General features: G+C 31.8%; 1 protein-coding gene and 2 long non-coding RNA genes across 3 annotated transcripts; 2 read left to right on the forward strand and 1 right to left on the reverse strand.

Annotated features, from left to right (window-relative positions):
- Window positions 1–29,058: 29,058 nt before the first annotated feature.
- On the reverse strand, window positions 29,059–36,481 carry LOC124356716 (protein FAM177A1-like). The gene is made up of 4 exons (XM_046807890.1): window positions 36,176–36,481; window positions 32,551–32,715; window positions 30,874–30,992; window positions 29,059–29,565 (listed from the first exon to the last, which is right to left on the reverse strand). Exons 1-4 carry the CDS (start codon window positions 36,239–36,241, stop codon window positions 29,556–29,558), a joined length of 360 nt encoding a protein of 119 aa, XP_046663846.1. The 5' UTR covers window positions 36,242–36,481; the 3' UTR covers window positions 29,059–29,555.
- LOC124356719 lies at window positions 36,152–53,704 on the forward strand. The gene is made up of 2 exons (XR_006921887.1): window positions 36,152–36,292; window positions 53,415–53,704. It is a non-coding gene; the product is annotated as an uncharacterized LOC124356719 (long non-coding RNA).
- On the forward strand, window positions 39,433–48,276 carry LOC124356718. The gene is made up of 2 exons (XR_006921886.1): window positions 39,433–39,702; window positions 41,921–48,276. It is a non-coding gene; the product is annotated as an uncharacterized LOC124356718 (long non-coding RNA).
- Window positions 53,705–72,089: the final 18,385 nt, after the last annotated feature.

The raw sequence follows: 72,089 nt of genomic DNA on the forward strand, positions 1-72,089 counted from the left end.
GTGTCCGGAGACTTAATAGGCGCTCTCTTGAAAGTGGTTCCGGGCGATGCCTGGGCCGGTGAGGTTTTTGTGAGTGAGAGTCTCTGCTCTGCTGTGAACGCTGGCGGAGTATTGGTATTTTTACCCTCCAATAAAAACCCGCTCAGTTCCATGTGCTGGCCAGTATTTGAAAGGAAAATATATCTCGGCAACTTATCTTACTCGATGCTTCATGTCTTACCTTGGAAGCCTGGTGGATGACGATGTCTTTGGGAAGCTTCCCAAAGAACATCTCAGGTATGTTATGAATATTTTTTAAAATCCATCTTTGCATTTATCCTGTCTCGTTTCAGGACAGTTTTAGGTAGATTTCATAGAAATTGGCTTATTGCAATCGCCGTCCTAACGGAAATATATATATATATATATATATATATATATATATATATATATTAGTTGCTGTTTTTTTACTATGGAAAAATTTTGAAGTAAAACAGGATTTTCCGGACATTTTCCATCGTTCAGTGATAAAAAAAATAGTATCACTGTTTCGAGATCTGCAATCTGATCTCTTTTTCAGGTAAATAACTAACCTAACACATAATTACAAACTAGGTTAAAATAAACAAATAATACAAGAGCATTGTGACACGCGTGAGTCAGGAATCACACACCATGTTGTGTGTCAACTTCACTTCACAATTATTATATGTTAGGTTACTTAAATACCTGAAGAAGATATCAGATTGCAGATCTCGAAACGTACTGTTACTGATATTTTTTCAATGAGCAACGCCAAATGTCCGAAAAATCCTGTTTCCTTTATAATATTAGTTTAGCGACGATTCTCAAAACCACGAACATAGTTTATTTATTTTGTAATTATTTCAGTTAACACTTAAACCCGTATTAGTAACCAGTATAATGGTAATTACACGATTAGGTTTGCAACATAAAATGGCTGATAAAATTTGCAATAAAATACGAATAGTTGTAATAACCAATAAGACACAAAATTACTGTTTGAAAATAAAAAATGACTACAAAATATATTAATAGGGGACAAATATATCTGAGATCAGTATCTATAATTGACTGATTATTAAAATAGAGGTACTTCCAATAGATTGTTATAGCTGACTAATACAATAGGTCCCATTCAGTTAAATTGCAGTCTCCTCGGCAAACAATAATACTGTAATTCATAACAATGCGTATACATCTAGTAATACGCGAGCTGTAATAGGCTACTGCACGCGGTCCAATTCTGAGAGATCAAATCAGAGTGGCCTATATACATCAGACACTGAATTGTGCGCGTAACAATTCAGTCACAATCATGGACGGTTACAATATTCCAAATTAATTTGTTCTTTTTTCCAACAAATTTAAGACGCTTTGAAGGTTTAATGGTAATTTTGCACTGTACATAACAAAACGGAAAAATCAATTCCGTAATTACGACATCCAACTAGTGACTAGTATACTTAACTTTTCTTATCCTGTATAGGTACTTCCTTAAGCCCCGTCAGGAACTGACACAGGTAGAAATCTATCTCCCCGTGGCCACGATCTATCCAGGGTTGAAGCTCTCGAATGAGACGGAATGTCCAGCGACCGTCCGATCCTTCCGTCCACCTCTGCTGCCAAACCTGCAGAGTCTCCACCCTGGCAGCAGCCAAGGCATCCTCTCAACCCTGCTCGGCAGCCTCCCGAAAGACGGTCTGTCTCTCGATGGCCAGCAGATCAATAGGAATCACCCCAGCCACGACCACCACGGCCGAACCGGAAACGGTGCGGTAGGCGCAGGCAACCCTAAGGGAGTCCCACACTCTGTGCGCAAATGCATTCCCCCTACGTAAAGAAAAGTATACTTAACTCCAGTTACCCGGTAGATATTGAAATGTTCTATTTAAACAGACGAAGTTTGCATCATTGTCTGTCTAAATGTTCGACTAGAACATTTAAACAGGCAAGAACGTAGCCAGGAAAACTTTTGGGGGTCCAGACATCTGATATTTTCCCGTAGCGGACAGAGAGTAAGGCTCCATTTTCCCCCTTAAAAAGTTCTTGACCCTTTTCTTTGTTAAGAACGATCTTTCAGCAGTACATGTCAGTAATGCTGAATTATTTAAATAATAATAATCGTTTACTAAAAAGTAATTGAAAAAATTGAAAATTTTGGGATCCGGACCCTTTGGACGCTGGCTACGTCCTTGAGACAGGCATGGTTTACACTTGCCGTACCCTTTTTATGTAGAATTTGAACTATCCTTAACTTATTTTTAAAGTAGCTTTTAAATTCATATAAATCTCTATTGTATTAAATTTAGTGTTAAAATATAAAGAGCGGTCTAAGTCGTTGGACTTTGGGTCTGAGTTAGAGATAACGCAGGTTTAAATCCTGTCAGTGACCATTGCACTTTTTATCAGTACCATCGACCTTGTACTGTATCGACTCTCCCCCTTATTCTGTTTGATAAGATCCTCGCACAGGCCAGTGGCCCATGAGGGCGGACAGAATAAGGCTTATAAAAAGAAAAAAAAAAGAAAAAGAAAACAAACAACAACCCTTTCTCTTTATGTTTATGTTCAAATAATACTACTGCTCGATGGAAACATAACTTTCTGACTACATAATACTGGATTGAAAAACGCATGAATGTACGTTATTTATCTGTAATAATTTGCCGCTGTATAATTTTGACTCTAGCTCTGAATATTAATGCGAGTAAAATGAACGAATACGCATGATAGTTATGCTTTATTTACTAACGATAACAATATTATTGCTCCTTGACACTTACATAAATTTCTTTTTAAATTTTACAAACATTTTATAGGTTCGAGACAAAAAAATATTTTTACTTGTGTGTACTCTTAGATAGTCATTTAGTTTTTAGCTCAATCAATTTGAATTATTCAAGTATTTAATATGTTCAGGAAGTGTTGAAAAGCAACCACAATGAAGAAGCATACTGTAATTTAAATGGAACAACTTCATACATGTACTTAATTTTAAATAATGCGCCATAATAATGCACAATAGTTTCCTTACTTGCACACTAAAAACTTAAATATGGTTTTTTAACGTAACAAAAACTAACGTGTGTAATAATTAATTGAACACCTTTAATTTGAACAGGTCCCATACAAAGTGCATGTAAAATAAAGCTATCATATTGATGGGTTCACGCCACAAAGCCATTGCACAAAGCTTCGTGGTAGTGGATTATATTGGCGGCCATCATAATTTGAACCTCATAAGAGCGACGTAAAATCTCAACTCTTTTTACGCCCTTATTTGCAATCACATAATATAGAAGCTTTATCATTTTAAGACATACTTAACATGCATCCGAACACTTTTTAGTTTTTTAATATTTTTATTGATTATTAAAAATAACTTTTATAATTCATCGTGTGAATATTCTAAAAGTATGAAAAAGCTAAGAAGCGTTAGTATGCGTACTAATCACATATTTTAAATGAAACATTTATATCATAAATCTACAACCAAAGGTGAGCAAGTAATAATGTATATTTGAAGTATAACAATGTTGTTTGGACTTAAGATCGTTCGACTAAAACTCCCTAGTCATCTACCCTCTAATTCACCCTACCCTCTACTTCACCTGATCCCTAATTCTTCCAATCCCCCACGTGAAACAGATGGAGGGATTACCTGCTATAGTATAGTCTAGGGAAGACTATACTTAGTTTTCTAAATTATCATCTGTCAAAAAACTTATACTTCAAAATTCATTCAAAGGTAATGCCTCAAAAAGAACAAATGATCTTAGAACAATCTCTACAGTGTAATGTAAAATCCAACCACAGCAACATAATATCAAAACCAGTGTACGTTAATTTTTGTATCTTCTCTTGGGATTATAAGTTACTAACAGTAACAATAATGTTTACAGTGTTATCGATTGAACTTTAACCTTACAAAGAAAGAATAACAATCAAGTAATAATTCATTAATGAAAGGCCTCAGATTCAATAGCCAAATAATTAACCCTCCTCCGGAGTTGTCAGAGGGAACTGTGAATTGAACCGTGGCCGCGGTGGTCAATCCTTTCCTTTTACCGCCACGGCGCGGCGCACAGCCCAGGTCAAGGCCCGCGCCTCGGTCACAGTCAGAGCTCATTAGGGCTGTGCGGCTACTGTACGGTACGTAGCAGTGACGAGGCTCGCCCGCCCACCGCTATTAGCCGTTGTTTCTTGACCGACCGTGTTGACCTACTGATGTAATTTCGCAACGCTCCGAAATTTAGTTTGATCGGCGGGTACAGTTGTGATTCATTTGGTAATATGATTGAGGTCTTATTCGGTTGGGAATGCGAGGTCGAATTTCAACTGTGCCATTGGTCAGGCTGAGTCGGTTGTCGATCTTGTTGGGGGCCTTTCTTTATTTATGTTTCTAGCTGAGAATGGGTGTGCAAATAAAGCATTTGGTAACTTTGCACTGTGAACGGATAGGCCAGTATTTAGAAAATATGTGGTTGAAAGCAAAATGTACCCCATTCAAAATGAAAATGCATAAACAAAATACGGTACTTACAATCTGTCTCAATCCTCCTTTAAATGTTATGGGTGAGTTCTTCAGTTGGTCAACCAAACTAGGTGAAAGTGAAGGAAGTTTAAAAAGAACGTAAAGAAAAATTGCAGATAGTATAATATTTGTATTCTTAGAGAGATAAGTCCATATCGAAATATAGAGCTTGAATACTGAATTTATAAATATATATATATATATATATATATATATATATATATAAATTCATATATAAGTAGATAATAATATGGGGTTCCTGGCGCACTTTCGGAGCCGACCGAAAAAGTAATGTAAAATACTGTTCAATGTAACCATAAAGGAAGCTGAGAAATAACACAGCAAATCTCAATGAAAAATTAACCGAATCTACAGTCGTTCGTCTCCAAAAGCGATCGGTACATTACTAATCTACTCTGTGGAATGAAAAATTAACCAAATCTACAGCTGTTTGCTTCTACTTTCTTAAGCTGTGCTTTGTAAAATGTTGTCAAATCTGCTACGAATAAAGGAAAATCTTCGAAATCTTAATAAAATTTAATCAATTTAAAACATTTTTACTAAAAACATACTGTACTTTAATAAAAAACTTTTCTACTAAATAAACAACATGAACTCACCAAAGTCTCTACAATTTCTAGCATTAAAAAACAGTGCAACAAAGATGAATTCAGTGAATTGCGGTTTATGTTCAACAACAGTTGATACCGTCTTCGATACTTTCCTTAAATGATACAGAATTCAAAGAAACTTGTAAAGTCTTTTGCAGAAAAAATGTCTAATGGAGTGTTTTAACTATCGGCAAAAAAACTAAAAAAGTAAGGGATTACATATTTAATATAATTACGAAAGATATTGAAAAGAAAGTAAAAAAATAAAACAAACAGAGAGTTTTCATCGTTTTTTTATGAAATTTTTTCCCATATTATACGTCCTTTCAAGATAATCAAGACTTAATTGATGAATTTCTTAGGAATTTTTGTAAGTATCAAGATTTATCAAACACAATTCATTAAAGAGCATTATAGAATTTTTTCTTATAGAATATAGCCACATTTTGTGTGAAACAAAAGATATTACTGTAGATAATATTCCATGTGATTCCTATGAAGAAAGACACCAACTATGGTTATCAAAACAGTACTATGACGTGGGGAGGGACTGCAAGTTTTAGAGTTAAGACTTTATTCTACAAAGTTAATTGTTATAATTTCTTTATCTTTAATAGTCTTCTTTCCAGTAAACAACCAAGTGTAATTTTTCATTTTTGTTTAATTCTTTAATCTTTTCTCATCCACAAAACAGTCAAAAATCTGTTCGGCAAGTGTACTTTACAATCTTCCAACTCGGCAATTATTGTAAACCCGAATTTATCTTTCATTTTCTCCAAATTCAAGATTCTATGTTTCTTCCTTTCTTCCAATTCATTTAACTTCTTATACTCTTTAAACTTACATTCTCCAATATCATTTAACTCTTTCAAGAACTCCATTTTAAATAGAAAAAATTTAAAGACGGAAAAAATGAAATTTGCTAAACAATCACTCGAGAAGTCGAGGGAATTGCCAACATCTTCATTGTTTGACGAGGTTCTTCATTTACTTTTCTCCAAATGTACTATAAAATCATCGAGGATTTCTGGCTTAAAATCGTAGACAAATTCAACATCCAGATAATGAAAAAATACAGGTAATATCTTTTTCATAATAAACGTGTGTATCGATACCTACAAACCTAATGTATTCTTTGAAAAAGGAAAATAATTTTTGTCAAACGGTTCCAAGAGATAAGTAAAAAATTTTTATTCTGTTTTCTAAATTCTGTAACAAATTTTGTTTGTTTTTTCACCTCCGTATTGTAATTTTGTAAGCAGATTATTCAAATGTGTTAGTTTATTTCGAAATTTCCTAGGTTTAGGTCTTTCGTACAAAATTAAATTACAATCTCTACAAACTAAATATTTTTTATCAATAATTTCTCCTCTATTATAACACTTGTAACAGTTGGCATTATTACTCTTCCATTTAAAACAAAAAGATTTTTTTTATAAATGGAGATTATGGAACTAACTCTGCCGAGATATAAATTTTTCAGCGCAAATGTTTGTGTTTACATTTCTACAACAGAGATAAATAGAAATAATTTCATTTCTATTGTACAACTATTTAGGATATTTTGTCTATGATTACAAAGATTATTCCGGAAGAAATCGAGATTTTTCATCAACGAAAGAGTATATTTTTGAAGTTTTAGAATGAATGAAAGAGAATAATATGAACATCATCAATTATTGTAAAAGACAAGAATGATTGTGTCTTTGGGTGTAGTGTTGTTTAGTGTGCGTGTTTGCGCTATGGGGAATCACATCACATTCAACTTCTACGGTGTCTATTGTTTAGAGACTTGGCCCCTGCACTGCTACTGTCCAACCAAGTTAATGGCTAGGAGCTGTAATTCGGGTCTTAGACTCTGGAATTTTTTTGTTCCCCAAGTCTCAATTTTCTTTGGTAACTACTGTGTAGAAGTTGATGGAGAGATACAATTAGGGAATTTGTGTTGGGTGTTTTGTAAGTGTAATGTTGTATTAATGAACGATGTGAATGATGAATGTAATGAACGAATTAAGGAAGAGAAGGAATTAAGGAATGAAGTGGAAAGGTGAGGAAGCAAATGGCGCGCCAACCACAGTTGTCATTACTCGGCTTGTTCTATAGTCATTACACTATGGCCACTCGTGTAAAGACTTGTCCCCAACCACTGAACGACAAACCATGTCTTCCTCAATAAAAAGCGCGCCTGAAGCTCTGGGATTTGAAACCCAGAACCTCAGGCTTTGAAGGCAAGCGTCTTACCAACTGAGCTACGGAGAGTCTCGAAAGTTATAAGCTATATCTCTGCTATATAAGTTGTTCAATTAGGAGTGCTAGTTTACAAATTTATTAATAATTTTATATTTCAAAAACCACTCAACCGATTTTAATGAAATTTGGTACGCATATAGTAAATACTTAACTCTTTCGACTTAACTTATCCATAAGGGTGAAATCATCCCCTATTTCTTAATATTCATAAAAAAATTAAAAAAAAATTATCAGAAAAATCTGAAACTTCAAAAAAACAAGCGAGTTCAACTTAAAATTTCATGAAAATAACAAAATTTTCAAAAAACTACCCCAATCATCCCTTATCTTAAAAACTCTTATATCTCGAGAACTATTGGAGCTTTTTTGCTGAAATTTGGTATATAGGATCAGTAAATATTAAAGTATTTTTTAAAATCATAACTTCCGGTCCAACCCTTAAGATGACCTTGGAATAGTTTTTTGTTAATATCATCCCCATTTTTTAAGATATTCTTTTTGAAATTAAAAATGAATACTTATATCAATGTCTTTAACAATTCTGTAAAGTTTTAAAATTATCCGATGAAATAATAGTGAAAATAACGTGATTTTTACTGAATTTCTCTAATATCGTTCTTAATCACATCATAGGCTAAAAATTTCTCAGAAACCACAACCACAATAACAAAATCGCGTTTGTAACAGCTTTTTGAAAATCCATATTGATAATTATATCGTTCTTTGAACCAGAAATATTTGTCAAACTCTTTGTTGTATCAATGACATAAAATAGGTCTATTCGCTAAAAATTCTTTAGGATTGTAATACATTTCCTTATTATTACAGTAAACTTTCTTAAAATCTTGATACATCTGATACATGATTCTGAAAAAGACCTCCGGAAATGTTTAAAATTTTGTAATTCATCTGGATAATAAGAACCGTTCAATTTTACTCTGATATTTTTTTTACATCCAAACTATCAAAACTTTGAAGGATTTTTTTCTTGATTATTCTGTCTATCTGTTTGAAAACCTATAATAAACGAACTTGGGATTGAAGATATTTCTATAAATGTTTGTAATATCGAACGAATAAGTTGTTCCGGAAATACCTTTTTGTTCAATACATTGCCAATTCTAGAAAATTAAAACATAATGTTTTGACTTTTTGTAATTCATCAATCAACCTAATTTTACTCGTGGTTTTATAATCAATCATTGGAACTCTAATAAAAAAATCTGTAATTGTTATTTTTCCATCAACAGGCATAACATTTCAGTTGCAGTCTTCAGAATCACATCATCGTCTTCTGCTCTTATAAAACTTAGATAAAAATCCTCCTTTATAGATCGGAATAGTAACATTTTCAAAAAATCCTAATCCAAAATGAGATAAATTTCCAGCTGCTTCAAAAACACCAAATTTAAAATCTGATTCAAAGCCATTAGAAGTTGAGAAATAACATCACTTTTTGAATACGAAATAGTTCCTTTAATTGTGCTTAAATTGGCCACAGTTTTCGACTTCTTCTATCAATTTATTGTGTTTTCTTACTTCAATCTTAGAAAATAAAAAACGGTATAAAAATTATCGATTAATCTAACATTATCAGTTCCAAGATATGCTTGACCATCTTGTTTTGTTAAAGTTCCAGAAATATAAAAACTGGAAGTTAGACGAGCAAAAAGTTATCTCCAAAATCAATATTAAACTCAGTTCTTTTATTCGGTTCATTCAAATGTTGTTTACTAATTGGATAGAAAATTTTTAAAACTCCGCCCTTTCAATATCACTAGCATATTTTCTGTAGTCCGCCATTTAATAAGAGAAATTTTAAACATCGTGTATCATTTTTTCATCGATCTAATGTACGTTTTTATAAGAAAAGATATAAATTTTAGTAAAATAATTAAAAAGATTAGAGTCATTTTTAATGATCTACTTCGTCATATTCAGGATTCTCTTCCTTAAATTTTGCGATCTCGGTCACATATTTCAATAAAATCTGCACAGGATAGTAACCGCTATCTATAATATTGTTCCAATCAAACTGTATCTTTATTTTCATCCAAAAACTTTATACTCAAGTGTTGATAGAGACAAAGAACAGACATATGATCTTTTAATTGATAATGTATATTTTCTTGAATGAACTCTGATGATAAAGTTTGATATTTAGCAATGTTATACCAATTCAATTTGTTTACGTATAATCTCATCATATCTTCGGATAATTCATATTTTTGAGAAATGTCATCCCAATGTTCTTTTTTTCAAATCTCTTTCGTGTTGCATTATAAAAAGATCGAAAGCACTGTAATGTCCCGCCATCTCTATTTATTAAGAAAAAATTTCAAAATCAAGTTTTTATAAATTGGCTCTTTTTAGTGTTACATTCAGCACATTTTCCAGATATTCTCTCTTAACTCCAGTGATGTTTGCATAGTATTTTATATCATTTGTTGCAGTTTTTTCTTTACATCTCACACAATATATGAGCGCCATTTATATAAGGAAAATTAGTCATCATAGCCGCCTAATCCATTAAATCTGTTATCAATGTTTTCAAAAGATTTATTAACATCTTCTTTAAATTTATTAAAGTTTTCTTCTAGTTTATTTACTTTATCGAGATATAAAAGAGTATTGATCATCTATTCTTTTAAGTAATTCATTATTATGTGTTACATTCTCTCAGTGAAACGTGTACCTAAATTTTCAAAAAAGTTTTATTTTCTCATTGAAAATGTGTATCAAAATTTTCCAGAATTTTGTTAATTTACTTCACCAACTAATACATTAACATCATTTTTATATGTATTAAAGTTTTCTTCTAGTTTATTTACTTTATCAAGTAATTCACCAACTTCGTCTACTGATCTTCTATTTCTGGCTTCTAACTTGTCATAGACTTCTGTTGTTAAAATCTTTAACATGCTGTTTATGATTCTCATAATTTTGTTTTAGTTCATTAACATTTTAATAGGATCTTCTAATTGAATCATTACAACAACATCAAATGGATTAATTCCTTTACTAACACCGCTAATTCTTTTTCCTTTAAAATCTAAGGCATTTTTTAAACATTCGGATCATGTAAATCAACAATATCGATGTTTTCTGATAATTTTTAGAGGTTTTAAAATTTGTTCTTTAACAACAACAACATCATGTTTGTCAATACCAGGTCGAACACCGACAATTCTTTTTTTATTAGCTAAACTAACATAATTCTTTTCAACTTTGATCGCTTCAGTAAATTTTATCAGCTTTTTTCGATATGAGACATTAAATTGGTAAATAATTTTTTTTACACCATCATCAACTTCTTTTTCCAATGTTTTTATTTTATCAGCAACTTCATTTCAACTCATGAAATTTGCAAGTTGTGTTATCATATTCTGCTTTAAAATCTTCAATCTCGACAGCAAACATATCTGAATCTGGAAGGTTTTGTAATACATTTTCTAATTGTTATCAAACTCATTTCTCAAACTATCAAAATTCAAACTATTATCTACATTTTGAATAATTTGTGTTCCAAATACGTCAAAAATATTTTGTGAATCCATATTTATTAAGTAATAATTTGTTAACAACTTCTTTAAAATCTTTACCAGTACTCAGTTCATTCCAAACAAAAAACACATAAATGACCACAAATTGGGGGATCTTTATAGTCTTGAATCTGAGAATCATTGTAGTAGATGCTTGATTTTTTCAAATATTTAATCAATTCTATAGGTGGTTTGTCCTCAATTCTTCCATACGAATCAAAATAACATGCATTCTTATCATTTTTATAATAACAAATCCAATGCGTTTCCACTTCCCATAATCGAGTCTAAATTCACAATTCACATTCAAATTTCTTAACTTTTTCAGGTAATGTATCTCTCATGAAGATTCCTCTAAAATGTTTAATATTTTTGCAGATTTTCTTCCAATTCTCCGAATGTTAAAGGTTTAAATTTTTTTTTCAATGTTTGATTTCACGTAATTCAAAGTTTTTTCATCTAATCCAGATCCTGTAACATCTTCCAACTCTTTATCTAACCAATTTAAAATGTTTCGAACAATAGGAATCACATCTTTTTTAACGATTGGAGCAGCTTTACGAACATAAGGAACAACATTTTTAACAACTGGAATATTTTCTCCAAAATCTAATAAATCTTTCAAAAGTCCACCATTTTTAAGTTCTTTCAACTGATTATAAGAAAATTCTATTCTGGTTCCTTTATTGTTTTTCTTATGTTTTTCGAGTTTATTGTATTGTCTATTTGTTAAAAATATCCTTATCTTCGCCATTTTTTAGTTGATCTATTTTAAATTGAATACTAACGGGTATTTTCTTCTTATAAAAGCGGATTTTATTTTTTCTTTCTGATTTTTGCTGAAATTTACATTCACCTCCATTTATATAGTTAAAATTTCAAGTTCTCTTCAATTCCCATTCCTAGTTTTCTCTTCAAAAACATTGCTCCAGCTGTTGGAAAGCGCAACAAATCTTTCACCTAAACTAGCATCTTTTGATAAAAATCTATCCATTGGCCTTATCTTGCAAAATTTTTATCTGCTATATGTCTGGAATTTGTGTCTCTATGTTTTGCATAAAAAATATCGTGTTCCATAGGCAGCTTGATCTAATTTATTTATACCAGGATCTCACTCTTTTTAGTCTTTTTTCGAGTTTTGTGCCAGGCCCCAACTACTGATAAGTTGGTACGTGTAATTCAAAAGGTAAATTGTTGATAAAATCATTCAAAAGTCCACTACCCTCAATCATTGATGAACTTATTGCCGGCAAAACTCGTTTTAAAATATTTAATTCCATCAGGTTTTTCAAATCATTTCATCAAGTTTGTTCGAAATAAAATCTTTAATCGCTTTCTTTTCGTTCAAAAAATTGTTGTTTCCAGCCTTCTCTTGAGCATAAATATAATTAATAATTCCATCGAGTTTTATCAAATCGTCGTCTATATCTGTACTCAATCTTATTATCATTGTATTTTCTTACACCTGATCCTTCGATTCGTTTTTCCCAAATTGGTTTAATCAAATTGAGATATTTTTTACCTTTACTTGACTTTGGTTTTCTTAGTTGATGGATCATTATTTTTGTAAATTGAGTCAGATTCCCATAAAATTTCTGTATACTTTTTCAAATCTTCTTCAGAATATAAATTAACTTTTGGAACATCAGTGCCTGTTAATAATCTCCATAAACCTTGAGTTCCTTTATATGTTTTATCTTTAATAATGATATCATTATGTTCAAAATTCACGGGCAAATTTCCAATCATAAAAACTTTTCTTTTTTTTATCCCAATACAAACCAAATTTATCATCTTTTTACTCTAGGAAGGAATTTTTTACCAATTTTACCAATTATTATATCCGTCGTTCCAGGACTTATTGGTTCAACTATGGTAGAGTTTTCAATGATTTCGAGGTCTAAATGGTGTTGAAGATGGTAATTTTGGCAATTCAAACTCTTCTACTTCAGATTCTGGAATCGAAATATCAGCAAATTGTCGTACAACTGGAACCAAATTCATTAAATTTTGATTATCGCTTAAAACATTTTCAATTTTGCCCTCAACATTTTTTATTGCAGAAGTTACAGGTTGATTAATTTTTTGAATAAGTTCTTGTTCTTCTTCATCCATTCGAATCTGTTCTTTAAATTCTTTGATTAATTTCTTTTCGATTTGATTAAGTTTTTTCGCTTCTTCAGAAGTTACGTTCGCCATTTATTTAGGAAAATTTTTGAAACGTGGAACGTAAAAAACGTGAACGTGGAACGTAAAACGTGAACGTGGAACGTGAAACACGAAACGTGAAACACGAACGTGAAACGTAAAACACGAACGTAAAACATGAACGTGAAACGTAAAACACGAACGTGAAACATGAACGTGAAACATGAACGTGAAACATGAACGTGAAACATGAACGTGAACGTGGAACGTGAACAGATTTTACCGTTTTTCTGTTATTTTCATAATGTAAATAAAAATTAAAGATAATATAAAAATAATTGTAACAAATATTTTATCAAGTAGATTTGTCAGACCACATGAGCAGCATTTATATTAGAAAATTTATTCAGATATTTACCATTTTTAGGCTTCAAAGTTAGATTAATAGTTAAAAAATTCCGTAGTCTTCCTTCCAAATTTTATCACATAACTCAATAAAGTGGTTTTTAAAAACTCATATCAGATCCCACATAATTGTTATAAATCTTTCTCGAATAGTGATCATCTTGCTTAAAAATACACAACATATTCAGGTTATTTTCTTATAACTTGTTTATCAACCTTTGAAAAGCATTGAGAAAGATAGATACAAGAGATATTTTTGTGACGAGACATTACGAAATATTCTTTAATAACGTCTTGATTTTCTAAAATACAATCATCAAAAACGATTAACGAATTGGGGTTTACATTCGCTTAACGGAACTATGTCCTCAGAAGCATTATATAAAAATGTGATTTTTTTTGTTTAAGTTTTTCTCAATATTTTCAAATCTTTCTTGTAATTTTTATAGGCGTCTTGTTCTAAAGATTTACTAAAAACATACAAATTGGAATAAGGAATCAACCTATTGTAGATAAAATTCAATAATAAAGTTGTTTTTCCACATCCACTTGAACCAACAATTAACAATCTGATTGGTTTGATCTTTCTTATTTTCTTTCAAAACGTTTGATGTTTTATCTATTGATCTTTTTGCTTTAAAAATTTCTCCATTTAAATAGAAGATTTTCATCTTGAAGCATACGCTTGCGAAAATGAAGCTGTTCAAGTTGACTTCAGAAAGCTCTAAATTAGTTTTAAACTTGGAACATCCTATACACTTAGAGGAAGAATCAAATTATTTTATCGGTTTAAGCGGTTTTTATTCTGACAATTTTGTAATAAATATTAGTGAAAGTTCTCCTTATTGTATAGGATTTAGTGAGAAGAACATAACAAAATATTATGGTTTAAACAAAGGATATTATACTTTCGATCAAATTAAAAAATTCCCTTTAAAAATTATCTGAAAACATTCAAACAATCAGATAAATCTTTAAACTTTGACGACGAAAACAAGTTTGAATATGCAAAAAAATTATCTCTCTAATAAAATTCAAATAAAATCACCAGTAAGAATAATGTTTTCAGCAATTATTGTAGATTTGTTAGGGTTTGTTCAAGAAACTATTGAGCCCAAATCAGGTATATTTAGGAAATAAAACGCCAAAATTTAGACCGTTCGATGTAATTGAAGTGCACTGCAATCTCGTTGAAACCTAGTTTTGAAAATCATACCGAACATTTACACAAAGAATCTGAAATTTTGTACACTTTTTTCCCAAATGTTGCTTATGGATCAAAAATCAGTGAAAAAAACCGAATGAAAATCGATTATATTCCAATTAGAAAAAATATTAAAAGAATTAAAAAAATCGTTCTAACTATACAAGGACTCTGAGGGAAATTTATTAAATAATGAGAGTAAAACAACAATATATTTAAGATTGAAAAAGGAATAAAAATGAGTTGATGATGATGACAAAATTCAATATTTTTACTTAAAAAACAAGGGGCTATTCGAATGGCCCCTTAACAATCTTCATCCTGACACTGTTTTTATCAATGAATCTGGCCTTCATTCTCAAAATAAAAAATTACTAGTTAAATTTCTTTTCTATCTAAATGGAGTCAGTTGTAGACCTACTCAATAATCAACTTACATTCAATAATAAAGACATTTGCACGATTGTTGACGAAAATAATGAAATTTGGTTTAAGGCTAAAGATGTTGCAGAAATTTTACAATATGAAAATACTAGACAAGCTATCATAAATAATATTGATAATGACGAGGAAAAATAGCCTTTAAATATATAAATTACAAGAGTCTATGCCATAGACCCTTTCAAAATCTTCATCCTGACACTATTTTCATTAATGAATCTGGATTTTATTCTTTAATACTAAGATCTAATAAATTAGAAGCAAAAAACCTTTCAAAAGTGGGTTACAAAAGAAGTTTTGCCAAGTATTCGTAAATTTGGTGAGTACAAAACTTGAAAACAAGATTAAATATTTAGAGGACGAAGTTAAACACTTGCAAATTAAAGATGAAATAAAAAACGGAATTAATCACAAAACAAAGTGTAAAAAATTGACTTAATGAAACCAGACCTTGTTTGTAAAGATTTTGCTAAGAAAAAAACACCATGTTTTTGTATTAATTAAGAAGAATCACATGTGGGAATATCCTTATTACGTTATCAGAGCTCAAAAGAGAGAGAATACGAAAAGATTGAAAGAACTTGAAATTGATTACCAGAAATGGAAATTTTATTAAGACAAGGAGATCCAAATAGTATAAATCTCTACAACCAAATGAAAGAATCTTTGAATATTTTATACAACGGAAATCATTTTACTACAAATTATGGCAGAATCTCGACTGATTTATAGAATATCTAAATTACACGATGAAAATGTTTCTAAATTTTACTAAAAACTCTCGATTTATTATTTTATTTTGTTTGTAAATTGTTTAGCATAACTAGGTAACCATCGTAGAATTTTTTTTTCATATTCACAAGGCATTTCGTTTTTATAACTTTCGCTGGAAAATTTTTTTAGCACAATCTTTGCAAAAAGCATCTTTTCTATCTTTACTATAACTGCCAGTTATTAAATTCAGAAATATTTTTAATTTCTTTACAAAAAAGTAACACTTTTTCTCTTCTAAAGTTAATTTGTTCATTTTATCATATAATTCCTTACAATAACAGTCTTTTCTATTTCTTTCTTGACACTTTGTACATTTCTTTTGAGACTCCATTTATATAGAAAAAATTATTACACGATGAAAATGTTAAACTCTTAACTTATGATATTTTGGTTTGTAAATGTTTTTTGATAATTATTTAACCATTTTATAGTTCTTCTACATTCACATTGAGTATCTTCATAATATAATCTATGAAGATTCTTCTTTTCACATCTTTACAATATGAGTCTTTCTTATCTCTACTATAGTGATCACTATTAAACTCTGAAATTTTTTTAGTTTCTTTACATTTAAGACATTCTTTATCTTCCAAAGTTAATTTTTTCTATTTTATCATATAATTTCTTTATGATATTCCCTTTCTCAATCTTTGCAATTATAATGCATTCCATCTTTCCTATTTTTATCTTTATAAAATTCATTTAAATCTTTAAATTCTTTGCACTTTGTACATTTCTTTTGATGCGCCATTTATATATAGAAAATTTATATTACAGTTTTGACTTCTTCAATTCATATTCATAAAAACTTTCCGGTTATTTCTTCATTATTTAAAATCTTTTTTATACTATAAGTTACAGGATCTGTGTTATTAATTTGATAAATCACAAAGATTTCTCTTGACCAATTGTTCTTATATTTGTTCGAAAATGTTTGTTTTTTTACTAACAATTCTTACATGATCATTGACTTTAAATTTAGTTTTCGTTGTGAATTTCAGGTGGAACATACTTGAAAACGGTCTCTAATAACTCCTTTTTCTGCATCCTTATCTACGTTCTTTCGGTTTTAATTTTGATTGTGCTGTGAACTGTTATCGTTATAATTGTTTACGATTTTTTGAAGAATATCGATCCATTTAAAGTTTTTATTAATCTCAAAAATTACTTTCATTCTCTCATTTTGAGTTCTGTTATATCTCTCTACAATACTTGATTTCTCTTCGTTTTCAGTATGATAAATCTTAATGTTGTATTTCCTCAAAACATCGTTAAATTCTTTATTTTTAAACTCTAAACCCTTATCTGTATGAAGTAGGTTAGGAGGTTTGTGATTGATCCTTATGGCATCTTTTACTATATCTTCGAAAGCTTTTGAAATATCCTTGCCGTTTTTTTCTTTTGATAGCTCTTGACCAAGCATATTTTGAGAAAGTATCAATAACATTTAACATATACTTAAATCCATCATTTTGATCTGAATAGTTAGACATTATAACTAAATCTGCTGCCCATAAATCGTCAATTCCTAATGTTATAATTTTTCTCTTTTTAAACTTTTTTCGTAATGGTGCATGAATTTCTCTAGCTTCAATCTCGATTTCTTCCTTATTCTTAGATTCTTTCTTTACTTGTTTTTCATAAGGATTCTTTATAAATTTACTCTTATTTGTCTTACATTTTGAACATTTTGCTGCAATTCTATACAATCCGTTTTGAGTTTGAACAATTTTAGAATCTATATTTTTCGTTTTCTTTTTACACTTGTGGACAGTGAATTAAATCATCTTCCATTTACATATCAAAGTTTCCAAGTTTATTTAATTCGTCTAATATATCAGATTTTGCTTCATTTTTATAGACATACGGTACTGTATCGATCTTATTTTCTAGGACAATTCTCTTATCATCTTTAGCGTTCAGTGCCAGCTTGTTTATGGTAACAGTGTACAAACTCATGTTTATAACTTTTGATGACTGTCATCTCCCTAAATTCTTCTTTATCTTCGAAACAAACATTTCTTCAAGTTTTCGATATTTATTGTTTTATTTACAACGCTTCTCTTATAATCCCTTTGCATCTTACTGGATTTTTGTTCTAGATATTTGTACGAGTACATTTTCGATCTCAATCCACAAAATTCTTCTAAAAACTTCGCTATTTAACTCATCTTTGAATTTCCCTATTACCTTCTTATTTTTTAGTAGTGAAAACATTCATGATCTTTTGGATAATCACTTGTATCAAACACATCTAAATTTTCTTTAATAATTTTAAAAGGATCTCGTTTCAGTTCTAGGAAATAACTGTCTGTATCCATGTAACACAGATTCAAATCTGGATCAAAACTCTTTAATTTTTCATAATAAAATTTATACATTAACAACTTTGACAAATCAAGAACTGAAAACCCTATGTAAATCGGCTTGTTAAATTTTACCTTCTGTTTTGTACATGTGACTCGCTATTACAGTTGTCGTCAAAGATAGTGAAGCATTTGAAAATTTGTCTTCTTGGCATGTTTCATTGAAAATTCTTCATTATCGAGTTTGATATCACATCTATTTCGCACACTTTTTCCATACTTTTTCCAAAAACAGAGTTGTTCATTAACTTGTAAAAGTCCTTCTCAAAATCACTTGTAGCTTTGGTCCTCATATATTAGTATTAAAATCAATGTACTCTTTTCATAAAAAGGCTTCTGATCGAATGCAATAACTCTATTCACATGTTTTAACACCATTCCCTGTTCGAGATAGAATTTCAAATTTCTCGAATGAACAACGTATTCAGTTTTATCCAGTAGAGAGTTGTGCACAACTTGTTTTTAAAATGTTCAGGAGCAAGAGGCAAATCTTTATGATTTTCATGTAAATTTTGTTGGATATCCTAGATCAACTTCAAGAATATAGCCATAATCTTCGTCGCCAGCGAGTTCTAAAATTGTTTCTTGCCATTCTGCTGTTGTATATGTTTTCGGGTTCATCCACTTGATTTCGTTATATGGTAAATTTTTGCATAAGACCATAACCATAAAGATTATTGGCGTCGGACGTACAACAGATTAGCTTTCTGGTTTTGTCTTATCGAAATCTTTCAAATATTTGTTATTTGCTTTAACATATCGTTTAATACATTGAGAAATGCCTCCGCGAATACCTTTTTCAATCATTAAATACATATCGTTAATCGTTTATCAGCTGAAGCTCAATTTTCGTTAATTTTAACATTGCGTCCCAAGCAAGACTTGGAGCTGTTAGATAATGTGCCGGATCAAGTTTTATAGCAATTTAAGCAAATATTTCTGAAATTTTTCAAAATATATCAGCGAGCAATAGTACATCTTGGATATTGTACAAATCAGAGTAATTTCCAAGATTTTTCTCTTTTAATTTGTTCCAAGAAACGCTCAAGTAGTGTTGATAATCTTTCTCAGATATGCTCTCGTCTGTCAAAAGTGAATAGAAATCTTGAATTTTCAGCTCTTCTGTGTAAATCAAGTTTTTCAATACTATCGATAAATTCGTAAGGAAATATACCTTTCCCAGATAGAATTTTTAAAGATTTCTTCTTCGTCATTTGGTTGTCTTTCTAGAATTGCGTTCAATATTCGTCCATCTTGTAATAAAATGATTTGTATGTTTGAAGTCTTCTTTCTTTAGATTTTTAGCTAACTTTTCTATAGACGAGGCCATGAATCTGAACGTGTCTACGAACGAAAAACTTGATGAATTTTTCTTGGCTTATCACCTTTCGAATTTCATATCCATATCCTGAATTTACTGAATAATTTATATATTTTTCATCTGTGTTTGCGATCAAATCAACATTTCCATATTGTTTAGCCATCTCTTTTATGTACAAATGAGTATCGTAATTTGACATATTATGACAGAAAACTGGGATGTTCTGGGGAAAATTTCAAATTCAGATTACAACATGAATGAGCTGCGCCTCGAAACTTGCCGGTTAAATGGACAATGATCTCTCACTTTATTATAAACTCTTTATCTTTCCAAATATCAGGAGTAAAAACCATACTGAATTGACCAACATCATAAGCAGACCATTCGCAAATATGACAAACGTTTGCATTTTGGTATGAAATTTCTTCTTCTTCAGTCAATTTCATAGGTTTTTTGTTCTTAGAATTATATTTTGTAGCTATGTATTTTGATATTTTATTGAGTTCTTCAAACAATTTTGCAGGAACATTTGGCAAATCTTCTTCATTTTTTGCTCGATAACATATCGGCTTGTACATTACGATTGGTCACATTCGAAACTAAATATAGAGTAAAACCATAAGGAATATGCTTCTGAACCTTGGTTGTAGTCGATCTTTGTGGATTGTTTTTGCATGTGGGAATTTTTTCTAATATGCTCTCAAAGTCCATATAAATTACGTACGGATGGTTAAAATTTCTTTTGATAATTAGTAAATTTAGTTGTTTGACCTGGAAATGGCATTAATTGGCTTACAAACTTCATGATTTTTACAAATTTCTAAGTGATCTGTTAAATCTCCAGATTTGTAAAAAATGGCTTAAACATCTTCTACACAAAAATTTTCTTTCTTTATGTTTAGACAACTGCGAAGAAACAAGCTTATTTAAATCGGTTATCAAAACATAATGAGATTTTATCATCTTGTTTAACATACAATAAATTCAATGTTTGTTTCAGCGTCATATTTTTCAGAAATTTGTAACGGAACAATGTTAATATTTTCATCAAAAACTGTAGACATTGATAGACATTGTTGGATACTTATACTTGGAATTGTAGCTTCGTTTTTCAAATATTTGTATATCTTTCAGAGACATTGGATACTCAAAACCTGAAAATATTTCGTCATTCACAAATTTTTTCGTATTGCTTTACACGTTCACAGTCTCTTTCTGGTTTTTCAATAGCACATCTTATTGAGTAAATAAAAGCAAAAAATCATCTCTATTTTTTCTATTTATACAAGCTTTTTTATCTTTGATATTCTTTGGTAAATCGATGTATGATCCTGCATTCATCATTTCGTGTTTGTTAAGGCTCAAAACTAGTTGTTTACAAACTTTTAAATGTCCATCCGGAACCTTTATTTGGATTATTCGTTTGTTCTCGATGTGTGTTAATTTATTAAATTGCCTTTAGTAATAAAGTCGTTTACGTCAAAGATTTCGTCTGCTTTGATAGTAAAATACATTAGACATGTTTGCGGTTCACCATTCACTAAAGTTCGTTCGTATTCACATTCCAAAAGAGAGATAGCCCTTCATATTTTTAACATTTTCTTGAAATTTCTCGATTAATTAAACTTTTAATTTCTGACCGCATAATTGAAAGATATTTGTAAATTGACATGGAATTGTCGTTCAAGTTTGTTAAAATGTATTGCTTGAAAAGACCGTGTATTGAGGATAAAACTTCTACATCAATGATATTTTCGGATTTTACTTTAAGAGTTTTATCAATTTCTTCGATCATTTCAGACTTGGTTTTATCGTTAGTACCGATAGCCAACTTTTCAGCTATTGAATGAAGTTTTTCATCATTAAATAGGTCGAGATTTTTCTTTTCAACTTTGAAATTTCTCTTTAATTCACGTAATTTCTCAATATTAAACATGTTTTCGTGATCGGCAATTTTTATTTTCTCTAGCCCATTGTCTTAAATAATTTAGTTCATTATCGTAAATTTGCTTGTTTTTTTCGTGACTTTTAGAATTATAATGGCGATCATAGTTTTTTCTTAAAATTTCTTTTTTGCAGAACGGACATGATATTTTTTCGCGCTCCATTTAGATAGAAACAATTTATTTAACTAAATGGTGCTTGTAAAACCAACGATTGCGCCTCTCACGGGCGTGATATCACTACGGATATGACGCAGGCGAAGCGATTATCGTGATGGTCGGTCTGTAGTAGCACACCTCGACTGTCATTGAAGATTTTTCCTTTATTCGTAGCAGATTTGACAACATTTTACAAAGCACAGCTTAAGAAAGTAGAAGCAAACAGCTGTAGATTTGGTTAATTTTTTCATTCCACAGAGTAGATAGTAATGTACCGATCGCTTTTGGAGACGAAACGACTGTAGATTCGGTTAATTTTTCATTGAGATTTGCTGTGTTATTTCTCAGCTTCCTTTATGGTACATTGAACAGTATTTTACATTGCTTTTCGGTCGGCTCCGAAAGTGCGCCAGGAACCCCATATTATTATCTACTTATATATATATATATATATATATATATATATATATATATATATATATATATATATATATATATACATATATAGAAAACTACCATTTATTCAGTGTTTGTATTGTTGGCTATTTACTGAGAACCTTAATGTGGGCCAAGTCTTGTCACAGTCAATTTGCTCTAAATCAGTTATTTATTATTTGATTTACATAATTTTGGTGTCATTAGATTTGTGATAAAATCCTCTAAAAGCTGGTATGATTGTAATTATTGGGAAAAATTGCAGGTTTTTAAGATATTCAAAGTTTAAAAGTTTTAATGGCAGCAATCTTGAAAATACTTAATATAATTACATGATATATTTTTCAGTAACTAGCCTTGTTATCATAAACATTTGAGCCAAATTTGATATAATTTAATTGATTAGTTTTAAAGATATTAATTTTTTATAAAAAGACACAAACGGACAGATGGAAAACTTAGCATCAGAGACCCATGTTCTATGATGAAATATGTCTGTCTTGACCTGAGCAATAACGTGGTGGTATACCTTTGTCCAGAGAGTATGGGATACCCTATATAATTATGTCATATAAAAGTGTCATTTTTGTATTAATTCTAATTGTAGCCTAGGGTTTTTAAGTGCAGGACAAATTAATTTACTGTTAACATCATTCTTTATGTTACTGTTCAAGGTTAAACTTTGTTACCACACTAATATAATCGCAATAAACATCTAACCATTAAAAACTAATAAGTTTTCAATGCAACCGTAGTGGTGTAAAGTTTACTTTGACATGTAACTAAAATTCACACTATATATTTTGAATAGAAAATGAATTTCTTGTTGAGATTTCATTAACAGGCCAATGGGTCGGAGCCCAGGTAATTTAACAGTTCTATTATTTTAGTAACAAGTCATGAGATTTGAGTTGATGTGCAAAAATTTAAGCTCGATTGAGTAAATGAAAAGTGGTTCAATTTAAGCATGTATTTTGTGTTGTGATGACATATACACAGAAAGCTAATAGAAGGAAGTGAAAACCCTTATTTTGCTACATAATACATGCGTTTCAACATCAGTAATATACAACTATTATATTACGATTGCTAATCTGCAACTACAGTTTCTCTCATTCCTCAACATTACTGTCCAACGTCCAATACCATGATCTTTCAAGCCGTCATTCAAGACCTCATGAAATATTTTTTGGAATCAAAGATTATTTATTCTTCCTAGACCATTTAGCAGGACAGGTGATCATTCCAAGAACCCTTTCATATGTACTTTCAAAAAATATTACACACATAAAACCACATTTACGTGTATTTGCATGCTTACTACTCTTATGTAGAAAGTGTAATGGGTCTGCCCACTGATGAATTTACTGCAACCTTAAACAAGAACCAGGGAGGGTTCACTTCTGGCTGGTTTATACCTTCCAGTTGAATCCACACTGGTCACAGCAAAAACCGATGTGCAACCTTATGGATCTCCAGGAGTGGCACATTACTAACCGCAAACATCAAGATTCTGGGGTTCAGGGGTAATTTGATAGACCTAGTCTACAGTGGAGACGACTGTTGGAGTTGTGGGGTTCGTTACCTAGTCAAGGAGAGTCAAAGGTTCTTGCTAGCCTAGACATAAGGTAGTCCACCTCCTGCTTGCTTTGATTGGAGGGGTTGGTTCACAGCTGGTTTCCCTTCTTCCGAGGGGACATGAGGGGGCGGTCCGGTCCCCATTCAAAATATCCTGCCACTCCGGAAGCTGTGCAAAGGTCCTTATAGGTCTAGGTGCTTTTCTAAGTTTCTTGTCCAAAGGGAACAAAAAAAAACCATGATCAGAAATGAGCTGTGTGGTGGATGAACTTTTCTCCGAGTGTAAGCCAACTCGTTTAGAGGTACCAACGAATTGGAGAAAAATATTTAAATACTTTTTAGGATAAAAGACAAATGTCCCTTGATTACTTTTCTCTAAAATGTGTAAACAAATCCATTTAAACTCACCAGCTGCTCAACATCAACCTGGTATGTAAAATGCACTAGCAATAAGGATTCAAAGCTATTCAAACCAAATTACGATCCTTTCAACTGATTTATTGGAGATGGAAGCATTTACAACAGGTTATTTTAATCTAGTAACTTCCTTAATAATTCTTCAAGAACTTGAGATAGATCACTTCTGAGAAACAGATTACAAAAATGGCAACTTATTCAAGTTCTTATTAAAAAAGTTCAATATTTCACATAGTGTACATATCTAAAATGTGTAAATTTTGCTAAAATGCTCTACATAGACACGGTACCAAGAAAAATGGCCATATTCCAAGAACTGGACACCTCTCCTATGTTGTGGAAACTTGGAAGACTACAGTTTATCATTCTAAGTGAAGGTGGCATTACTTGTGATGTTGTAGTCAAGAATCTGAGTTTCTTCTACTGTAGCTGGCTTTCAAGCTCTTCAATAAACGTCTTTTATAAACTCATATACTGTATTAAAGGTTCCAATTTATTATTTACTAGTAGTTACCCGCGGCTTCGCACACAATTTTCTGTTGAAAAAGTGGACAATATATCTATGTATTCTTTTTCTATGACATAATAAACAGTCTAGAGATAATCGATAGTCACTCAAAGCTATTCCAATCTCCTGACCCAATTTAGATTTAAGTTTAAAGAACAGAGGTTTGGGATCCTGAAGTTATAAAGTGAAACAGTTTTTATAAGATTAGTATTTCCCTCCCACATTCCATGATAATTTATTGAAGTTCTTCGATGGCTTCAGTAACAATAAGAGTTAGCCTTTTTATCCCAATGACGAAAGTGTATTGGACAACTAAAAAGTTGCTGCGGTCAATATGGGTCTGTTCTGGTCGTTTAAATTCACCCCCGGTGTGTTTTAGCATAATAAGTCGCCCGGCCATTATCTTTTTATTTTCATTAGCAATGTAAACAGATGTTACAGAAAGTTTTTCGAATTATAGCTGTCAACAGTTGTTTAGTGCCAGTTTAATTTGAATTATGAAACATACATAATTATGTACGTAATAATTACAATAATTAATAATGTAATAATTGTGTACGTAATTTTGTATGTAATTATGTGTTATGTGTTTCGATTCGTTCTTATCGTAACATTCGAATGTAAACAAACTAATTTTTCAATTTGAATTCGACATTTGGTGAAATGAATGTGTTATGGGTGGTAAAAAGCACTCTAAATGTTAATTCAGACCAAAAGCTATACCTGTTCCAAATTTCAGCACAATCTCTATAGCAGTTTCAGCGTGATTCGAGGACAAACCTCCAAACATCAAAACATTCAAACTTTTGCATTTATAATATTAGTGGGATCTATATTGACATGTGTTAACATAGCATGTGTTTTTATGAGTTCATATTATGAATTTCCTGAGTCCTCTACTTGAGAAGGTATTCCATATCCCAAACCCCTAGGTACTATGGATCCCCTGAAACCATATTCCGGCTATGCCATTCATAGTGCCACATTAAACTGTAACGATCTTCTCATGTTACTGTATATTAAACGCATCATACTAATAATAGTTATACTGCCTCCTTGATTTTTTATCTTGGATTATAACTGTTTTCTGAACTGGTTTGGTATAGTAAGAAAATATTGGTCGTTTGTACATACAGTATTAGCCCATACATTACAATTTGTTTCTTGGTAATTAGACGAAATGATCTCCGACAAAATTGAAGAAATTGTAATATCAAAAACAAATATAAGAATGCCCTAATGGAATCAGAGTTATGAAATAATGGATTTTAGAAGGGGCCAGTTGAGGTGTGGTCAGCTTGCGTGGAAACCTGTTCTCAAAATGTGTACACAACAATAAAGTGAAGGACATGATGCAGTTGAGAAGAATGAAACCTGTTACTCGAACTATTGGCCTATTTCTCCAACAGAGACACCTTACATTATTTCCGAGATAGTGTTCGTTAGTTGGTTACTGAGATATAATTATAAGCTTTTCAAAAACTACATAACATTATGTCGTGTTTATTAAACGATAGAATTTATATTTAGTAACTAGGCGAAGTTATTTACAAAATTAATACACTATTATTAACAATGTGTAGAGAAATACTGTGTCTCAAGGATCTCACTTGGCTCAATTCTATTCAATCCTTACCTTAATGACATCGGTAGTGTGATGTGCTATTTGCAGATGGATGTCAAGGTTTACCTCAAAATGGTCTGTACGAATGATTGTCACCATCTGCAAACAACCTTGGATTCTCTCATGACATTGTGTGCTGAAAGCTATAGGTATCAACGCTTCTTAGTTGGGAACTCTTAGAGGCCAGGAGCTCCCAAACTCCAGGAGTTAGAAGGTCCCAGATGCAATAAAGCTTCTAGAGGCAAGAAACTTCCAAAGGCTTCTGAGAGCTTTAAGCCCAACAACTCCTAAGTCCTTTTGGGATCTAGTAGCTACCAGAGAATTGATGCTCACAGCCTACGAATTCATAAAACCAGAAGCTACCACAGGTTAAGGATTCTCTAGAAGTGATAAATTTTACAGACCAACAAATTCTAGGTAAAATATTTCACTGCACATGAGCTTTTTTGAAACTGTAAATTTTCAGAGGCTTGGATTTCCTAAGATTCTTAGGCTTAAGAATTTGGATTACTTATTAATACTACAGAAAAAAGCAATTAGAATAATGTTAGGCTTGGCTGGTAAAGAGTCAGTAAAAATGCATTTCCGAGAACTAGGAATTTTAACGGTATTTGATAGGTATATTTTAGAAACAGTTAAATATTGTAAACAAATTAATATTCCCACTATATCACAAAGTCACACATATAATACAAGGCATCATTTTATTAGTGATAGACATAATTTGGAACTCTACAAAAACAAAAAAAAAAACAACTTTTTCAGGACTAAAATTTATGCAGTACTTACCTCAAAACATTACCAATGAACAGAGTATGACAATACGAGTATTTATCAGAAAACTAAAGACATTTCTTACCACCATATCTTGCTACTCTCTAGAAGAGTTTTATAATCGTAGAAATAGTTAGTATTTGGGTCAACAAATTTATAAAGTATCTACTGAAAAAGTGTATGTTAGTTAAGAATGCATAATGGTTTGGAATGCATGTAAAAAATTTAACAATTAAAAATAATTTTATTTGGATCTGAACAATTATATATAATAAAAAGTCACATGTGTTCATGATTATCCCTCCTTATGTGATCTTGACAGGAGGGGACTCCTACCCCCTACCTTACCCATCCTAAATATCCCCTCACTCCGGTACCAGCACTTAGGTCCTTTTAGAACTAAGAGAAATGAGAGATTTTTATATCTTCTTTGCTAAGTGAACATAAAATAACAATTTAATCTTTGAACTGTACTCAAATAATCTGTATAATTGATGGGAATATAAGGGTTCTTAGGCTTATGAGCAGAGCCACAGCTACAAGGGTGCAGGGGAGAGGGGATTTGTTTGCCCCTCACAGCAAAATTGTAGGAACAGCAAAATTACAGAGAGTTGAGTCATTGCGTTACAACTACCGGTACTGTTTACGCTTAGTTTAGTCTATAAGCAAATCGCTTTACTACTGGGTAAAAAAATAAGTGTTATGCTTGTTTTCCTAGTTATTTGTTAACAATCCTTCAACTTTCTCCAAAATATTGTTAAAACAAGCTTTATTCCATTGTCATATGTGAAAAAATCCAACTTTGTGGAATTTTAATTGAGGAAATAAATTATATTATTTAAATAAACTTCTTTTTTTAATTGTTTTAATGTCCACCTATTTTCTATCAACCCCTTTCAACTTGACATACATAAGTACATATAGTACTTAACTAAGTCATAACTTGACAAAAACATCTTGACTAGCTCTCTCTGAAGTAACGAGGGTTATTCAAAAAGTAAGTTGTTTTAATAAATAAAAAGTTACATGCGACTTTTCCAATTTATTTATTAAATATACTCGTACTTGAAAGAACAACTCAAACTATTTATTTTCAACATAGTTATCATTAAATTTAAACTTTTGTCATATGTAGGTACAAACTTTCAATAGCTGTTGAATAATATTCTACCGCCTATGAACCTAACCAATCGCGATGTTTTAAGCAGTGACGAAGTGTGACCACACTCAATTAATTGTCTTTTTGTTTGACATCAACATAAGAAACCCACTACCAGTGACTATGTGGTCAAGAAATGCATCACCTTCATGACACCAGATAAGAAACTTAAGACATTTTCTTTGTTTTAAGCTTATCAGTCAAACATTTGGGTAATCTCTGGTACAAAATTTACGATAAGTTTCTTGGTCACAATTTCATGCACTAGAGTTCTTGATATCTGGGGAAAATGTTTTGAAAGATCTGTGATTGTGCAACTTCACTTTTCCATAACCTTATGATTGATTTAGTTGTACCCACAGATGGTTCATCTACTCTGCTTTTTGTCATGAACATCAATTAATTCTTCATGAAACTATTGCCTTCATGTTTAACTGCAGTATAGTTCATAATGTCTTATCAATATACAGGACACAATTCAAGATGAATTTCCATCGGATGGACTTTCTTCACCAAAAGCATGTATTTCACAGTCGGCCAGAAATTTGATTATGGTGGGCATTTTGAACACTAGTTTGGAGCACTTAAAATAACGTAGTGACCTTCAGAATGACATTGCCAGAGTCACTATACACACCCAATCGGTGATCAGATGCCTCGCCAACTTACTTTTTGAACGACCCTTGTATTTCCAGCTACATACACGAAATACCACAAACATTTACATGTGTTTAAAAGAGCTTGGATCAAGATGCGAGCTTGTAGCAACTTGCAGCCACCAGGTTTTTGTTACACGTCTAAACATGGGCAACTTATGGTAACTTTGTAAAAATTTGCTTTGGCTATAGAAAATACACACATATCAAAATGTAAAACTTTTTATTACAGTAAAGTGACATTGTGGTAAAATATGCATGTACTATAAATATCACAGCAGAGAATACACAGAACAGAAAGACCACACTTACCTTATATGTAAGTATATTCTAATATAAATTATATCTATAATTGTAAAAGATCACATTGTGCAGAATGTTCAACACCCATGTCTTGTTGCTTATTATTTATGTTATATCAACAACAATAGTTTGTTCTGAACCTAATCTCTTGCATGATAGTTGTGGCCAACCAAATTAGACTATGTAGGGGCCCAAGCTCAGTACAGCATATGACCAATAAATAATATTTTTTAATACAAATCAACACTTTCCTTTACATACATATTTAACTTACAAGGAAAAAAAATAATTAGACACAATATTTACAAGTTAATAGTTTAAATATATTGTTAGTAAAATGTTTAAATTTTCAATTGTAGAATAAAAATAATCTTTCAGACACAGAAGGCATGGAGAATCATCAAAGTGTCCTGTGAAACATTGAAGCAAATTAACTAACATATTATCAGCAATTTACAATTCAGAATATTTTAATTTATTGAGTTATGTTATTACATACAACAAATTAATGATCATTAAATGAGAATGATTAAATGATGTATTTAAGATAACTAAGACATTTGAAAATACATATTTTTTCATTCTTTATTTCTAATATAACATATTACTCTGCACATATTTTGGTAATAAAATATATATTTCTGTAAATACTTTTTAATCACAATGTGATATTAAGGCACAAGACTTCTTTCAGTCTATATTTTGAAATATAATTACTTAAAAATATTTAATTAAATATCCAAAAATGTTTCTATAGTGGGTATTTTATAAATTAGTCACTATAACATTTGGAGCTATTTTAAGTTTCTGAATAAACTATGTTATACCTTAATGCGATGGACAGATTCTTAAAACAATATCCATATAATGTAAAATGTACATAAATAAACATTTATTAAATAGAACAAACCTAATTTAGTACCATATTTTCTGTTGATAACAAAAAAAAATTGAATTTTCTTATTGGATTAAATAAATTAACTATTTAATAATACTCATTTTGTGGCGATTACGGGATAATGTAAATAGACCCACCCTACCACCATTTTGTAAATCATGACTTGAGACTTTTTTTTCACTTTTTATCATTTATTTTTGAATTTTATGCCATTCATATGCGCCATGCACAATGTCACGAGTACAGAGAATTCAGTTTATTTCAGCACAGCACTCTAAGGCCAAATCAGAGACAAAGTACATTTAGCTTTCACTTATAACTGTGAAATTCATTTTCAGGCAAGTAGAAAAATGCAGTATGAATTCCTACTTATATATATTGTTCTTTATGAAAGGAGAGACCAATCATACAGTTGTATTCTGCTTGCCCTCACAGGTCATTAAGATTTGGTGAATGAATCGGTTCAGCTTCCATAAAAAAACTTAAAAACCTTTGTCACTGTCTTAAAAAAAACAAGAGTGTTAATTCACTGGAATCCTTACACCACATCTGAGAAAGTTTGTGGAGTGTTAGTGTTAACATTTTTATCAAACACATAAGCTGCCTTGTCTGTACTAAGTGTACATGAGAGATTCTGAGTCACTACAGTAAAATAAACTGGACTTAATTACTTAAAACTTAAAATTACAAAAATTTAAACTCAAATTAACATTGAAGTTTCAGGAACTTTTATAAAATTTACATAACAGTTGATAAAACAATTTACAAAATCTTACTGCAATTTATATCTTAAGAGTTGATGTTTTGTGATGTTCAATACATCTGTGTGGAAGGAGGCTCAGTAACGCTTGGTGCAACCCCAGTGGCTGTCTGCTCTTCAGCTGACTTGGTCACCCATCCTCCCATCTCCAGGTCTTGTTCCTTCTTTAAAGCCTCCTCCTGCACCAGTAACAAACATACAATGCTTGGTTTTTAGGACTTTTCAATGAATTGCGTACCGTAGCTGTTTAAATGTTACAACAAAAAAAACAGCTAAGTAGTAAGTAAACTAGTCCTGCAGTAACAGACTTTGTATAAATTATCATTTTAAAAGATATTAAAAGGTGGATTAAACTGTCCGCACATAAACAAAACAAAAAAAACACTGAAAATTATTGGATTTAGTTAAATGTTTTCCCCGCTTTAACTATTGAACTTTTCAAATCATCACTAAACATTAATACTTTCTTAGCAATATATTTGAAGAAATCACACAAAAAACAACTCAATTCTAAAATTTATACAACTTACTATTATTAACAAAAAGTTTAATTCTAGAATTTTAAAGTTTAATTCTAAAGTACAAAAATGTCAGTAATTTGCCATCTAATAATAATAATTTTATTGCTTTAGAACATGTGCATGTTATAGAAATTGTCAAAGAAGAAAATAAGCTAAAATTTTGGATTCCTACATGACATCTAGGTTACTTTCATACATACAATTTATTCCATCCATCCTACTGCTCATTCATTTGAATTTCCCACTCTAGCACCAGCGTCAGTCACCAATTATGTGGTCACCCATACATGTGCCATGAACTCGTCTGTATTGTAAAAAGCTTCTGAGAGCAGTGCAGTTTTCAGTTGAGTTTTAAATGCCTTAGGCATTGCGGCACTTTTTATGAAATTTGGCAGTTTGTTGACAAACTGAGCTCCTGCCTGAGAAGGCAAACGCTCATGTACTACCGTCCTGTGTCTCCCAGTTCGGTAGTTGTCCCTGCCTCTAGTCTCATATGAGTGTATATCACTACCTCTGATGAGATTGCATTTTGACTTGAAAAACATAGACGTCTCTAGAAAGTAGAGGCAGGGAAATGCCAACAGTTTCAGATTTCTGAATGCTGGTCTGCACGACTCTCTCCATTGTAGTTTTGCAATTGTTCAAACAGCTTTTTTTTAGTGTAAACACTCTAGAGAAATGTGTATTTGCACAGCCTCCCCACAAGACCACTCCGTATGACAGGTGGGGGTATATCAATCCATAATACGCCGTCATCAGTACATGAGTTGGGCAGTATTTGGATAGCTGCCTCAAAACATAAATGCCTGAGGAAAATTTTGAACAAACGTTGTCTACATGACTATCCCATGTCAACCCTCGATCAAGGTGTATTCCAAGGAATTTAGTCGAGTAGACTTCTTCGATCTCAGCCTCCTCCAACATCACTATAGGACTTTGATCAGAGACGGTCGGCCGCAAACGAAATTGAACAAACACCGATTTTGACGGGTTTGTTTTAAGATTGAGCTCATTGAAATGTTGAATTAAGTTGTTGAGCTCAGTGAATGTTGTCATTTCAAGTTGTGTGTTTGATTTTCCTTTGAAACAGAGAGTATAACTTTGCTTTATGAATAGAACAAAAGTGAAAGTTCTATGATTAAGTCACAAACAAATTAAATGTACAAATTCATGAAATTTGGTAATATTCACTGTAACAGTATTATGGTTCTCTTACCTCAGCCACCAGCTGATTGAAGTGGTCTATCTCAAACTGGTACTTAGGGGTTGTAATGCCAAAAAATGAAGCCAACGATTCTCCCAGATAATCACAGACTTCCAGTGTCTTTGACCCAGCAGTAGTAGTCTGATACCATATCCAAGGACCCCATGTCAAGGATTTCTTAAGTTCAACAACAAAATCAATTAACATTCTACTAAATTAAAATTATTACTAAATGTGCTTCGTGAAACACATGAGTGTATTCCAGCTAATTCAAAAGAAGCAAGTTTGAATTAGCTGACAAAAATAAAATATCAACTAACAAAAACTAATATTTACTGCCATTAATTTAGTTAAGAATCAATAATTAAATAAAAAATTATTTTAAACTAGAAGTTTTACCCTAAAAAAATTATCACAAAGCAATGTTTAAAAATTGTGGGTAAAACTTTTATTCCAGTAAAAACTGTGACACTAACATTTAAAACATCAATTTTAATTTATCTGGCATATATGTCTGAATTAGGCGACTAAGAGCTCAAAATGTTTGAAATATCTATTATTTAGTTTTATTTTTTAACTTATCAAGTGAGCACTACTTTTACAAAAGGCTTCATAATTTACTTAGAAACATAGTGCAATGAAAGTTGGCTGATCTCTATGTAGAGATCCATGTCCAGATGGATGGCCATTAACCATTATCACACCTTATAATGCCTTATCAATAAGCCATTGGTGCCTATCATGGAATGTTCTATAACGGCTGGGACAATCCCAAAGACTTCAGCATCACGGAACCTTTCATGATAAGTACTACGAGTGTGTAAAAACATTTCCAAACTTGATTGAAATAGTCATATGAAATTTTTATATTGTATTAAAAGTAAAAAAAAATAATCGATTACCAATATATAATACTGAGTGTTTAAAAAGAACTCCTTAGTTTTAATGTGACATATACAAAATGACATACATTATTGTAATTAGTGGTGTTCGATTCATATAGTTTCGCTCCTGCAAATATGGAAATTTAGTTTTTGCAGTTGGCAAGCTTGCTTGATTTTGAGAATAACGGCACCAGAACTCAGTTCAGACATTCAGTGTCATGTATTGGTTATTACACAACAGTAGGTACAGTGTAATACTGAGTCTGTTACTCTTTTACTTTTACTACTTTTACGGTTACAGTACTAACCGTACTGTTAGAGTACGGTCCAATAAGCGGACCCGGTTTTTTATATCGAAATTGGCAAACGATATTACTTAATCATAACCATCGATATAATCAATCGATACTGATGAATTATTTTTAACAATTTAATAATAATCTATATGAACAGCTGTAAACACTTTCAAATAATACAATTAAGGTGATATTTTAAATTTCACGTAACATTGTGTATTAAAATGGCCGTCAATCTTAGGAAGCTTCACGAAATTGCTTTAAAAGACGATAAAATATGTTTTTTATGGCTTCAGGATGTTGGGGTTGGGTTAGTACCTATGAATCCATTATTTGATATTTGTGGAAAGGTAACAAATGTAACTGTCAGAGGAGCTAAACATGGTCGTCTTCAGATGCAAAAAAAAAAGAAGGTAATGGTGGACACAACTTTAGTAAAAACGTTTTCGTTCTGTTTCATTTAGTTAAAGTTATGAGTTTTCCCTGATTTTTGGTTATGTTCATTTATTATTTGTTATCATTCACATTTTAAATTTAAGGGGAGTCGGTTGACTATATAGCGCACATGTTAAATTAGATAAGGTTTAGGAACATGTTTCTCAATAACCAATAAACATATCAAGATAAGGTTTTGTTTTATTTGAATCTGCTATTTCTTACCTACATTTACAGCACAGCAAATTTCCATAGCATAAATTTAAATATATAAAATTTTTTTTTTTATAAAAGTCAATTTTTATCAATTTTTTTGCAAATAACTTTTTTTTTTATTATTAGACTACATACAACAATTTTCTGTGCTATAAACATTGCCCTAATTACGGGGAACAAAATTAAAAAATAATCATCAAAATATAATGAGTGGTGTTCTAGAGAAACGTGTTCCTAAATAAAGAAAAACAAGAATTTTCAGAAAACTCTTTTAAAGATTGCATATACATTAATCAGAAACATAACAACATTTAATGCATTCCAGGACCATAACTAGGGTTGTCAGGACCCTCCTCTTGTTCATGTAAGTCTTCTAAATGCCTTTTAGCTGCAGTTACTTTCTGGCGACACACTTTTTTCTCGATCTATTCCACAGCTTTCTGCGCTTTGTTGATTCGAGTGACATCAAATTTTTTCATTGTTTCACAACAATAGCATGCAGGTGTGATCCCTAGTTTGCTCAACACTTCACATTTTATTATGTTCCCTTTGTTGAAACTTGCCACAGCATCAAATACACCTAGTTCTAATGTTCCCTTCATCACGAAGGTTGATTTTGGAACTCACGAACAAATTATATTGTTCAGTGATTCACTGGGGTTTTGAGTACCACCGTGCAAACATATTGTTAACAATGATGGATCAGATAAATCTCTAAATATTTGTTTCGCCTCTTTCATGATAGCAGGAGCAATGTGATTGTGATTGTTGTGATCATAAGTTTCATCATTTATTTTAGCTAGTTGGTACTTACACCACGTATCTTGGCTAGTACTTATATCAGGCTAGTACTTGGTTCTGGTTCTTGATATTCACTAGGCACAATTACTTTTTTACCACCTGGATTTCTTGTCCCTGTAAAGCACTTTGCTTTGTTTTTGAAGGTTTTATGTGCTCTAGACATTTTCACAAACAATAAACTACACAGTATAACTAAATATTATAACTTAGACTGAATGAAAGCAAGAAACACAATGTATGTGACAATAATAAACAACAACAATTAGGGTTATGTCAAATCTCAACTGACTGTAAACAGATGGGGGTTGACAACCTTGTATGTTCAAAGCAGCATAAAGCAGGTTGGCCAACATAAGCCTAATAATAAATAGGATTATGTATGACAATGATGCAGAGTACATGAAATTTTACGAGCCAAAATATGCTGCAGCCATTTACATAATATTATATATGGGTGTGATATTGTTGGCCGATTTGAATAAAAATTACACCAAATTAAACAAGGAGAGTCTAAAGATTAATAAAAGCAAATAAAACTTTTTTTAATTTTTTTTAGATTTTTTTGTCAACTGACTCCTCTAAAACATATGATTGTTATTACTTTTATATCGATTGATAGTCTATGATTCGATATGCGAATATTAGGTATCGATGATTAATATTCTTCGATATAAAAAAACCGGGTCCGCTTATTGGACCGTACCCCTACAATGCAAATGTAATTTTGGATGTCAGTGTGATGGTGAACAGCCTACAGCAAATACTATCCCTGCAATTACTAAAACTTTCAAGGAAACTTTAACCAGGAAGGTGGATAGGCAGTGATAATATAATCTCTTGAACTTAATCATCAAAAACCAAAAAGCTTGAACTTAACCCCAATTGACCTTTTTTGGAGCCACATAAAAAATGTTGTGTATGCTGGTGTCAAGGTATATAATATCACCCATTTACGGGAAAGAATTACTAAAGCAGTCAAGGCAATTATACAATGATAGTGAATACCTGGTGAAAAGTGTAGTATTGTCTCGACATAGGGCAATAAATGGATCCCATGTTGATGTTTGCCATGTTTTAAACAACTTGGAAGAAGTAGACGTAAACAGATGCTAATTTTTTCAGGTTTGTTCAAAAGTCTATCAAATAAAACTTATGAACTTGACAAAGATGCTTTGTTTAAGATTGTTTATGGATTCCTCGTGGGCCAATACTCTAAGAATGTTAAAGATCATTGGTAGCATTAAATTAATTTTGAAATCCTATGCTGATGTGCAGAATTTAGGTTATAAATACATTTTTAATTTCACACAATAATCTTTGGACTAATTTATACAGAAGCTATTTAAAATCAGTTTTATCCCTGAAAAGTAACTGAGGCTAAAGTATTTTTCTAAGTACGAGACCTAGGTAATAATTACGCAGCTATACTCACCGGATCAACACTAAATCAACATTAAATTATTTTTGATATGGGGGTTCTGCAGTAATATAGATTAACTCTTATCATGGGATAATATGGCAGGTGTCCAGAGAGAGTATTCAAGACCTCTCAGGAAAGTGTACGGTGTCCCTCAAGGCAGCGGTTTGTGACCCATCCTGACAACGAGATATATTAATATTAATTTTGATAATATAATAAACTGTATTTAACGACTGAAAGTTATGTAGCTACGCGAATGCATGTAATTATTTGTATTAGTAATCTACTATATAAAAATTAATCGCTAAATGTATTGCAAATCTCGAGAACGATTGAAACGATTTGGCTATGTGTTAAATGTAATCCCGTGCTTAGATAAATACTATCGTACAGACTATCGTGTGTCCCGTCGGACGCACAATTACGGTACACAATTTTTAGGTTCACCTTGGGTTACAAAATGAAACGTTGAAAAACTCATTAAAATTAAACATTTAATTTAAAAAACGTATTACTGTTTTTTGCCAATATTATTGAAAAATTCGACGGCAAATAAAAAATTCCGGAAATAAGCCTTGTCGTGACCGTGTCAATAAAAATTAATTTTCTTGTACTTAAATTAAATAAAAGAACTATTAAGGCGTAAATTTACTCCTTGTTTTAAAATAATGGGTGCTTTCAATTAACTTATGATATGTTTGTTTAAAATAAAGTAATTTAAAGCGATTTCAAATTTGAAATTAAATGTTAATTTCAGAGTAATTCTTATTTATAATTGTTCCCTAATAACGCAACAGGCCAACATAATTCAACTATAGCAAAGCAAAATTTTAATAAAGAATTACTGCACGTAGCGTAGAGCATTCGTGGGAAGGATTGGTTCAAAGCAAAAGTTAAGTTCAGATCCATTTTACTTTCCACTAGGTACAGCGCAGCATCTGAAGTCTAACGCTGTGACAGACGTGATTCCTGGAAACGACATCCGATTGTGTGAAATACAATTTTTGACACGATCCCAAATCACGATGGTAATTGTGCACCAGATGAGACAATGAGAACACCATTCATTCATCTAGATTACATTAATTTTGTTTCTAGTCTTGGTATCTGTTATGTAGAAACCATGTAAAGAGTTCGTTTTGAGCTTGTTGATTCCAGATTCCAGGAGTAACAGCGTTAGACTTCAGACGCTGCAATGCTAGGAAAGTGAAATGAAGCTGAACTTAACATTCGTAACGAAGTACTTTAGAATGTTGTGGATTTTCTCTAAGACAAAAATAGTAGTATTTTTTATATCAGAGAGTAATTTACTGTAATTAGGACCCATAGTAAGTATCACGTATATACAACATGAATTTTCACGTCCGTGAGTCACAAAAAAGCCTAAAGCTCACTTATTTCATCTCATTATTTAATAATACGTTAAAATGCACGTCCTAAGTTTCATTAAACTCAACCCTAAATAATAAAGTATTTCAGATTTTAAAATTGAGTTTTTCTTCACAATCTTTTACCTCATTGATCCATATTCCGGTGATTATACTTGTGATTATATCTACGGTTTTACCTTCGAAGTTAATATTATAAGTAATATAAAATTAAATCTCACACGACCACATAAATATTTTAAATACTAAACTTAAAAATCCAAGACGGCTGCCTAGACTCAAAACTGTGCTAAATAAAAGAAGTAAACTTTATTATGGACACATACTAACAATTTATGGGTAATTCAGTATTGTACAACATATTTCATAGACTCGCTGTTTATTATATACATGTTAAGACTTTTATAATGTTTCAATTGAATGTATACATATTTCAAATATGTATGTATGTTAATTTATAATTTCACCAGCAATGCCATATGCAAGGACGCAGTGGCCATTTCCTTTGATTATATAACCTCTAACATTCCATAGACCATAACAACAATCATGTTGAAGTTACTTATCGATTAGTAAATGTTAGTAATATGTAATAATCTGTGACTATCCGATGCATTACTTACGGTGATAACTTTTATATCCAAATGAGTTGATGTTCACTCTACTTATCTAAACAAAAATAAACAGTCACTATAATATCACGATCTATTAACTTTGGTTTTGAGTCAGTACGTTATCTCGGATATGTCAAGTAAAATACATAATAGTGCGAAACACAGAGGTAATTATCTGCAAACTCTGCGGTTTAGGAACTCGTTGCCTCAAGTGAAATATTTAATATTGTTGATTGGATTGCCAACTCCACCCACCTCAACTTTAACAAGTTAGCAGTGGTAGATGAAATAATCTTAACTTTTTCCCAGTTGCGTTTTAATAATAAAAACCACTTTAGAAAACTTGCTGCACACTTTATATTCACTGTTTTACTTTTTCCAGGCTAGACACAATGATATACACACACACACACACACACACACACACACACACATATATATATATATATATATATATATATATATATATATATATATATATATATATATATATACTTTATGTCACTAGCAAAATTCTAAATAAAATTAGCTAAATTTATAAATTTTAATATTGTTCAGGAGAATATTCATCCTACTATCTGTTGACTAATTATATTTGTTTTACTGTGTAGTAGTCTTAATTTATGTCAGTATTAATTTTATTGCCATTCAAACAGAATGAATGGAATGTAGAATACTGTTTAGAAATACATTTATTTATATGAAACAATATTAAAACTAAATTTATTTTGTAAATAATTATGTAACCAAACCCATCAAACTGTACTAATTACATTTTTTCATCAAATTAGGCTCACTTCGGTGCATTGTACTATATTCGACGACGCTCATCCGGTTCAGTTCATTATACTATGTCAATCTAGGCTTTCCCACTTCATTATACTATGTTCGGCTAAGCTCGTCCGGTTCAGTTCATTATACTATGTCAATCTAGGCTTTCCCACTTCATTATACTATGTTCGGCTAAGCTCGTCCGGTTCAGTTCATTATACTATGTCAATCTAGGCTTTCCCACTTCATTATACTATATTCGGCTAAGCTCGTCCGGTTCAGTTCATTATACTATGTCAATCTAGGCTTTCCCACTTCATTATACTATATTCGGCTAAGGTCGTCCGGTTCAGTTTATTATACTATGTTAATCTAGGCTCTCCCACTTCAATTCATTGTACTACATTCTGATAAGCTCATCCGTTTTAGTTCATTATACTATGTTAAGCTAGGCTCTCCCACTTCAGTTCATTATACAGTAACATGACAGGCTGGTCTACTCCTGTTCAGTGCATTATATTATATCAAACTAGGCTTTTATGATTATTTGTCAGCGTCCGAGGATGGCGGGACAATTGTTGAATTTAAATTCTTATCTCTAGGGTGATAAGCTGACACGATAATCACTCAGTTGAAAAGCTGTTTATTACAGAACATATTCTCAGAAGGAGTAATCAAATCAGATTTCGTAGTCTTTTTAGTGAAAGCACTTATAATGTAGCACTTATGATGGAGTCCTGTGATGGTTAAAAAAGGAAATAGTCATGTATGAAGTATATTGTTCCAATGTTTGTGATTAGGAGGATCAGAGAATAAGCAAACTGGAAACTGACACTTATGTAAGATAGTTTACCACTTTTAGTTCGAAAGAATTATATTTTTGCCGCCGTAGCTTACCTCCTTGTTGTTCTGGTGAAGGAATATTACATATACGACTTAAGAAGCCACTATTTTCAAAAGGTGACAACTTCCGGCGCTTATAACCTGGTTCTGTATACGGGATAGAGAGGAAAACTAGCTTCCTCCGGATGTGTGTGTCACACACAGTAGACCACCGTTTGCTAATAAATGTCTCAACTTAACGTCAACGGTTCTCTAGATAATGTGCGTGCAGACACACACAATCACATACTAAGATCTATTTATACCGTTCCGATGTACTATTAATATTTATTATTGTTTTAATATCTAAGATGAAATGCATGCCTACTTTGCTGGCTACACAGTTCGATGTCTGCTTAGTCCTGTGTTATAAATTCTTCAAAGGTATGACAACCTACAATAACCAGTCTTGTTCGTTATATCATTCTATTTTCTTGGTTCAGTCTTGGAGTAAATATGTACATTGTTATATACATAATCAGTATCGTACCTATCTTCAGTGCAAAACAGAGCCACTGTCCCCTCGCTGGGTTTCTGCCATATTGCACTTTGTGTCACTGCGCTCGTTTGTTTCCTCAAATTGTAGTCACAGAGTCATTGCAGTCACTTTTTTGGTTTCTTCAGCTACTGTACATATATATCGTCCCATAATGTCAAAGGTAATTTTCAACATCTAAAACAAACTAAATTGTTCGAATTCATTCATCACTGCTGCCATCTATAGCAAAAGTTAAATAACATTATTGTCATATCTATTTGCAGCACAATATAAAAATGGTATTTGTTCAACAAAATATTAAAGTCTGAAATAAAATATTGTATAATAAGTATTATTTCAGAATAAAAATATGTCTATGTTTTATTCTCATATCTAAGCAATGGCCAAGCCAAATTTCGTTTAAATCCGTTCACTAGATTCTGTGTGATGGATTATCAAGCATCTGAACACTCAAACATAGAAATATCCACACTTTCAAACATTATTTTTCTCACAATTCCATTTGTTTAACATTTTCCTGTTTGCGGTCAAGTCAAGTCACTGTGACTGTGGGGGGGTGGATCCCCCACATCTTTCACGGCAGAGGCCTTGAGAGATGTGGGGGATCCACCACCCCCCCCCCCCACAGTCAACGACTTGACTTGACGCACAAACAGGAAAATGTTTACACAAACAGACAATTATAAAAATATAAATTACAATTCACACCGTAGTGCTACTATATTATATTATCTTCTGTATAAGTTATTATAAACGTTTTTGTGTAGTATATATCAAATTATTTTTAATCCTTACATATCCAGTATTTTAAGCATCATTTTAAGTAAATCGATGTTTAAATTCAATTAATAATTTCAGTGCAATGCTCGGATGCGTTGACGTGATGGGAAACAAGTGCCAAACATACACCTATAACAAAATCCTCTTTAATAAAATATTATGATGTATAAGAGTAAAAGTACATTTAAAAGACTATAATCTATACATAAGCTTCCAAACTTTAATCTGACGATAGAACAAGGCCAAGTAATTTGAAATCTAATACAATAATACATTACACAATACACAATATGTAATATGCAGTATTCTTATCGATAGTTAAAAACATTATTTTGTATAATCGCTTTCTTCTTGATTTAAATTTATGTCGGTCAAGTACGATTTACTAGTACTAAGCTCGTCCGGTTCAGTTCATTATACTATGTCAATCTAGGCTTTCCCACTTCATTATACTATATTCGGCTAAGCTCGTCCGGTTCAGTTCATTATACTATGTCAATCTAGGCTTTCCCACTTCACTATACTATATTCGGCTAAGCTCGTCCGGTTCAGTTCATTATACTATGTCAATCTAGGCTTTCCCTCTTCATTATACTATATTCGGCTATGGTCGTCCGGTTCAGTTTATTATACTATGTTAATCTAGGCTCTCCCACTTCAATTCATTGTACTACATTCTGATAAGCTCATCCGTTTTAGTTCATTATACTATGTTAAGCTAGGCTCTCCCACTTCAGTTCATTATACAGTAACATGACAGGCTGGTCTACTCCTGTTCAGTGCATTATATTATATCAAACTAGGCTTTTATGATTATTTGTCAGCGTCCGAGGATGGCGGGACAATTGTTGAATTTAAATTCTTATCTCTAGGGTGATAAGCTGACACGATAATCACTCAGTTGAAAAGCTGTTTATTACAGAACATATTCTCAGAAGGAGTAATCAAATCAGATTTCGTAGTCTTTTTAGTGAAAGCACTTATAATGTAGCACTTATGATGGAGTCCTGTGATGGTTAAAAAAAGGAAATAGTCATGTATGAAGTATATTGTTCCAATGTTTGTGATTAGGAGGATCAGAGAATAAGCAAACTGGAAACTGACACTTATGTAAGATAGTTTACCACTTTTAGTTCGAAAGAATTATATTTTTGCCGCCGTAGCTTACCTCCTTGTTGTTCTGGTGAAGGAATATTACATATACGACTTAAGAAGCCACTATTTTCAAAAGGTGACAACTTCCGGCGCTTATAACCTGGTTCTGTATACGGGATAGAGAGGAAAACTAGCTTCCTCCGGATGTGTGTGTCACACACAGTAGACCACCGTTTGCTAATAAATGTCTCAACTTAACGTCAACGGTTCTCTAGATAATGTGCGTGCAGACACACACAATCACATACTAAGATCTATTTATACCGTTCCGATGTACTATTAATATTTATTATTGTTTTAATATCTAAGATGAAATGCATGCCTACTTTGCTGGCTACACAGTTCGATGTCTGCTTAGTCCTGTGTTATAAATTCTTCAAAGGTATGACAACCTACAATAACCAGTCTTGTTCGTTATATCATTCTATTTTCTTGGTTCAGTCTTGGAGTAAATATGTACATTGTTATATACATAATCAGTATCGTACCTATCTTCAGTGCAAAACAGAGCCACTGTCCCCTCGCTGGGTTTCTGCCATATTGCACTTTGTGTCACTGCGCTCGTTTGTTTCCTCAAATTGTAGTCACAGAGTCATTGCAGTCACTTTTTTGGTTTCTTCAGCTACTGTACATATATATCGTCCCATAATGTCAAAGGTAATTTTCAACATCTAAAACAAACTAAATTGTTCGAATTCATTCATCACTGCTGCCATCTATAGCAAAAGTTAAATAACATTATTGTCATATCTATTTGCAGCACAATATAAAAATGGTATTTGTTCAACAAAATATTAAAGTCTGAAATAAAATATTGTATAATAAGTATTATTTCAGAATAAAAATATGTCTATGTTTTATTCTCATATCTAAGCAATGGCCAAGCCAAATTTCGTTTAAATCCGTTCACTAGATTCTGTGTGATGGATTATCAAGCATCTGAACACTCAAACATAGAAATATCCACACTTTCAAACATTATTTTTCTCACAATTCCATTTGTTTAACATTTTCCTGTTTGCGGTCAAGTCAAGTCACTGTGACTGTGGGGGGGTGGATCCCCCACATCTTTCACGGCAGAGGCCTTGAGAGATGTGGGGGATCCACCACCCCCCCCCCCCACAGTCAACGACTTGACTTGACGCACAAACAGGAAAATGTTTACACAAACAGACAATTATAAAAATATAAATTACAATTCACACCGTAGTGCTACTATATTATATTATCTTCTGTATAAGTTATTATAAACGTTTTTGTGTAGTATATATCAAATTATTTTTAATCCTTACATATCCAGTATTTTAAGCATCATTTTAAGTAAATCGATGTTTAAATTCAATTAATAATTTCAGTGCAATGCTCGGATGCGTTGACGTGATGGGAAACAAGTGCCAAACATACACCTATAACAAAATCCTCTTTAATAAAATATTATGATGTATAAGAGTAAAAGTACATTTAAAAGACTATAATCTATACATAAGCTTCCAAACTTTAATCTGACGATAGAACAAGGCCAAGTAATTTGAAATCTAATACAATAATACATTACACAATACACAATATGTAATATGCAGTATTCTTATCGATAGTTAAAAACATTATTTTGTATAATCGCTTTCTTCTTGATTTAAATTTATGTCGGTCAAGTACGATTTACTAGTACTAAGCTCGTCCGGTTCAGTTCATTATACTATGTCAATCTAGGCTTTCCCACTTCATTATACTATATTCGGCTAAGCTCGTCCGGTTCAGTTCATTATACTATGTCAATCTAGGCTTTCCCTCTTCATTATACTATATTCGGCTATGGTCGTCCGGTTCAGTTTATTATACTATGTTAATCTAGGCTCTCCCACTTCAATTCATTGTACTACATTCTGATAAGCTCATCCGTTTTAGTTCATTATACTATGTTAAGCTAGGCTCTCCCACTTCAGTTCATTATACAGTAACATGACAGGCTGGTCTACTCCTGTTCAGTGCATTATATTATATCAAACTAGGCTTTTATGATTATTTGTCAGCGTCCGAGGATGGCGGGACAATTGTTGAATTTAAATTCTTATCTCTAGGGTGATAAGCTGACACGATAATCACTCAGTTGAAAAGCTGTTTATTACAGAACATATTCTCAGAAGGAGTAATCAAATCAGATTTCGTAGTCTTTTTAGTGAAAGCACTTATAATGTAGCACTTATGATGGAGTCCTGTGATGGTTAAAAAAAAGGAAATAGTCATGTATGAAGTATATTGTTCCAATGTTTGTGATTAGGAGGATCAGAGAATAAGCAAACTGGAAACTGACACTTATGTAAGATAGTTTACCACTTTTAGTTCGAAAGAATTATATTTTTGCCGCCGTAGCTTACCTCCTTGTTGTTCTGGTGAAGGAATATTACATATACGACTTAAGAAGCCACTATTTTCAAAAGGTGACAACTTCCGGCGCTTATAACCTGGTTCTGTATACGGGATAGAGAGGAAAACTAGCTTCCTCCGGATGTGTGTGTCACACACAGTAGACCACCGTTTGCTAATAAATGTCTCAACTTAACGTCAACGGTTCTCTAGATAATGTGCGTGCAGACACACACAATCACATACTAAGATCTATTTATACCGTTCCGATGTACTATTAATATTTATTATTGTTTTAATATCTAAGATGAAATGCATGCCTACTTTGCTGGCTACACAGTTCGATGTCTGCTTAGTCCTGTGTTATAAATTCTTCAAAGGTATGACAACCTACAATAACCAGTCTTGTTCGTTATATCATTCTATTTTCTTGGTTCAGTCTTGGAGTAAATATGTACATTGTTATATACATAATCAGTATCGTACCTATCTTCAGTGCAAAACAGAGCCACTGTCCCCTCGCTGGGTTTCTGCCATATTGCACTTTGTGTCACTGCGCTCGTTTGTTTCCTCAAATTGTAGTCACAGAGTCATTGCAGTCACTTTTTTGGTTTCTTCAGCTACTGTACATATATATCGTCCCATAATGTCAAAGGTAATTTTCAACATCTAAAACAAACTAAATTGTTCGAATTCATTCATCACTGCTGCCATCTATAGCAAAAGTTAAATAACATTATTGTCATATCTATTTGCAGCACAATATAAAAATGGTATTTGTTCAACAAAATATTAAAGTCTGAAATAAAATATTGTATAATAAGTATTATTTCAGAATAAAAATATGTCTATGTTTTATTCTCATATCTAAGCAATGGCCAAGCCAAATTTCGTTTAAATCCGTTCACTAGATTCTGTGTGATGGATTATCAAGCATCTGAACACTCAAACATAGAAATATCCACACTTTCAAACATTATTTTTCTCACAATTCCATTTGTTTAACATTTTCCTGTTTGCGGTCAAGTCAAGTCACTGTGACTGTGGGGGGGTGGATCCCCCACATCTTTCACGGCAGAGGCCTTGAGAGATGTGGGGGATCCACCACCACCCCCCCCCCACAGTCAACGACTTGACTTGACGCACAAACAGGAAAATGTTTACACAAACAGACAATTATAAAAATATAAATTACAATTCACACCGTAGTGCTACTATATTATATTATCTTCTGTATAAGTTATTATAAACGTTTTTGTGTAGTATATATCAAATTATTTTTAATCCTTACATATCCAGTATTTTAAGCATCATTTTAAGTAAATCGATGTTTAAATTCAATTAATAATTTCAGTGCAATGCTCGGATGCGTTGACGTGATGGGAAACAAGTGCCAAACATACACCTATAACAAAATCCTCTTTAATAAAATATTATGATGTATAAGAGTAAAAGTACATTTAAAAGACTATAATCTATACATAAGCTTCCAAACTTTAATCTGACGATAGAACAAGGCCAAGTAATTTGAAATCTAATACAATAATACATTACACAATACACAATATGTAATATGCAGTATTCTTATCGATAGTTAAAAACATTATTTTGTATAATCGCTTTCTTCTTGATTTAAATTTATGTCGGTCAAGTACGATTTACTAGTACTAAGCTCGTCCGGTTCAGTTCATTATACTATGTCAATCTAGGCTTTCCCACTTCATTATACTATATTCGGCTAAGCTCGTCCGGTTCAGTTCATTATACTATGTCAATCTAGGCTTTCCCTCTTCATTATACTATATTCGGCTATGGTCGTCCGGTTCAGTTTATTATACTATGTTAATCTAGGCTCTCCCACTTCAATTCATTGTACTACATTCTGATAAGCTCATCCGTTTTAGTTCATTATACTATGTTAAGCTAGGCTCTCCCACTTCAGTTCATTATACAGTAACATGACAGGCTGGTCTACTCCTGTTCAGTGCATTATATTATATCAAACTAGGCTTTTATGATTATTTGTCAGCGTCCGAGGATGGCGGGACAATTGTTGAATTTAAATTCTTATCTCTAGGGTGATAAGCTGACACGATAATCACTCAGTTGAAAAGCTGTTTATTACAGAACATATTCTCAGAAGGAGTAATCAAATCAGATTTCGTAGTCTTTTTAGTGAAAGCACTTATAATGTAGCACTTATGATGGAGTCCTGTGATGGTTAAAAAGAGGAAATAGTCATGTATGAAGTATATTGTTCCAATGTTTGTGATTAGGAGGATCAGAGAATAAGCAAACTGGAAACTGACACTTATGTAAGATAGTTTACCACTTTTAGTTCGAAAGAATTATATTTTTGCCGCCGTAGCTTACCTCCTTGTTGTTCTGGTGAAGGAATATTACATATACGACTTAAGAAGCCACTATTTTCAAAAGGTGACAACTTCCGGCGCTTATAACCTGGTTCTGTATACGGGATAGAGAGGAAAACTAGCTTCCTCCGGATGTGTGTGTCACACACAGTAGACCACCGTTTGCTAATAAATGTCTCAACTTAACGTCAACGGTTCTCTAGATAATGTGCGTGCAGACACACACAATCACATACTAAGATCTATTTATACCGTTCCGATGTACTATTAATATTTATTATTGTTTTAATATCTAAGATGAAATGCATGCCTACTTTGCTGGCTACACAGTTCGATGTCTGCTTAGTCCTGTGTTATAAATTCTTCAAAGGTATGACAACCTACAATAACCAGTCTTGTTCGTTATATCATTCTATTTTCTTGGTTCAGTCTTGGAGTAAATATGTACATTGTTATATACATAATCAGTATCGTACCTATCTTCAGTGCAAAACAGAGCCACTGTCCCCTCGCTGGGTTTCTGCCATATTGCACTTTGTGTCACTGCGCTCGTTTGTTTCCTCAAATTGTAGTCACAGAGTCATTGCAGTCACTTTTTTGGTTTCTTCAGCTACTGTACATATATATCGTCCCATAATGTCAAAGGTAATTTTCAACATCTAAAACAAACTAAATTGTTCGAATTCATTCATCACTGCTGCCATCTATAGCAAAAGTTAAATAACATTATTGTCATATCTATTTGCAGCACAATATAAAAATGGTATTTGTTCAACAAAATATTAAAGTCTGAAATAAAATATTGTATAATAAGTATTATTTCAGAATAAAAATATGTCTATGTTTTATTCTCATATCTAAGCAATGGCCAAGCCAAATTTCGTTTAAATCCGTTCACTAGATTCTGTGTGATGGATTATCAAGCATCTGAACACTCAAACATAGAAATATCCACACTTTCAAACATTATTTTTCTCACAATTCCATTTGTTTAACATTTTCCTGTTTGCGGTCAAGTCAAGTCACTGTGACTGTGGGGGGGTGGATCCCCCACATCTTTCACGGCAGAGGCCTTGAGAGATGTGGGGGATCCACCACCCCACCCCCCACAGTCAACGACTTGACTTGACGCACAAACAGGAAAATGTTTACACAAACAGACAATTATAAAAATATAAATTACAATTCACACCGTAGTGCTACTATATTATATTATCTTCTGTATAAGTTATTATAAACGTTTTTGTGTAGTATATATCAAATTATTTTTAATCCTTACATATCCAGTATTTTAAGCATCATTTTAAGTAAATCGATGTTTAAATTCAATTAATAATTTCAGTGCAATGCTCGGATGCGTTGACGTGATGGGAAACAAGTGCCAAACATACACCTATAACAAAATCCTCTTTAATAAAATATTATGATGTATAAGAGTAAAAGTACATTTAAAAGACTATAATCTATACATAAGCTTCCAAACTTTAATCTGACGATAGAACAAGGCCAAGTAATTTGAAATCTAATACAATAATACATTACACAATACACAATATGTAATATGCAGTATTCTTATCGATAGTTAAAAACATTATTTTGTATAATCGCTTTCTTCTTGATTTAAATTTATGTCGGTCAAGTACGATTTACTAGTACTAAGCTCGTCCGGTTCAGTTCATTATACTATGTCAATCTAGGCTTTCCCACTTCATTATACTATATTCGGCTAAGCTCGTCCGGTTCAGTTCATTATACTATGTCAATCTAGGCTTTCCCACTTCATTATACTATATTCGGCTAAGCTCGTCCGGTTCAGTTCATTATACTATGTCAATCTAGGCTTTCACTTCATTATACTATATTCGGCTAAGCTCGGCTATGTCGCATTCGGCTAAGCTCGTCTGGTTCAGTTCATTATACTATGTCAATCTAGGCTTTCCCTCTTCATTATACTATATTCGGCTATGGTCGTCCGGTTCAGTTTATTATACTATGTTAATCTAGGCTCTCCCACTTCAATTCATTGTACTACATTCTGATAAGCTCATCCGTTTTAGTTCATTATACTATGTTAAGCTAGGCTCTCCCACTTCAGTTCATTATACAGTAACATGACAGGCTGGTCTACTCCTGTTCAGTGCATTATATTATATCAAACTAGGCTTTTATGATTATTTGTCAGCGTCCGAGGATGGCGGGACAATTGTTGAATTTAAATTCTTATCTCTAGGGTGATAAGCTGACACGATAATCACTCAGTTGAAAAGCTGTTTATTACAGAACATATTCTCAGAAGGAGTAATCAAATCAGATTTCGTAGTCTTTTTAGTGAAAGCACTTATAATGTAGCACTTATGATGGAGTCCTGTGATGGTTAAAAAAAGGAAATAGTCATGTATGAAGTATATTGTTCCAATGTTTGTGATTAGGAGGATCAGAGAATAAGCAAACTGGAAACTGACACTTATGTAAGATAGTTTACCACTTTTAGTTCGAAAGAATTATATTTTTGCCGCCGTAGCTTACCTCCTTGTTGTTCTGGTGAAGGAATATTACATATACGACTTAAGAAGCCACTATTTTCAAAAGGTGACAACTTCCGGCGCTTATAACCTGGTTCTGTATACGGGATAGAGAGGAAAACTAGCTTCCTCCGGATGTGTGTGTCACACACAGTAGACCACCGTTTGCTAATAAATGTCTCAACTTAACGTCAACGGTTCTCTAGATAATGTGCGTGCAGACACACACAATCACATACTAAGATCTATTTATACCGTTCCGATGTACTATTAATATTTATTATTGTTTTAATATCTAAGATGAAATGCATGCCTACTTTGCTGGCTACACAGTTCGATGTCTGCTTAGTCCTGTGTTATAAATTCTTCAAAGGTATGACAACCTACAATAACCAGTCTTGTTCGTTATATCATTCTATTTTCTTGGTTCAGTCTTGGAGTAAATATGTACATTGTTATATACATAATCAGTATCGTACCTATCTTCAGTGCAAAACAGAGCCACTGTCCCCTCGCTGGGTTTCTGCCATATTGCACTTTGTGTCACTGCGCTCGTTTGTTTCCTCAAATTGTAGTCACAGAGTCATTGCAGTCACTTTTTTGGTTTCTTCAGCTACTGTACATATATATCGTCCCATAATGTCAAAGGTAATTTTCAACATCTAAAACAAACTAAATTGTTCGAATTCATTCATCACTGCTGCCATCTATAGCAAAAGTTAAATAACATTATTGTCATATCTATTTGCAGCACAATATAAAAATGGTATTTGTTCAACAAAATATTAAAGTCTGAAATAAAATATTGTATAATAAGTATTATTTCAGAATAAAAATATGTCTATGTTTTATTCTCATATCTAAGCAATGGCCAAGCCAAATTTCGTTTAAATCCGTTCACTAGATTCTGTGTGATGGATTATCAAGCATCTGAACACTCAAACATAGAAATATCCACACTTTCAAACATTATTTTTCTCACAATTCCATTTGTTTAACATTTTCCTGTTTGCGGTCAAGTCAAGTCACTGTGACTGTGGGGGGGTGGATCCCCCACATCTTTCACGGCAGAGGCCTTGAGAGATGTGGGGGATCCACCACCCCCCCCCCACAGTCAACGACTTGACTTGACGCACAAACAGGAAAATGTTTACACAAACAGACAATTATAAAAATATAAATTACAATTCACACCGTAGTGCTACTATATTATATTATCTTCTGTATAAGTTATTATAAACGTTTTTGTGTAGTATATATCAAATTATTTTTAATCCTTACATATCCAGTATTTTAAGCATCATTTTAAGTAAATCGATGTTTAAATTCAATTAATAATTTCAGTGCAATGCTCGGATGCGTTGACGTGATGGGAAACAAGTGCCAAACATACACCTATAACAAAATCCTCTTTAATAAAATATTATGATGTATAAGAGTAAAAGTACATTTAAAAGACTATAATCTATACATAAGCTTCCAAAGTTTAAACTGACGATAGAACAAGGCCAAGTAATTTGAAATCTAATACAATAATACATTACACAATACACAATATGTAATATGCAGTATTCTTATCGATAGTTAAAAACATTATTTTGTATAATCGCTTTCTTCTTGATTTAAATTTATGTCGGTCAAGTACGATTTCGAATAAAATAAAAACTAATATTCAGTATGTAAGTAAATTGAGAGATTTAACGGACGCTACGTGTTTAATTGATTATGGTGACCAGTTTCGTTTGTGTGTAAGAGAGATAGTACAAACAATGGTTATTCATTTTACAACACAAGCTGGAAATTTTTAAATGACAAAATAATGGCTATCCACCATTATACACTCTTTATTGGGGTAAACTTTTATCTCGGTAAAATCCAATACTGAAGTAATTTAACAATAGAATCCATTTGAATAACAGATACGCCCCGCCCATTGTATGTTGGCGTTTGTTTGTTTTAATACAGTTTGATGGTGGGCGGCCATAACGGTTCACAGGAAGTGGACAATTCCAATCAAGCCAATTGATTGCCAATCAATTCTGATACAGTCAGACAGTAAGTAACCGCACAAGCCATAACTAACTACCTCTGACGCCACCACGCCATCACGCCTGGTTTAGAGTTCGGGCTAGCCAGAATGGTTTTAATAATTTTCATACAGCGGTAGGCTCGGTGGCGTGTAACTTATTTGTGTAGACATTGAAATTGTAGGTTTGGGCATCAATTTCTTCTAATAGGTGGTTATAAAATGTGGTATTAATAATTAATGTTTTATTTGTCTCTGTCTGTTTTTAAAAACTTGTGGTATGTTGTGCTCAATGCGGTAGTTTACCAGTATAAGATATTTTTGATCATTACTTAGAGTTTGTTTACAGTTTTTGACCACAGCCTTTATGATTCAGGTAGACTTCCATTAAAGGATGTAATGTTTAGTATTTTGAAACTTGCCTAGAAGAATCGAGGAAACCCGTTTTGACCACCTCCTTATCCCAAAAGGAACCGAAAACCATCATAGGGTATTTATTTTAGAGACATTTTCATGCCAATTTTGGTTCCAATCTATCCGACCACAACTCGTCTAGAATACTAGTGTAAAATACTGTTTGATCATGGAGCTACACCCCTAAAATATTAATGTACATCTACGTTCATATAAAGTTAGTATAGCTACAAGATACATTTGTGAGGTTTTAAAAGTCAACAATTTTCAAAGGAAGGATAAACATACACAAATATATGTTGTGTCAACCCAAAGTGTCCGACCACTTTCAAATAAATGTCTACATAGGCCAATGGTTCTTCATAGTCAAACCATTACAACTAAAATATATTTACTATTTATTTTATCCTAAAAGCAAAACTTTTGTATTACAAAACTTTTATGAGTGAAATTCTGTGCTTAATATATGTTGTGTCAACCCAAAGTGTCCGACCACTTTCAAATAAATGTCTACATAGGCCAATGGTTCTTCATAGTCAAACCATTACAACTAAAATATATTTACTATTTATTTTATCCTAAAAGCAAAACTTTTGTATTACAAAACTTTTATGAGTGAAATTCTGTGCTTAATAGTCAATTGATTTACTGTTTAAACCTTAAAAAATATAAAAGTATTTTAATAACTAGCCTGGGTTCTTAAATGGCAGATGTTAACAGAAAAACACCGTTGTAAAATAATCAGCAGTAAGGGTTTAAACTTCAATACAGTTAATATCAGATAAACCCATCATGTTTGCTTATCTATTATTTGTTATCCAAGTGGATGTTGTAACCCTTCAATTAAGAATCGGAATTTTAATGACCCAAACTTCTCCAATTCTTGCAAACAACGCTCGCGAGGACTTTAACCTCTCGTGTCCGTTTGGGCTTCACATTTTATCTGTCGGACACACAACTTGCGCAATTTCTTTCCAATGTAAAGGTAGCTTTTACCACCACTAACACGCACTGAAAGAGCCCTGTCTGTTCACGAGGTCATCATGGGCCACCTGGATGGGGTGATCATACACCGCAGCCCTTGAGGAGCTCGTCTGTCATGAGTTCGCCATCAAGTTAACGGTCGTTCTAGTTCTGTCCTTGTCCGCCAGGTAGCAGCCGACAATGTTAGTTTATGCGTACTTTGTGTGCCGCTGTTTGGTCTTCTGATGTAAATGAATAATTATAATTTAAAATACAACATGTCTACCTTAATTCGTCATTTAAAATGTACATGCGTCTGTGACATTGTAATTGGAAGACCATGACTATATAATACTATAAAATTCACAGAAACAAGATTATTTTACCTTTCCTTCCTGTTTATAAAATAAATCTAATTGTTTATTATAACATTAAATATAAATTTTGAGACATGTTACCCGTGGCTTCGCACGCATATAACTTATTGTTTGGGAACTTCACATCAGTCAATCTCACCTGAATGTTGATGTGCAGTTTGTTAGTTGTCTAATGGTAATGAAGTAGTGATGAACATATCATAGATGATCAAGTATCACTGATTTATATCAGTTGCCTACGGTGTTATCTGTGTCACTTATCTATAAGCGCCGTTCCGATTGAAATATCAATAAAGATTTTCAATAATTTACTATCATGGGCTTATGCTATAACAATTTACAAAGTAATATTATTAGATCAATCCGTACGGAATTTCAATGCGGGTACAACAATACAGACTAGACATTTCAATATCAATATTTTGAAATGTCTCCATTTAATTAATAGCAATTGTTACATTTGTCATATAACAATACCCATACTAAGAGACAAAATACAGGATACAATGTCATTGCACCACATTGTAATATGTCCGTTGTCTATAATTGGCGTTAAAAATTACCAAAGAGTTCTACTTAGAGATTTTATTTGTCTTGGGTTATCTATGAAACAGAAATAGAAAAACCCGATTCTACACGGGATACAAAAGCGTCCTTCCGTTACTACCTCATGTTTCAATCACAGCAACAATGCGAATTCATACAATAAAATTATTGATATATAACTTGTATGAAAATCGCTGTTATTATAACTAGTTTTAATAACATTATTTACCTCTTCAGGCTAATCATGTTTTAGTACAGCTCGCCTCTTCTACACGTTATCCTTATCCTTCGTTTTCTTCCATCACTGTTCCTTCATTATCCTCCAAAAAAATTTGACTTTTAATAGTTGTATGTGGTACCTACTAATTTCAAGGGGAAAACAAAGAATGTTTTTAATTCAAAGAATTAAAAATTATTTATATTTGCATGTATGTTTAAATTGTTATAAAATGAGTTAAGTAGTTTTACAATTTTAGTTTTGTTTGAAACTTAAGAAAATATATGTAGCGTTTCCAAATAAAGTTTTAATATAAATAGAATAAACGTGTTGGGGAAAATAAAGCTCAAACAAAAAATACAAGCTTTTTCCGGGAGAAGCATAACAATCATTGTTGCCGCTTTTTCATAATAGTAGAGGATAATGGAGATCAATCTAAGTGGTTTTAGTATAAATCTGATTTCTGTCGGTTTGTTCCATTGATCACAGCACGCAAGATAGACCCAGAGGGTTGAAATTGCTGTGAAATTCTCTACCTTTACTACCTGTACATCCATTTTTATTTGATGAACATTGGTACAAATAGACAAGGAAGCCTAACTCCTGTCTAGCACTGGTTACACTAGCCTATTACGTTAGCGACGAAAAAACAAGATAAACAAATTAGTAAACTGAGTACATAGTGAGTGTTAATCGTATGATATTTTTCTGTAACATCAATAAGTGTGGTGAAGTTACTTGATTTTATTTGCTGGTTTCATATAAAACTTCAATATATTATCTGCAATGTTATCTCCATAGCAAGCTAAAATGGTAACAGGCTTTTTGGTGCGTTTTGTTGACTGCGACTACCAACTAAAAATGGGATAGACACGAAGTATAGACCTCGTGTAAGGTTATTCTAACTGTTATTACCTTACTTTCTTGTCTGTTAAGAACATATATTTATCGATTGTAAGCTTATTTTGTAAATATTTAGAGTTTTAAAATTTTAAACACGGCTCAGAACTCCATAACAGTTTTATAATTTGGAATTACCTATATGTACAGGTATGTTTTTACTCATAATAGTGTTTGCATATGCCTACAGACATTGGTACATTATTCATTATAAAATAAATTAGATACACAATTTTAAATAAAAAATGCAAAAACCATATTAAAAATACCTCGGAGTAAGTTTCCAGGGCTGCAGTTGGTATATGAAAAGCAATGGGGCTAAAGCACGGTGCCCACTGCGACCGGCCCGCTCAGCCCAGCCCGGACCGGCCTTTTTGTGAAGTCGAAATACACGCAATCAAATGGACACCCGACAAATGCGACCGGACCAGCCTTTTATACTCTGTCAAAATGCATACGATCAAATGGACAACTGCGACCGGTCCTGGCTGGAATGCTTCATGATAAAGACCAAAATGACACGTTATAGAAATTTTAAGCAGTTTAATATGGAACTTGCGGTTTTAAGATGGTTAACATATCAATATAATTGAATATATTTAAAATCAACTAATTTAATACCAAACCAAGTACATTTTAGAAATAACTTTGAATGTTATTAAAACCAATTTAATCTTATAAGAGTTCAAGATTATTGGAGTTTTAAAACTTTTACAAGTGCTACAAGTTTATTAAACTTCCAAGTTGCTAGAATAAAACTACAATAGCAAGTGGTTTGTTTTTTTTTTCTAAATGTAAATATTTCTTCAAAACTTAATGGAAAAATGTATTTGTTACTTGCATATAGGCAAACACATTATTTTGAATAAAAGGGCAAAATGAAATCACACAAAACACGAAATAATATATTCTGAAATAAATATCTGTATTCTGTTTTATATTATTCAGAATATAAATATTCTTTTTTATTCTGAAATTTATGACAGACTAAAAAGAGTCACTTGTGTTAATCTTGATTAGGTCTAAGTTAGTTATCAAGGGTGATTGGCGTACCTTTATATCAATATTTTCATTGGCACAATAATATAAGTATTTATAATATTTACAATATAATTTGACACTATTCTGTACAACATGTGTATACAAATGAATAAAGAATATTGTGAATTTGAATTTGAAGGTAACACAGGCAGAAGTGCTAAGAGGCTATTATATTCTTGAAATGAGATTCTGCCAGAGATAGAAAACTTACAGAATCAAGCTGGAATTTTCAGATACCAAGTGCTTCCTAAAATAGAAGCTTCCAAAGCTGAAAATGTACTCAAAAGTTTCAAAAAGCCAAAATGCATTTCCCTGTTGTAGACAGTAGATTGTCATGCTTACCTTTTGTATTTTTTATGCAGTTTTGACATCAAAATCCTCGTGTGAACCATAATCATTTAGCTCTTACTAAAACCATGATTTTTACGTAATCACTAGTATCATTTGTCATTCAGAATCTCCCACTTAATTTCTCACTGACCACACAAGAGCTTGATCAGCTTTCTCTATAAACTAATGCCATTTCTTACTATATTTTATGTTATTCACAACATCCAGTACCCTTAAACACAGTACAAAATCTACACTTCATTGTGAGCTTTTGGATCAAGGTATTTCTAATTTGTGCAGTTAAGTGCAAAGAAACTTAACAGATAGTTTACACTTTCAGGATCACAAATGTTGTAGACCTGTAGTAAGCCTTCTTCAGATAAATCCCAGCCCAAGGTCTACAGAAAGTAAAAACAACAACATGCACTTCACAATATAAGTTTATTTATTCAATTATACATTCATTTGTGGATTATTTAGTGAGCAAACAGGAAATTTAAAAAGATTTAGTGTACAAGCCAGATTTGGTGTATTTATTTTAAGTAAAATTGTATTCATACTGGTAAAAATCATTATTAACTTGTTCTACAACAAAAATAAATCTTAACATTTTAACAAGGCTTTATAAAATATAGTTCTCAAATATCAGAACTATATTAAATCAACATTTCCAGAGTCAAATAAATAATATTTAAATCCACCTGTCATTAATATTGATCCACACTATTCCATTTCATATGTTTTCCATTTATTCCACATCAAATTAATACTGTTATCAATGTTTAAATTTAAATAAACAACAATATAAATGTTATAGATATGTTTATAACCAGCACAGAAACAGACGACAGAAAAATACCATAAGCAGATAACTAAAAGTTATTAATGAGATTACATTGCATTGTTTACTTCATGAATAACTCTTAAATAGTAAATATTTCTTAACTAATAATAAAGTCTATGATTTGGTATTTTCATTAGGTCAAACCACTCCAGTGCAGTTTCTTGGTTGTGAGACAGCTCAAACTCTCCTCCTATATTGAATTCAAATAGAACTGGCAGGTAACGTTAAGCATTGAAACAATTCAACTTTTCTTTCTTCGTAATATTACATTATTTTCAAATCTTGACCTTAACCCACCAGTTCTATTTGAGTTCAGTGTAATCTTGTGCCAGCATCTGTACAAGAAGCACAATTGCTCACCTTTTATGCTGACATTGTTTAGTATTGGCTAGTGAAGCTTGAGTCAAGATAGCCAAACCTCTATAGGTTGTAGTTTAGGTTTGTTGTAATACCTATTCAACAAAGGAAATAAAAATATACCACATTCCAACTAAATATTTATTATATCAGTGGGTATGTAAAAGTATTTTTAATAAAGCATATTCAGTTTACTTTCGCAAAATAAATCAACAGTACACAAAATAATCTTAAAGTCAACAAATGATTTGGAAGACTATAAAAACCATCAATAACCATAAAAATGTCCATAAGCAACAAAAATACTGTTACAGTTTAGATAACAAAAATGTTCTGTGCATTCCCTTCTAAATTTGAATTTAAAATGTGTTATGTTATTGCCAAAATTGGAAAAAATTGATAATTATACGTAAAAGACAATTCAGTTGTAGGCAAAAAATATTATCAGATGGTCGAATATTAACACTCTATGACACAAGATTTTCCGCTTTTAATGTATTTTTCTGTAGTGTGGCAGAACACGTAGTTATTGGAGGACCTTTAGGATATATTTTCCTATCTTTCCCATGCACAAATATTACACTTTCAGTTGATCTTGAATATTTAGTTAACAAGTGGACGTTCATTTGTCATTTAGCAGGGTTTCTCCACCTGTTCATGTTATAGTGTAAAGTTTTAAAAGTTTGGACTTTTAAGTTGCTTTAATGGTTTTGGTGGCTTTCTGTTTTGAAGTTAACGTGAAATTAAAAAGAAATAAATTCATATCAGACATTGAATTATACAATTAGACAGCGAAAGTGCATCAAAGAAATTTGACATTGAATAATATGAAAGATATGAGGGTTCCCCATCTGTGTGTGTTGTGTTGCTAATCGTAACTGAGAATAAAATGGTATTTTAATGTATTTTATTTAATAATTTTACTTGCTCTAAAAACTAAAGTAAATATCTTTATACATAAACTATACTGTAATATAAAAAAGGTTTATTTTACTATTTTATTACCTTTTATTTTTAATACCAAACAAGCAAAAAAACAAAGTGAGGGAATCCCCGCTGCACATGGCAGTATGAAACTATTTTTATGCGTGTCACAGAGTGTAAATTAAGTTAATGAGGTAGATAACAAAAGCAATATACAATATAACAGATTTAAATTTGGTGATAAAACACTAAAAAATTGTAACCACTTGTTAATTGTATGCATATGAGTCATTGAGTTAAATTCATCACTAGTAAATGATCTCAAAAAGGTAAAACAACCAAAACCAGTCTGTCTGTCATTCAACATTTTCCTTGTTATGAAATCATCTGTTCCAATTATTATATGTTAAAAGTAAATTCTTGAGTTCTTCAATGGTTTAAAAACTACAATATCAAAGTAATACATGCTGTATCTGTTAACTAATATGGTTCATTTTCTAAATTTTGGGTATGTCGTGATTAATTTAACTCCTGCTTAATGGATTTACATGATTCTGAGGTTTAATTTTTTCCCCATAAAAGATAAAATAACAAAGTTTGTATTGTATTAAAAATTTAAATTTTACGTAAATATACAAAATTTTAAAACTCTGATGTAGCTTAATACATATTTTTATTAAAAAGTATATAAAAAATGTAATTTAAAAGATCTATTAATATAAAAAGGCATTTTAAATTAAAGTTGAAAAATCAATTATTTAGAAATACAAATTTTTTACTTACAAAGTAGTTTTATTCATTCTGTTGTCAAAACCAAAAACAGCAACATTAAGGGGGGTCGGGAGGTGAAATGGGTCAAAAATTACTTTTTTTGTGTTTTTATTGAATATTATTCTGCTTTTCATAGCGGTTAATTCAAGACCAATTTCATGAAAATCGGTCAAGTAGTTCTTGAATAAATTTTTTTTTTCTAAAGGCTGTACCTCAAATTTTTGGTGAGAGTTTCAGCATTGAGGAGACAGTATTTTATATTGTACTATAACTCTTTATGCAAAATAGAGCTCTATTACTGTTACGTTTTTTGCTATTGGTACAGTTGTTTGTCACCTGTTTTTTCTTTCATTACCTTGTTTGTTATTGTTTTCTTCTGTTTATAACCAAGAATAACATTTCAAATGTCACAGTTTATTTTCTGAAGTTCCTGGTGTTTTCTGTGTGTTAGAAGTTTTATTTCAAAGGTATTGCAATGCCTAGATTTTGTAACAAAGTCTTTAAAAGCGTCAGCAAGTAGGGAAGCCTAAAGTGGTGTTTGTAGATAGTGACTGTGTGAGAAGCCTAGAATCTAGGCCTAGTACACAAAGCCCAGAACCTAGGACTAGTGCACTAAGCCCAATTCCTCCAGAGCCTCAAAAGGAGAGTTTGTCTAGTAAGAAAATTAGTTCTTGTCTTGCAGATTACAATAAGTACTAAGGTAACTGTGGCACTAATGACATTGTAAATTTGCAAATTCTTCAAAACCTGCTTGAACAGAACCAAAGTGAATCGCTCAATAACATGATTTGGGCTCGTGTTCTCAAGCGAACTTTTGTCATGCTATCAACTCTAGAATTAGGGGTATATGATGCTATTGCTGTCTTCAACAAAGGCAATATAGTCAGATGCGAAGTGTTTGCTAAATTAGGGATTGTACCTGGGGTAAACTGTGTATATGTGCTTCAAGACATGGACATGCTACGCATCAAAAAAAGCGAATAAAGCCGTCGATGAAATAGAAAAAAAAGTGTCGAAGACAGACTACACTGGCAAAAAAGAGGCTACAAGACGACTATGACGCAGAGGAAGCAGACAATCCCTCATTTGGTGCAGAAATGCATTTATAAAGCAAGTTTAGTTGCTAAGCTAATGGATGTTCCAAATAAATGGCTTTTTCCGAAAATGAATTTTTTCGGTAAATAAGGAACATTATCTCCAAAACTATAAATGATAGATCAATAATTTTTTTTTATCTTGGAGAGGGCATTATTCTACACATTTTAACACATGGATTTAATAAAATTTCAATCAGAAAATTTTTTATTGCGACTAATTTATAAAAATTACTGGTAATTTTTAGAGTATTTTTTTTTTTAATTGCCAAAAATCCAAAAAATATTTTTTTACAAAAATCTTGTGTTAAAATATGTATATTGTTGTGCTTTATCAAGAAAAAAAAAAGTTCTAAGTGCTATCATTTATAGTTTTTTGGTAAATGTTCCTTAAAGTTTGAGAATTTAACATGGGCTTAAATGGAGCTCCCGACCCCCCTTAACAGACTGCATTATGCAACAGTAGTTCATTGGAAAAGCAAACAGCTGACAGTGAGTAAACAAACATCTGATTGGATTGTTGCAACCAAACACAAGCAACAAACAATCAATGCTATTCAACTTTTGATGTCTAGCAACAGCATGCCAGCCATTACTATCTGCAGAAAATGTTCAGGATATCTGCATTGTAAGGAAAATTATCCAAGCTCACCTTTCAGCACTCAATCCATAGGGTTATTTTAATTCAATCTAATCAAATGTGCATTCCGAATCTGTTTGTAGTTATCAATTTTTGACTTGATTTCAAAATGAAGAAAGGTAATAGCATTGCCAACAAAGAATAACTTAAATGAAACATGAAGAAACTATAATTCCTTGTAATATTGTAATAAAGTAATGTTACATTCCATTCCTGCAACATATACACTTCCCATGACGTGACCATACAATAAGAAGTTATTTACTGCAAATTAACGGAATTACAGATACAAGATAAAACTTCAAGGACTAATTGAAACAATAAATTAGTTTTGATGACTACAATTAATGGAAATCAGTCACAATGTAATACTAATGATTTTGTCAACAGATATTACTGCCATGATTTTTTGAACCAAATTCTACATTCAATATTTAGTACAAATTTAAAAAAACTAATTTTTTACAAATAAATTTACAGAACAGATAAGAGCCAAGCACAGATTTGTTTTACTGTTTTGTGATTTCTAGTTGTAGAAAACAATAAAATATAGAAAAAAAAAAAACATGTACTGCCTCCACGATCATACCAGCTACTCGCCAAATTAGTTTTATCCATTTCTTCTTCACTCCTGCAGCACTGTAATCTCTTTATACTAAGAAGTTGACACTTTCATGTATCTCCATATTTTTTTTATTCTATATTTTATTGTTTTTTACCAATGAATATTTCATCAAGCATTTATTTAAGACTGGCGCTTCCAGAAAATATTTTACAGATTCTCAAATAACCCAGCCTTCTGCCACAGGCTGTATCCCAGTATTCTAGAACTATATTAGCAAATTTGCAGTGTTTCAGTTATAAATTTATATTTAATTGATTTATAATCCAATTTTCATCACATTTTGTATTATGTTTTGAATAAACTGTACTATACACTAATGTACTAAAACAATTTTGAGAAATAATGAAATTTATTTTTAATTGATACAATGTATTATGAAATAACAATAGTAAAATAATTACCAGGGCATTTATATTGATTTTCCTTAAAATGCTATTTAATAATGAACATATATACAGAAAATCAAGTAAATACATACAAAAATACTTGCTATATAAGAATTTATTTTAAATACATTTCAATAACATATTTATAAACTGTTGTACAGGTTGTATACACCACCGCTATATTATATACTACTATTTACCACATAAAATACTCTTAACATACCCATGTGATAAACATCGCAATACAAAAATTAAAATTTGAGTAATTTTTTTTCTCAGCACAAAACACTTTGGACGTCTGGAGCGAAATGGTTAAAAACAATAATTTTTTGAAACGGTAAGCAGTTCAGTGATTCATTGATTTTGGCGAGAAGGAAATCAAACTCATTGTTGCTATGGAAACATTCTGAAGTACAAAGAAGGGAATTTTTTTAATGTACAGCTGCAGAGAATACTTTACTTTCTTCTCTGTGGTGTACGTCAGTTCCTACTTAATATTACTCTACTCGTACATTGTTACATCAATGGAATGAAATAGACCACACCTTTTCTTTCTTCTGAATATTATAAACAGTGACACATTTAGCACGATCAAAAAACAATATAAATTACTTGAAAACACAACTGTAAAAACTGTGTAAAACATATGATAACACTCAGAATGTGTCTACATTTTACATACTACATAAGGCACAAAAGACATGGAAGAAACAAATATTATGAAATATTAATAAAAATGTCAAACTTTGACTGCAGCTACAACAAAAACAATTAAATCAATAAAAAGAGAAAATACCGACTGATTCATAAATTAAAGTACATCAAACAATACTCAAAGTTTTAAAACTATATAAAATTATCAACTATTCCTTAAAATCTAAATAAAATTACTAAGGAAAATTCTATAAAGAAAAAATTATGAAAGACCGATGTTTGAAATCACTTCAACATTAACTTTACTCTTGAAGTCAGGTAAATTAAACTATTTCAGCCATAATCACAGATCAACAACGCTTCGCAACATACACAAGCGCATACAGGACGTATTCTAAGCAGTTACCTTATGCATCAAAATATAAGATATGTTAACACACACAAAACTTGTATAATATAAATATCTTGTAGTTAATTTTAGAAATGTCTTCCTTATATTTCCTTACAAAGACTGTTTTAACCCTTTTAGGACAATAAATTGTGTTATAACTTTTGAACTTAATACTTTTTTTATGAAAGGTGCACTGAAGAAGACAAAAGTGAAAATAATGAAATTGCAAATTTTATATACATAAATTATAAGTATAGATAGTACTAAAAAACATATTTTTTGTACCCTACCATTCATAATAAAATTGTCTACAATATAAAACTAGTTTAAAATAACGTGATTGGGGGTACAAAATAAAATAAATTTATAGTCTTTTCGTTTTAATTTGTTTGTTTACTTGTAGTTCATAAAAAAACAAAAAATAATTTTAGCATGGGAAACAATATTGTTTTACTTTTTTACGTTATTTTCTTTAAGAGTACTAAATTTTATGATGATTGGTTTGAAAATAAGGATAAAAAACAAACAACACAAACGACTGTCTGACGTTGTTGTTGTCTGAACAGCTTAAAGTGACATGATGTGTGACAGATGTTATGGAATAAAAAAGATGTAGATGACACATTATCATGACTGCATAAAATATTTGAGGAAAGGTCATAGAACAAATTTTAGCAGAGAGAATCATGATTTTACAATGTTTCCTGACTCATAATCAATAATACAAAAGCCGACTACAGATAGCTTGCTAGTTTTTTTAGGCAAGTCTAGTAAGCTACATATAAACTTCTTGGACAACATATTTTTGCGGGCCATAAATGACCTGCTTCTTTTTTTCGGCATGACTAGTGCGAACTACATAGTCTTCTTCGACAACATACTTTGCGGGCCATAAATAATCCACTCCTCTTTTTCAGCACGACTAGTGCAAGCTACATAGTCTTCTTCGATAATGTACTTTGCGGGCCATAAATAACCCGCTCCTCTTTTTCAGCATGACTAGTGCGAGCTACATAGTCTTCTTCGATAATGTACTTTGCGGGCCATAAATAATCCGCTCCTCTTTTTCAGCATGACTAGTGCGAGCTACATAGTCTTCTTCGATAATGTACTTTGCGGGCCATAAATAATCCACTCCTCTTTTTCAGCACGACTAGTGGGAGCTACATAGTCTTCTTCGATAATGTACTTTGCGGGCCATAAATAACCCGCTCCTCTTTTTCAGCATGACTAGTGCGAGCTACATAGTCTTCTTCGATAATGTACTTTGCGGGCCATAAATAACCCGCTCCTCTTTTTCAGCATGACTAGTGCAAGCCACATAGTCTTCTTCGATAATGTACTTTGCGGGCCATAAATAACCCGCTCCTCTTTTTTCAGCATGACTAGTGCAAGCACATAGTCTTCTTCGATAATGTACTTTGCGGGCCATAAATAACCCGCTCCTCTTTTTCAGCATGACTAGTGCGAGCTACATAGTCTTCTTCGACAACATACTTTGCGGGCCATAAATAATCCACTCCTCTTTTTCAGCACGACTAGTGCGAGCTACATAGTCTTCTTCGATAACGTACTTTGCGGGCCATAAATAATCCGCTCCTCTTTTTCAGCATGACTAGTGCGAGCCACATAGTCTTCTTCGATAATGTACTTTGCGGGCCATAAATAATCCACTCCTCTTTTTCAGCACGACTAGTGCGAGCTACATAGTCTTCTTCGATAATGTACTTTGCGGGCCATAAATAACCCGCTCCTCTTTTTCAGCATGACTAGTGCGAGCTACATAGTCTTCTTCGATAATGTACTTTGCGGGCCATAAATAACCCGCTCCTCTTTTTCAGCATGACTAGTGCAAGCCACATAGTCTTCTTCGATAATGTACTTTGCGGGCCATAAATAACCCGCTCCTCTTTTTCAGCATGACTAGTGCAAGCTACATAGTCTTCTTCGATAATGTACTTTGCGGGCCATAAATAACCCGCTCCTCTTTTTCAGCATGACTAGTGCGAGCTACATAGTCTTCTTCGACAACATACTTTGCGGGCCATAAATAATCCACTCCTCTTTTTCAGCACGACTAGTGCGAGCTACATAGTCTTCTTCGATAACGTACTTTGCGGGCCATAAATAATCCGCTCCTCTTTTTCAGCATGACTAGTGCGAGCTACATAGTCTTCTTCGATAATGTACTTTACAGGCCATAAATAATCCGCTCCTCTTTTTCGGCATGACTAGTGTAAGCCACATAGTCTTCTTCGATAACATACTTTGCGGGCCATAAATGACCTGCTCCTCTTTTTCAGCATGACTAGTGCAAGCTACATAGTCTTCTTCGATATCGTACTTTGCGAGCCATACTCATCCTAAAAGGGTTAAATAGTTTTATACACAATCTGACTTAACACAGAAAACAGAATGATTCATACGTTGAACTGAAACTACCATAAACATAAAGAACTAAAAAATTACCTTTATGTGAAATACTGATGTTAACTAAATTGTGATATATTAAATATAATTGCATTTTAGTAAAAGTATTTTAAACAAAAGTTCATTTAATTTTCATCAAAATATTTCAGTGTAATATTAACACCAAACTTGAAGGTTCAAAAGAATAATTCCTACACCCACAAAGATTTTACAATAGGTTATCTTTAAATAAACTTATAATGGCTACAATATATTAGGACTATGTTTTTAATTATTTATTAATTAATTAATAAAACCTTATGTATAACTTACTGTGTGACAAATTAATATGTTTATCACAGGAAAAGATGGTGGAAATACTACTTTACTTAACACAGTGTGTTGCAGAGCAGAAAGTACAGTTGTTTTCCACTGCTCTTAGCACCAAGTTAGACCATTTAAATAAACATAGGCCTGAAAGAGATTCAATACAAATAGGTATTTATTCATAAAAACCATTACTAATTCATATAACATTAAAATAAATTTCCAACAATACAGTACTACCATACACACACCAAACTACACAAACTTTTATAGTGAACTAATGCAATATTATACACATTATAACTTATTACATTTAATTAAGTGGAATGGAATCATTATACATTTGGAAAAGTATCAATAGACTAATTTTTGTTGTTGATTGGAACGGAAGCCTGATAATTTAAATAATGTTTAAAACGGAAATCGTTTTCATAAATATTTTACTCAGTGCAAATCAATGGATGCTTAGCTTTAAAGTGTCATTCACTGAATGATTGACACTCTTTCTGTTGTACCAGTTCTTTATTAATACAAATGGAGAATGTTTTCAAATCATTTCGGTGGAGGATCGTTTGACTTGGATGTAATTAATGTGACAAGGGTTTTCGACTCTTTGGCTATGGATATTAGTTGGGTATCATAAAAAAAGTAAAAATGGAAAATATGCCTCTTTTTATATGCTGAGGGCTAATTTTTGGAACATAATAAAACGATAAACTGTCATTACATTTTCTCACTCTACATCGAAAATATAATCTTTGGTCATACTAGAATTGTGATTGTGTTATTATTGAATACTTTGTTAAATATAAAACTACTACTCATTTAGAAAATATTTCTATAAAATATATTTAGGAAAAAACCAATTTATTTTGAATTATTAAAAAATGTATTATACTGTACAATAATTAATAGGTTTACTGTAGCAACATTTTATATATGATACAACTGTTACTTTTTTGATGATATGCATACATTTACCAAAAAATGACCGCCTATTTTACGATTTCCATTTTAACTAGCTGTCTATTCCTATCCTCAGGGTATAGTTAACAAATTATGTAAACTAGCTACAAACACTTTTAATGATAAAGTTAGGTAAAAATTAACTCAGGATTTTATCTGGGTTATAAAATACATTTACATCTACAAGGATCAATGTCTTGTGTTTAATTTATTATTACAAAACATGTACATTAAAACAATAATTTTACTGTATTAAACAAGCCACAGAGTTTGTTATAAAAACACAATCTTATTGTTACAATTTTCTTATTATTAAGGATTAAATTTTAAGTGATAGATTACATTTTGAATTTGGACACCACTTCAATGTTTTTTGTAGAGGTTTCAATGTATCTTAAGTGGTCTGTACAATTTATAACATATCCACGCATGAACATTTGAGAGCAAGTTTATTTTCTCAAGTTCAACATTGAATTAGTTCTACAAACCAATAGCACCAAATAGATTTTTGTCCAGCTTGCAGTCCAGTGAAACAATTCATCAAATTAAACAAGTCTGTGGATGACTGTACGATTATTGAACTGGCTCAAAACAGAGTGATTGACCAAATCAATCTAATCGATCTTCACGAGCATGCACGAGTGGGATACATGATACTGTATAATACAGATCTGAAATCAATTGCGCAAACAACAGGCAATGTAGGGAATAAAATGCATTGCAGTATAGCATCGTGACACTCTTCTGTAGACACTGAATTAAAGACGTACAATCAAGTCAGAAATCTCTTTGTTCAACTTTAGGTAAGTTTTATATTACTGGGCTCAATACATTAAAATTTACTAAATAACTACCTATGGCGTACACTTATAAAAGCTACATTTTGTATAGATTTCCTTCAATTCTAAGACTATATATCCGATATCCTTGGAAAATGTTCAAAAAGAAGATTATGGTTATGGCTATATTTTTTAGTGTCATTACAATACAAGATGATTCCTTGGTTGATCCTGGTACTTTTAGGAATACCAGAGATATCAAACCATTTTAAAGTGACTTACACATGATTACTTACGTCGCTAAAAACCAAGAAGATTTAGAACAGCGATGTGCTAATAATTATAATATATTTGCAATAATGTTGATGTTGCTAATGTTGGAGAACATAATAACTGAAAATGCTTGAGACCTAAAATCAATACGTAACAAGAGTACAATACATAAGCAAACAATTATGCACCGATCTTTACCCATCTGGTAAAGAAAGATAGGCCAGGCCAAATATACAGCATTTTTCATAAAACGCCATCTTGCATGTTAAAATCACATAGTTTTAATGGCACGTTTTCTTTTGATACCTATTTGCCTATAACCTTTTTTCCATTGTGACATTTAGGCCAATTAAATGACAGAGGACTTGAAATCGGTCAATCATCTCCACAGATGTCAATCACTGGATTTCCTCTTAAGGTGTTCAATTCTTAATTTCAGTACTTTTCAAAGTACTGAGTTATACTTTTCTGAAGTTCCAAAAATAATTACTAAGAGTTCAAACATCTACTAGTATACATTTTACTAGGACTTAGCAGATAAATGATGCAAAAAAAATACCTTTAATATTTAAACATAAGACAGTAGGTAAAAAAGTTAAACATAATAATGTCTAAAAATAATCTCTTTCCTGTATACATCACTACTGATAACTAAATATGTGGTGTGCGTATACTGAAATTTGAAATCAAACTGAATACAGATTAATGTTAATATAAATTCAGTTATAGAACAAAAAATTTGTTTCAATTAGAAAAACAATTTGATAGCTAAGGAATGATTTTGTATCGGTGTAAAAATAAAACTGTAAGGATTAAACACTTTTTTAATACAAGAACTATTTTAAATATTGATAATATTATTGTTAAAAACAATTAAGATTTATAATTGAAACTTTATTTACAACTTTTAACATTTTTTAATGTAAATTATAACATATTTAAAACTTCTAAAGCATTTTGTTAAAATAGCTCAACATCATAGATTAAAACATTGCTTTATCAGCACTACATTTTAAAAATGTCCAAGTTTACTGTTAACGGGCTGTTGTATTTTACTTTATTATTCTGTTATAATAAAACACATTTGATGACAAAAATAGCATTTTTAATTGGCACAAAATTATAATAAACTTGACATAAAGATACCTCTAATTTTACTATCACACATGTAGGGAACATACATTACAATGTGTTGGATACACATAGTATTGGATAAAATCTTTTTAGGGTTCAAAATCCTGTATAAGTTATTCTTGTTGTTATCTGTATTATCTATCACACCTCGTAGGGCCCAATGAGTGAATCTCTAATTGTTGACAATCATCCCAGCAAAAATCTATTTCCACACAAAAATATATGTATAATGTGGTATGTACGTATTTAGTGCACTGTGTTGGGTTTCTATTATTTTTATTGTAACGTTAATTGTTTCTTATATTCCATACTGATTTCATCTTGTATGGAATACAAAAAACACAGCACTATTTGTATTCAATTTGATTGTTCAGATATTCGCACACCTCTAAATAAATTGAATAACATAGTCAATATTGATATCAAAGCACTAACTTCTAGTTCCAATTCATTGGCCTCCAGCTACTTAAAATCTAACATAACTAAAATATTTTATAAACTCAACATGATACAAACTTTGTCAACTACGTAACAATGGCATCAAAACATGACTCTATTCTTAAAATATCTAATACATTTATTTTTTAATCTAAGTTCACTTTTGCCACTGATACTTTGCAGCCACACTTCATTAAAACTGTTAAAAGAAATAAAACTGTACATATAGAAGAGACTTTGTGTGATGTTAGTCTCTACAAAATACTATATATTATACTAAAAATAATACAATTCCAGCAAACAATGAAAAGCCATCAAGCTAAATAAGATTTGAATCTTTACTCATATTTTTAAAAACTCTATCGAAAAATAAAACAATAAAAAAGTGTATGGTAACTATTAAAAGCTTTATATAAAAATAGTATTAATTTGTTTATATAATACTAGTACAGAACATTAAAAGACGAGTGGATGCCTGAAGATCACACCTAGGTATTACAGTTGGCATCTAAGGCCAGCAGATCACCCAACCTCTGAATACATTTCTTTGACGCCTCAAAAGCTTCCTTGCTCAGCTGAAAAAAACATTAAAACACATTTTTATATAAAACTGTAACATTTGTTGCCTTTCTAATATGAAAAATAAAGTAAATTTAAATCAAACACAATACCTCAATATTGATTTTCATCTTTATATTTCTAAAGAAGATTAGTACTGATTTGTTCTTACATTTTATAGATAAAAATTAATTTCAAAACCTTAACATTCAAATCTGGAGTCAAAGTCCATCTGAAGAGATCCAAAAAAGTTAACAAACAAAAAAGTTCAAAACAAACTCTTTGCATCGTTTTGACATCGGAGACACCTAGACTACAAAATCAAATGCAATCTAGATGAACAGGTATTCTCACAGTCTAGATTCCAGGAGCCAAATCTGTGGCAGTGTCAGATTTCAGATGCTGCACTAAAAGGAAAGTGAAATGGAGCTGAAATCAACATTCACATTGACTCAACCCTACCACCATAGCTAAGTTATGTGTATTTAATTATGCGTTGTCATAACAGTTTACTCTACTGCACTGCAAGTATTTTGTCCTGTACTTTTTAAAATTTATATAATGCAAATCATAATATAATATATTAATAAAATTAATATATTATATTAATGCCTATCTAAATTTTGCAAATAAATCAAATCACTTAGTAAATTATTTAAAGTGTGATTAACACTTTGTACCCTGGGCCCTTAATACATGTTTCGGCGTGGCTCCCTGGGTTTTATGATGCTTTTAAAAAATTCTGTGTTATTACAGTAATTATGTTATAAGCTCATACTATATATCTTTTTAAAGATAGAGATACATACTTTTTTTAAATCTGTACAAATATAAAATTTATTTTTAAAATAAAATTATTAAATAATATTGAATGTAATGTAAAAAATACAAAAAAAGTTTTTGCTACATAGCTTGTTAGTTCAGGTAGTTCGCCTTAGTGTGGTAATTTTTAAAGCACAATGGTCTGAATCAAATAGAAGATCTCGCACATTTTCGTTTAGATCGTTCATAAAATCAATATTTGGTCCCAGGTGTGTATCAAAACCATCGTCACTTTCCGACTCGGAGTCAAACAAAAGATCGCGAGAATTGCATCACTTTTGATTTCATCACACATATTATTTAAACTCGAAAATAATATGTAAAGAATATATCAACTGAAAGTCGAGAAAAAAGAACAAAGCGAGTGTAAATACAAAACAAAAAACACGGATAACCTCACATTGTTTGCATATTTGCCTTTACTTCATTCAGTAAGAAACTAAAGTTCTGATTATTTACAAACAGTTAAATTCACATTTAGAATACATTATAATAACATTTGCTTCAGTATTTGTCGGCAAGATTTGTAGAAAATTTAGTAAGACATCACTAAGAGTCACAACAACACACAACATGAAACACTACAAAGCAAACTGACAGTACCGACGATCAGCCGCGGCGCCTACGATCAGCTGTCTCGCTTGTAGTACGACAAAAAATATACGTATATCATTACTAAAACGTGACCCAGGGATCTCAAAACCAACAAATACGAACTTAGACAACCAATGAACATAATAAAAATGTTTGAATCCAAAAATAAGTAACTGAGCTAAATAATAAAATTAAATAACACGACCCGAGCTATACTCGGGCGCCGGTAGCAGGCGCTGCCGACGCGGCCCGACCTATACTCGGGCTCAGGGTACAAAGTGTTAATTAATTGTAAAAATCTTTGTACTTGAATTGGGCCTCAATGTTTTTGTGAAAATGAATCATTTAAGAG

The sequence above is a fragment of the Homalodisca vitripennis genome, chromosome 3 (assembly GCF_021130785.1).
Source record: "Homalodisca vitripennis isolate AUS2020 chromosome 3, UT_GWSS_2.1, whole genome shotgun sequence".
In the NCBI taxonomy this organism is placed as follows: domain Eukaryota; kingdom Metazoa; phylum Arthropoda; class Insecta; order Hemiptera; family Cicadellidae; genus Homalodisca; species Homalodisca vitripennis.

Excerpts from the sequence above, each read along its gene's own strand:
- LOC124356716 (XM_046807890.1), bottom strand. The coding sequence starts at position 36,241 with ATGGCAAACATCAACATGGGATCCATTTATTGCCCTATGTCGAGACAA. Across the intron at positions 32,716-36,175 it reads AATACTACACTTTTCACCAG|AAATCCTTGACATGGGGTCC; the intron begins GTATTCACTATC and ends GTTGAACTTAAG. Across the intron at positions 30,993-32,550 it reads TCAATCAGCTGGTGGCTGAG|GAGGAGGCTTTAAAGAAGGA; the intron begins GTAAGAGAACCA and ends TTACTGGTGCAG.